The 66460-nt window shown below is 44.8% G+C and overlaps 2 protein-coding genes across 2 annotated transcripts; one reads left to right on the forward strand and one right to left on the reverse strand.

Moving 5' to 3' along the window:
• Positions 1–10820: 10820 nt before the first annotated feature.
• On the reverse strand, positions 10821–24710 carry slc6a17 (solute carrier family 6 member 17; the record flags this gene model as incomplete). Its single annotated transcript, XM_084462136.1, has 11 exons — positions 10821–11189; positions 12597–12759; positions 13003–13162; positions 13525–13717; positions 14025–14217; positions 14694–14935; positions 15405–15515; positions 17797–17978; positions 18863–18989; positions 21078–21235; positions 24410–24710. The coding sequence occupies 11 exons, from the start codon at positions 24708–24710 to the stop codon at positions 10821–10823; spliced, it is 2199 nt and encodes a 732-aa protein (XP_084318262.1).
• A 29637-nt stretch (positions 24711–54347) lies between these two features.
• On the forward strand, positions 54348–60160 carry alx3 (ALX homeobox 3; the record flags this gene model as incomplete). The annotated part of the gene is made up of 4 exons (XM_084436352.1): positions 54348–54701; positions 58854–59122; positions 59463–59588; positions 59786–60160. The coding sequence occupies exons 1-4, from the start codon at positions 54359–54361 to the stop codon at positions 60158–60160; spliced, it is 1113 nt and encodes a 370-aa protein (XP_084292478.1). The 5' UTR covers positions 54348–54358.
• Positions 60161–66460: the final 6300 nt, after the last annotated feature.

A 66460-nucleotide genomic window follows, 5' to 3' on the forward strand; every position in this document is an offset into this window, starting at 1 on the left:
ATAACTTACAGGTAACAAACCATGACCTTAGTTTGAATTTTAGGAAGGATATAACTATATAATTAAACCGAAATGGGTATTATTGCATTTTCCAGCTGATTCCATGTTATTACATAGAACCTACCATCTCTGTTTCCAGGTAACAATCCATGAGCTTAGTTGGGATTTTAGAAAAGAAAAAAACATATAATTGCAAAGAAACAAGTAAAGTTGTATTTTCCAGCTCAGATTCCATGTTATTACATATAAATTACCATCTCTGTTTCCAGGTAATAAACCATTAATTAGTTGGGATTTTAAGATGGATATAACCAAATAATTACATAGAAACAGGCAAAGTTGCATTTTCCAGCTCTGATTACATGTTATTACATAGAAACTACCATCTCTGTTTCCAGGTCACAAGCCATGAGCTTAGTTGGGAATTTCGGAAGTATATAACCATATAATTACATAGAAACAGGTAAAGTTGCATTTTCCAGCTCAAATTCCACATTATTACATTGAAACTACAATCTCTGTTTCTAGGTAACAAATCACACCTTAAATAAGGATTGGTGGGGCTAACTATATGGTAACTACTACTAGTAACTACCGATAACTAATGGTAATTACTTACTTACTAGAAATTATGTAGAAATTACAGGGTTTATTAGTTGGTAACTGCATGCTAACTACTCCTGGTAACTACCGGTAACTACTGTCAATACGGGTGACCGACCCAAGAATGGGGTCAACACGGGTGAGCCAAGAATGGGATGAAGCATTGCAATCCCCGGACCCCTATCCCACCCTCCGCCGCATGCCTGAGTCTTTCCCTGGTGCTCATGAGGGGGGGGTCGGAGTCCGACCCTGGCCTCATGAGACCAGGGCAGGGTCAAGGGGCTGTAACGGATCATCGCCTGACCGTCGCCGGGGGCCATCACCCCATAAGAGTGATCAGGCCCGTAGCCAGGGGGGGATCGGGTGGAGGAACCCCCCCCCCCCCCCCCCCGCACGACCAAAGGTCTAGAATTCCAGGCAAAAGGTCAAGAATTCCCCCCCCACGTCAACAACTCGCGCGACAATCAAAATACAAAATATCTGTCAGGTGACAGATATCGTCTGGTGACATGTATGCCATTGTTTGGCTGGTAATGTTGTGATGTATGGAAAGAAGGAGGAGTGACAGGCCAAAAAGCTACGTTTATAAAAGAGGTTGTTAAAGGTATCCAACAAAACGTGAATCAAAACAATCCGTTCTTTGTTTATTTTCTAAATATATGGTTCCTTGTAGTCTAATAAACATGTTCAATCACTTGAATGTCTTTCCTACCTTGTAATTTCTTCGCAAAATGATATTTAGCTAAAGTTTTGAAAACAACAAAGATGTGTGAAACGTCACTATTATGTGCTCCGCGTATTGACGCAATGACGTAGTACGCGATTTTCGGGTACCACCTTCTCAAATTTGCTCTAGAGCGCATACTAGTGGTCAAAAACTACATTGGATACCTTTAAGAGAGATTATTGGGATTTGCTCACTACGAAGTTCAGCCAACCTTCTGTGACACGATTGGACTCAATTCCCCCGGTTCCAGCCTATAGAAACTACTGCAGATCGACTCCAAAAGACACTAAACTGTTCCAGTTTTCTGCTGCTACAGAAGAAGAACTCTGCTAACCTGACACAGATGAAGATCAACTTCAAAGACCATCAAACGGACAGGGTCATCAGGCAAGGGCAGTAGGAGTTGTCAGGTCAGGACCGGATAGTGTAGGTGACAGAATTAGGTGACACTCCTTCTAATATTTTACTTATTTTAACATTTTACTTATTCTTATGTTATTGATTTATTGTTTAGTAATTTGCTATTATTTGCTTATGCATATTTTCCAATTAATAAACATTTATCAAAGTTCCAAAAGGCATTAGTCTACTGTCACTTCATTCTTCCCCCTACTTGGGGGAGGTATTTTAAAGAGTTTTTGGGTGATTTGTAAAAAGTTAGGTTTTATGCATGCGTTCTCTTTTATGCATGCGCACTCCCCTACACTAAAAGTATACTTAGTGTTAACCAATATCCTAGCAACCACACCAACTGTAGTCTTTAAAGGGGGAGAGCGGTCGTGAACCAAAGTGATTTATAGCTACTATACTGCTACCAGGTCACAGTGGGATGTAGTTATATGTTGAAACGGGGAGGGCTTTGGGATAGGAGACCGTTAGTAAGACTAGGCAAGTCTACCCACACCAGCTTATTCAACATTCTTTAGAAACTCAGCGAGGAATAAGATCATGTGAGCTGAAGAGTAGTGAAATCCTTAGTGATAGCTGGTATCAGGCCCTTGTACTGGGGCAGCTGGGGAAACACTACTAGTAATTTGTTGGTAATTCCCTAGTAATAATGTAGATATTATCAGGGTATTACTACAGTATGTTATTACCGTGCTGTAATGTAAAGTGCTACCAAAAAACAACTCTTATTCTCTACCATCTTTAAGTGGCCATATACTGTAGCTCTGATCCTGCAGAAGACCAGCTGGCTACAGGAGCTACAGCCATGTGAGAATATGACTGATGGATTTCCACCCACACACTCTTCCTGTCAGGAGACATTCAGAGTGTGAGAAATGTTTGTTGCCAAGAGCCTCTTCCTAAATCATGTGGACACAGGGTGGACGACAGTGGGAAGGGAAGTGACCTTTCTTGGTGTGTGTGTGTGTGTGTGTGTGTGTGTGTGTGTGTGTGTGTGTGTGTGTGTGTTCGTGAGTGTGTGTGTGTGTGTGTGTGTGTGTGTGTATTTACTCAGTTCTGATAAACATCTAGTACTATATAGGGAATAAGAATATTTACCTACAGTATAGGCAGTGTGACTGTGTGTGTGTGTGTGTGTGTGTGTGTGTGTGTGTGTGTGTGTGTGTGTGTGTGTGTGTGTGTGTGCGCGTGTGCGTGTGTTTGTGTGTGTGTTTGTGTGTTTGTTTCCTCTGCATGCGTGCGTCCTGGTAAATGGGGACAGAGGCGGAGTTGTAGAGGGGAAATCACATCTGTTTACTAGATACTTACAAGGACTTACAAGGACAGAGATCAAGATCAAAGCGTAGCCTACATGACAGAGGTGAAGAATGGAAGTGTGATGCAAGCCGTCAGGAAATAGTGTCAACATCTGCGCACCTACACTGACTTGTGTGCGAAGTCAACAGTGTATCGGTTCCTGCTCTAGAGGAACTGAAAGTGGGTGTAGCTTCATTTGCAAAGTTCTTACAGTAGCTCAAGGGTTTTAGCCTACTTGGAGGAAATTGGTTATCTCAAACATCTGATGAAATTAATTCCGCAAACAACAATAGCATATCAGATCCTTCTCTTGCAGTACTGAAAGTGCGTGCGGGGCAATATTGAAAAAAACAAGTTGTTAACTCAGGGATTGCCTTGGGGCAATGGTTAGCAATGGTTGGTCAAAAAAACTAAACACAAACTACTGTACAGGTTTCATCCAAATACTGTATGTCTGTGTCTCACTGTTTTTTGAGTATAATCCTGATATTGTTCCAAGTCTTTCAACTGGGACTCTGTTTGCGTAAATGATCATCCACTTAGCACCATTGACGATGCAGCAGGAGATGGGCTTCAAAAGCTTAAAAGGCTGCTACTGATATCCTGTCAGCAGCACATAATAATATTGCCTTGTGATGGATGCATGACTGTGTACCGCCCTGACTCTTACAGGGTAATTTGTGCCGGTGGTGAGATGTCAGGCCGAGGTAATCATGGTTCCATGCTCTACGCCCTCTGAGCTAAATTGCTCCAATAATGGACACATAAACCGACCTAACAAGTGTTGCATTCATTTCCAGAGGTTTCCACAATCTGACATGTTTCAAGCAATTTACATTCAACTGAGGAGTGGAGGGTTTAAAAGCCATGTGCAAAGTGCACTGAGAGCCCAAGGGAAAAAGACTGCACACTGATATTAGCATCTGCCTACCAATCACTACAAAGCAAATTCCCCTAGACAGCTGCAAAGACCATACCACATGTATTCACTTTTATCTTACGGTGTGTTGCTAGTGTGTGTCTTTGCTTGTCCTTCTAAGATAACATTCAAACTGCGATACCACAATAAAAAAAAGAATTTGCAATAGACCAGAGCAATCATCTGGGAACCTTCATGCCGCTGTATGGTCACCACCCCTTTTTGGGTGAAAACAAACATTTGAATTGAGTTCTCCGGGTGTTTAAAAAGGAAATACATAAAAATTAAGTAATAAAGTTTAAATGAAAAAATAAACTTTGCAGTAACCTATTGGTGGTCAGTGTAAGTTTAGTCGAACATCAAAGGATTGATCCCCCTCAATAGCCGGATATCAGATCCTCTTTCCCCTACCCCCGGTCAACGTGCCATATGCACCAACCTCACCTCACCTCCCCAACCTCACCCTCTCCCCCTGCATAGCTGGGTGCCTGGCTGACATCTTGGAGTGGATGGCGACACACCACCTCAAGCTCAACCTGGCCTTGTGGTAGGAGGGAGCTGTTCCTTTCATTGCCCTGTAGGCTAGTATCAGAGTTTTAAACTGGATGCAAGCTACAGGGAGCCAGTGTAGAGAACAGAAGGGAAGTTGTGTGGGAGAACTTGGGGTGATTGAGCACCAGGCGAGCTGCAGCTTTCTGGACAAGCTGGGGTGTGTGGTTGGTATGGAGTGTCGACCGGGGGATGGGAGAAAGAGGATCTGATATTGTTGACTTTCTTGTCAAAGAAGTTGGCAAAACCACCAGGGAGAAGGGAGGAGGAGATGAGGGCTGGAGTAGTGAAGAGAAAGTTTCCAAGAGTTTTTTAGGATTGAAGGTTTAGAATTTTAGAGCGCAAGCAGCTTTAGCAGAGGATGGGAAGGAGGAGATAGTGGAAATAAGAGATTGGAAGTTAACAAGGTCCTCTGGGAGTTTGGTTTTCATAATGTTGCTGTTCTATTAATCTAATCTAATCTATTCCCTGTCCGCCCTGCCCCGGTTTCCCAACTCTAGCTGGATTCTGTAGGTCCAGAGAACCTGGCCTTAGAGGAACACAGCATACAGAACATCCGTAGAAAGGAGTTCCCGTTGCTGGATCAAGCTGATCTATCCTGCCCAAAGGCTCTCATAGGCCAAGGGGACGGATCGCAAGACCACACGCATGCGCACACGCACACACATACCCTGTCCTGATCCTCAAGACGTTGCTATAGAGCAGTGTTTGAACTGTGGATCAATGCAGATGGCTTCCAGTTAACTGTCCCATGCTGGCTCAAGGCCAGGATATGCTGGGTCTGCTAGCTAGCAGACACAGTGCCTCCAGTAGCTTGTCATTAACAGTGTTTAGTCCTGCCTCTGGCTCCCTGGCTTGGTGGAGGTCCCTAGGCACGTTCCAGAGGGTCTTCAGGGACCGATGTGATGAAAGGTTTCTATGTTCACAGAGGCCCTTATGATTCTATTGGTAACTATTCAAAATGGAGTGTGACAAATTCAATGAATTGCTATCGATTTGTAATGATGTGCACGCACTACACCCAAAACATGACTTGATAGTGACCAGACAGGTACTTGTTTCATGTTAATTAAATAAGATTACACTACACAAGTTGCAGTCAATTCTTCAGCATTACTGTAGCCTGCGACAGCTGCTGACTATTCAATAGCTGTATTAAACCTGTCAGGGCAGAGTGGAGGGTTGGCCCACAGTTCAACGACTGACTGAGGCGTCCCGCTGTATTGTACCTCATGCTGGGACAAGGTTACTGGTAAGGGTGTGGCGTTCTGCCATTCCTCCAAGTACTTCTCAAAGAGGTGTGGTATGTATGTAAACAAATCCCATTTAAAAACAAAACCATCAAACATGAAACAACATGCAAATCCCATCATTGTCCCCATCCCTTTTGGACATGTGTGCAGACCCATTGAGAACATGCTCTGTAGGTGCACATCTACTGGAGACAAATTGGTCAGATTGAAGTAAAAAGTAAAAAAATGCTTTCTCCACTCCACTGGGCACTACTGTGTGCATACAGTATGTGTAAACATGTGTGTGTGCCTGCATGCATACGTACTGTGGTGTGTGTGTGTGTGTGTCAAACTTGTTGGAGCACCAATACTGAAGAACAATCAAATAATGTGATCTTTATTGGCATGTTTTTGATGAAACAAATCATTAATTTCCACCCATTCCCCTCCAATACAAATTTAAACACTGTACAGTACAGTTGCAATTACACAAGACCATCCAATAAAAGGTTTACACTGTATGTTAAGCAGAAAGAGCATTTCGATTATATACTGTAGAATAAAGAGGGTTTTGATTCCGTCATAAATGACACATATTATTGTTAACTAGTCATTGATGATCAGACAGAAATGATAACCGGTGACCGTTCACCAGCCAGTAGTGCAAACCAGCTGCTCTAGTCACAAAAAGCAAAAAAAACCAAAAGGACTGTGTCACTGCGGCAGCTCGAGCTTCAGTCGAATGCTGAATTCCTGGCATCTGCCATGACATCAGTGGACAAGCCCTGGTCCAAGGGGAGTATCAGTCTCATAAAAGCTAGAACCTGAAACATATTGCTTTTGCACATCAGACAGAGTGGAATGACGTGTACTGTTCTTCTGCGTGATGAGTTTGGACTATCCTTGTCTTGCAGTGACCTGACCAGATACTGTTGACATAATGCTTGTAGGTCGTTTAAGATGTAACATCTCCTTGACCCTGGAACTCTTTCATGCATCATAGCATGTTCTAACAGATGTTTTGTCAAAACAACATGATCAAGCCATGAAGACAAGTCACTTTATGGCAAGCAAACCCAAAATTCAAGGATGGAAGTTAAGTTCTTTGGGGTTTTAAAAAGTGCATCAACATTCAAAAGAGCTATTGATTTTTGATTAAAAAATAATCTATATTTAAAATAAATTCTACTTCCCATACACAGTGTAACGTGTTTCATAAAAGTCGTCATTTTTATTTTCTTGGTAGAATTGTCTTTTACAGTGTATTCTGAGAACAAAGAGTCGTGTTTCTGCTTATTGACAGAGTTCAATTATGTTCAATTGTCATTTGTGTGGAGTATAATTTGTTCCAGAGAGCAGCTAGAGAAACACACAGAAGACATTGCTTACATAAGTGGTCCCACGTTGTTATTATTACAGGATCTTGTCTATTTGATTAAGTAAAGCAGCACACAAACACTGAGCGTGGAGAACAAACACACACACACACACACACACACATTTAAACACAATCACTACGTGTACTAACACACAAACACATACAGTACAGTACACACACGCTCGCACAAACACACCGAGTACAGTCGCTCATTATTTTGATTGAGAACATCGACCCCATGGCTTTGCATCATAGATCTACACACACTTTACGTACATTACGTACAAAAAATGAAATATTTCAAAATATACAGTCAGTATTTACACCTTGAGTATTCACCATTACTCTTATACTATATAGATATTGTGAATTTGACAATGTACATCGATATATACATATTAATACACTGAAGGACTATAAACAGGTACAGTATTGATCACAGAAAGCCTCTTATCACTACAGTAGGAAACACATTCACTATCACTGTAATTTAAAGTAACCGAGTTGTTCTAAACAGGATTGATTCAATATATTTGTAAGACATTAAGACGCATTGAAAATACAGAGGCCCTGGAGTTACAGTGAGAGCTCAATAATTCCTTTAGTTTATTAATTCTCACGTCTGGACCGATATCAAACATGGTGTGCTTCAAAGCGAGTGCTTGCTAGTTCATTATGTGAAAACATATCCCATCAATGCCAGGTGTAGGGAAGTCTTGGAAGATGGCATACAGTTGTAAACTTGAATGAGTGTGTGTGCAGTACGTATGACCGTATCATTATGATCTTTGTGCTCTCGTTCCGCAAGTGATATAGCTAAGCGACGATCCATATACCTTTCATTTCAAGACAGACGGACGGTAATCTGGAACCCAAGAGAGACAGTTGTTTAAGTGCATGGAAATCTATAAGGGTGCAGTTGGACATTAGGGCTTGGCTTCCTGTGGTGGTATGTTTGTGCTGTTTATATATCCCCCTGTGACCCCTCCAGGAATACAAAAATGGTGTATGATCATGTGTGCTTGTCTGTCTCTAGTCTTCAAGCATAAATATTTGTGCCATGGCATCCTGTGATCCACAAGCCAATAGAGCACCATGAATCCTAAGCGCTTTTGTGAACAAAACTATTTAAAGGTGATTCCAGGTGACTAAATATATTTGAAAATATAATTTCTTTGTGCTTCCCATCCTGTTCCACCTGCGTGCTGCGCTGTTGAAGTCAAGCTGCTTTTTTACGTTGCTATTTGTGCCTTCATTTTAGATGTTGCCATTTGTGTTCTTATTTGTGTGTTTGCCTTAAAGATTCATGTTTATAGACATACAATATTGTGATACTTTGTACTATGTAGCATTGAAGTATGCACATCCATCTATCTATCTATCTACAGTAGCCTATCTATCTGTATCTATCTACTCTTCTTAAGCAACTCCAGGGTCTCTGCTACTTATAAAGTGCTCAAGTAAGTCGGGCGAGACAACAGTACAAACTCTACAAAGAACGCTACAAAACATCTCAGTAAGGACAAAAACATAAGGCTAACCAACACTTAGATGTCATTTAGGCACCAGCCATGAGTGTGCTTTACACAGAGATGTGCTCTGTCTCCTCACAGCTGACAGGGAGGGGCAGTACGCTGTATGCTCCTCCTGTGGCCAGCAGTGCCACCCTGTGGTTCAATTCGGTTACTGCAGCAACAAAGCCATTCAGTGTCATTCAATATTTTTCCACATTAAAATGTCTATAACAGATTAAACATCACTGTACAAATTTCAACAATGAAAATAAAAAGGCTATTTTTCCACACATGACAATTCACAGCAATCAACATATTCAAGTGCTCATGAGAGAGAGGACGTTTGCATCACAATTTGAGGAATGTACAATAATTAACTTCCCACTAGTCCTCATTTTTCCACAACCATTCTTTAAGAGGGGTCTCTTGGCAGTACATCTGCTTGAAAGCCACCAGCTGCCAAAACGTCGCTGTCGCTGTGCGTTCCAGGGGCTCGGAGGCAGCGACTTGACTGAACTGTGTGCAGCGAGACACCTCCTCCTCCTCCTCCTCCTGCCCCTCGGGGAAAGAGAATTCATCTCCATGGTGAAAGCCGCCAGCCATGAGACTTCCCCTGGGTCCCGCCGCTCTATTTTTACCTCACTGGGTCACAGGGGCTTGGATCAGGGGAGCGGCTCGCTTTATCTCTGCACAGATGCAGTCTCCCCTGTACCTGCTAAGGCCTTGATTAAAATAGGGGCGGAGGGGGGGGGGCTGTTGTCTGGGTTTCTCAGTGCAGTAGAAGACATGGGGAGGAATGGTAGTGGTGGTGGGGAGGGGGGTCTGCTATTGGCAGTGTAGCTCTGCTGTACAACTTGGTTTGCTAGGGAGAGGATAGGTTGGGTTGGATACAATGGAAGTGCTACTCTGTGTTCAGGTTCAGATGTGTTCAGGGGATGTGCTTCTGATGTTCAAGGGGAAACTGATTGCCTTAACATTTAACCCTAAACATGTAGGTTTGTTGTGTACTACATGATTTAAATGAATTGATGAACAACACCACTCGGCACCACTCGACAACTGTCAATAGTGTAGAGATAGAAGGAGAATGTTGAGTATGTTTAAGAGCACTACTTTCACTGCAGCATTGCTATTGTAGCCTACAAATGCAACTAGATTCTGGAATGAGGATGTTTCTAGAACCAAATCTACTCAACACTGTATTATAGTATGTGTGTGTGTGGCATACTGCTATAGATTTCTGATTGATGTCGTATACTTGATGAGCTGTTCCTCCTTTGAAGGTTACAGTAGTACATTCCATATGAAGATCTAACCATACTGTCGATGTTCTACTGGGTCACGTTGCCATTGTGACGACCAACGGAAGATGTCACTGTAGATGTTCCACTTGATAAAGCGAAAGGGAAAAAAAGTGGCGAATGGAAAAAGAACATGTGCTTCTCGCAGTCTCCTCCTACCCTAGGTCCTCTCCCTAAGACTCTCTCTCCCTCTCATTTCCCTGCCTCTCTCTCTCTCCGTCTCCTCCTACACTAGGTTCTCTCCCCAAGACCATTGTTATCATAATCTTTATTTATGAAATGAAAAAGAGGCCGAAGAGCTTCTCGAGGTAAGAATGACTAACCCGTTGCCAAAGTAACCTTTGCAAAACTACTCTTGCTAGCTCGAAGTTCAGGGTAAGCTATTGCAGCGTTGGGGATGCCGTAACCCAAGCAAAAGCTTATTCTGAAGTTTGTGCGGCCCCAGACATACCGACATAAAACCATTATGAGCAAAGTATGGGCCTAGAGCTCATATCTACAGCACAGAGACCAACAGAGAGCTAAGTCTCAGAACTCTCTATGGTCCTAATCCCTTAGTCTGCTGCTTCCACACCTGACCCCACCCACATCCCTCCTGAGGCAGATAACAAATGAAGTCCTTGTTCATAGCTAGAAGGACTTCACTTCCCATCATTCCCTCTGTCAGCAGCTTGGATCCGGAGGGGAGGAGTGAGGGAGTGGAGGTCTAGGTATAGTGGATGATGGACGGATCCAGGTGTGGACGCTGCAACCTGACCCCAGGTAGCTCTACTCTCCTCTCTCTCTCTTTCTGTCTCTCTCTCTCTCTCTCGCTCTCTCTCTCTCTCTCTCTCTTTCTGTGGGGTTAGGGGGTGGGTGGGGGTATAACTGGCAGTTCAGTGATGAGTGGCAGATCATAGTTCGGACTCGGGGGAGTTGATGTTCTGGTAGCCGCTCTTGGTCCCGATGCCCGTGCCGTAATTGGTGCTGGTCATCTCCTGGGTGCCCCCCGGGCCCAGGTAGGCGCGGTGGGGGGGCATGGGAGAGGGCGCCTCGCTGGGGTTCTTACTCAGGATGAAGCGAGACTCGTCCTGCTCCTCCAGGTTGGAGATATCCTTCATCATGCCCTTGCGGTAGGAGACGGACAGCTTGTTGGAGCCGTCCGACATGAGGTTGTAGTGGCGGGCGATGAAGACCACGGGCAGGGGCAGCATGGCCACAAAGATGAGGGCGTAGGCCATAGCCAGGGCCCAGGGGGGGTAGCTCTGGAAACTCTCCGAGCCCTGCGTGAGAGAGGGGAGGGGAGGGGGGGGGTGAGTGACTCTGACAGCTGAGATCCACGTTCGGGCATGCGGACACGCAGGGCTGTGAACGACGTGGCTCTAGGAGCATGGATCACTAACAGGAGGACAGCAGTCTGGATCCGGACCCAGACGCCGTCCTATCCGGACCCGGACCAAGAACTGTGAAATTATTGAGGATTATTACATTTTGACGGAGCGCTTCTATTTTAACCGAATCTCTGTGTTCCGAGCTTCTGAGTCAGTGAGACAGGAGACGAGTCGAGACAGTTGTAGAGAGATACAGTGAGTCAGATAAGAAGAGTAATTTCACACGGCGTGTTCTAAAAGGACAAAGTAGACAGCGAAAATAGACTTTAAATGAAGAATGGACAGATTCTTACATATTCATTGTTCCCACAGGCAGTTCAAAACCAGTATGTCTGATACTGTATGTTAGACTGTGGTACAAAACTTTTGAACAACAATCAAACCTATATATATATATAGTACTTATAATACTTATAATAATAATAATAATAATAATAAAAATAATAATAGTATTTTATGAGGGCCCCTGGCAGTGCCCTTGGAAACATCCCCCCCGCCCCCCACGGCTCCCCTGATAAAAATGCCCGCTCAAATCCGAAATGAGGGCTCCAAAAATACACGATCTAAGAGCCCAAAATTATCGATCCACCAATGAGCACCTACTGTACACATGTGTATGAGAACGGCCCTGACACCATCCAGCCCAGATTTAAAACAGGAGGCAAGGGCTCACTTCTCTCACTGAACAATAAAAGCTGGGAGTGGGATACAAGAGGGAAAGAAAATGAGGTGTTGAGATTGTTTATTGTAAATGGTTGAGCCTGTTGATGTAAAATGGAGTTAACTTAAAATTAAGCTAACCATTTTCAAAAGTGCTCTCATGCATAGGCCTATTTTATTTTTTAAATGCAGCCCTATTATACTTGCAATGAGAAAATAACATTTGTTTAAAGTAGTCTGCCCTCCAATTAAATGTGAAAACTGGCAATAAATAAGACATTGATACAACTGCTACTTCAATATAGCACTGAGTCATAACGTGCACCTTTGCTTGAGGATGTCAGCACACTGAAGCAAGCAATGTCAACAATGAAACAAGCAGTGCTGATCACAGATCCGGGATTAGCTATCATTTGCAGAACGGAATACCTGTCTGTCAGACGAGCTATCTGTGAAATCGAGGACACAAAAAAATATGCACGCTACATGCCTCACCATCGAACCATTGTGAGGACATTTTATCTAACTGGACCTCTTTGAATTTTAACTGAATACCCCCGCTCTAGGGAAAGGCGCGCAGGCCACTCTACTGTGTTAATCCACATTAGGCGGCGCGAGCAGCGGCGCTGAGTCACTAACCTCCGCCTCCACCCAGGCGTTGTAGCCTGCCGGGCTGACGGCCATCTCGATGACGGTGGCGACGATGAGCACGATCAGGCAGGCGGGCGACACGTACTTCCACATGTAGAAGTAGAAGGCGTAGGGCCTGAAACCCAGCATGTCCTCCAGGTCCTGCATGAACCTGAGGGAGGGAGAGAGAGAGAGAGCGAGAGAGAGAGAGAGAGAGAGAGAGGGAGAGAGAGAGAGAGAGAGAGAGGGAGAGAGAGAGAGAGAGAGAGAGAGAGAGAGAGAGAGAAAGGGAGGTAAATAAGTGTTTTTGAGCATATCCAGAAATTAGAACATCGCTGTACTCTATGACGAAATGGAGTTGACTGTTTTGGAGTTGAAGATTCCTGGTCAAGTCCGGTCCAGTCCAGCCTCGTACCTCTTGGTGCCGTAGATCCAGGCCACGGAGATGTTCTCCAGGATGACCACCACGGTGAGAGGCAGGCCGGCAGAGTAGTCATCAAACATGGTGACAAAGTAGTTCCCTGAACGCTGGACGAACAGCAGGCCCAGGAAAAAGGCCACGATACAGCAGCACACTGGGGAGGAGGACAGGAGAACCCCCAACTGGTTATACTGGCCAGCCAGCCACTACATTCACACTACACTGGACACCTTTTCCATATCTTCACTGTATGCACAAATACAATTTTGTGGCGTTTCTGTACAAGCCTGCTCTGTGATTCAAATTGCTACAGGACAGTGGCAAAGATACCAGCACTCACAGGAATGTCCAATTCAGGATAATACATACAGAATGACAGCACAACGGATGTTTCAGTCACTCACTCGCTAGAATTCACTAGAATCGCTACTCCCCACAACATCTTATGTGCATTGTACAGCGTGTGCGGTACACGATTTGACGTGGTTGGATGACTTGAGGTTTGTCGTCGCTCACCGGTGAGGATCTCCTTGCGTATCTTGAAGGCGTCCAGGATGGGCGTGGTGATGCCGGTCATGGTGCCGATCATGCTGCCCAGGCCCAGGTTGATGAGCATGAAGAAGAACATGACAGACCAGAACGGGGAGGCGGGGAAGTGGGTCATGGCCTCGGTGAAGGCTATAAAGGCCAGACCTGTACCCTGGACCGACTGCAGAGAGAGAGAGAGAGAGAGAGGGAGGGAGAGAGAGAGGGAGGGAGGGAGAGAAGGGGATGGAGCCAAGAGAGAAGATAAGTTGGTTTCTGCGCCCTTATTAACACAGGAAGAAACCAATGTACTGCTTTCCATTTAAAAGGAGCTAGTAGAAATATTGACACCGGTAAAATGTTAGAATGAGACGAGAGACGAGCGAAGGGGTTTGTACAGTAGATCACAGTTTGCCGTCAGACACCTACAGTATCACACATTTCTAAGAACGACAAGAACTGAAACAAAACCCCGTTGAGAGACGACTCGCCTTGTTGAGTTCGTCCTCCAGGAGGCAGGGGTCCAGGCCCATTTGTGCGAAGCTGTCCTCCTTCACCGTCTTGATGATGCCGTACATCTCCGCGTAGTCGGCGGACGAGAGGTGGGAGAAGTTGACGTGCGGGGGGATGAGCTCTCTGCTCAACACGCCCGTGTTCAGGTAGCCCAGGATCCTCTCTGCGTTTCTGGACGCGGTCAGAAGGAGAGGAGGGACAGGTGGTAAATGATGACCGATGATAAATACGATGGCTTCTCTCATTCACCCCTTCACACACACATTCACACACCAATGGCGACAGCTGCCATGCAAGGTGCTAGCCCGCTCACTGGGAGCAATTTGAGCTTCAGTGTCTCTCCCAAGGACACTTTGACAAATGGTAATATATGAATTCAGATGGCTGAAAAGAATAAGTTACGAATAAGAGAGAGAGAGAGAGAGAGAGAGAGAGAGAGAGATTCTGATTGTTGTAACCATGGCACCATTGTGAATGAGACACTGGTCTCAATGGGTTTCCGCTTGCTAAATAAAGGTTTGAATTGAATTGAAATTGAGAGAGAGAGAGAGAGAGAGAGAGAAAGAGAGAGAGAGAGAGAGAGAGAGAAAGAAGAGAGAGATGAGAGAGAGAGAGCAGTTAAAGAACAGGACAGCAGAAGCACTCACTCCACGACACACTTCTCGTTCATGATGTTGGCCTTGAAGCCGAGCACGGCGAACACCACCAGCGTTGCCAGGATGGAGGTGATGAAGTTGATGATGGAGACCAGCGCCGCGTCGAAGTGGCAGTTGTTGTCGCGCTTGTTGTAGCTGGAGAAGGCGATGACCCCCCCGAAGCCCAGGCCCAGGGCGAAGAAGACCTGGGTGGCCGCCTCCCTCCACACCTGGGGCTCCAGCATCTTCTCCAGCTGCACAAACCAGATATCAGTCAGTACCCCAGGCAACCATGAGGGGGAGACAACAACCATACGTGCAGTCTGATTAAGTGAGAACTAATGACCATTACAAAGCACAGAGGTCTACATGCAGACTCTAGCATGGAGGCTCTGAATAACCAAATATGGGTGGGTGTGCATCACAGAAAGTATGTTCACTATGCACAATATATATCCAAATATCCGTGGATAAGGATCAAACGACTGCAGTTTTTCCAATCCACTGCTCTGGCACCAGTTTTTCCCATAAAGAAAGAAGATCTTCTTCCAAAGAGTTTTTATAAGCAACACCTCGCAGTCAGACAGACCCGGCCATATCAGGCAACATCGCTCCTCTCCGGCTTCAGACGGTCGCTGGGCCGACGGCGGGGTGGGGAGCAAAGCCCTGTGTTTGTGATAGCCTCGCAGATAGCCGGAATATTCTTGGCCACCCTGCGCTCACCTTGGGGGTGAACATGTGAGCGATGCCGTCCACGGCTCCTTTGAGGAACAGGCCGCGCACCAGGAAGCAGGCCAGCACCACGTAGGGGAAGAGGGAACTGAAGTACATCACCTGAGAGAGATGGAGCGAGAGGGAGAGAGACGGAGAGAGGGAGAAGGAGAAAGGGAGGGAGAGAGAGGGATGGAGAGAGGGAGGTAAGGAGGGAGAGAGAGGTGAGAGAGAGGTAGAGAGAGGGAGGGAAGGAGAGGGAGGAGAAGAGAGAGAGAAATGCATGTCACGTACGCCGTTACCATGGACACACCACAATAGCCTCACATGGAAGAGGGGCCAGACCATAACAATCCCACACACAGAGAGCCTGAGACAGACATGAACGCACAAGCACTTATCCATCTACACCCACACATGCACGCACGCACGCACGCACACACACACACACACACACACACACACACACACACACACACACACACACACACACACACACACAAATACACATGCATACATGCAGGCATTGATACGGCATCTGTGTATTGTCCCAAATGTGTAAAATAACCTTTTAAGGGGCGCAGTCACGCTTGTTGTACTACTTGTTGCTTCTTGTACTCCTGTACAGTACAGTATATGGTATATATTGTGTAAACTGTGTATTGTGCCTTTCTATACCTTATTGCACCACACCCTTGTGCCTTTTTATGCTATTGTATTGCAATGTATTGCATTGCATTGCATTATATTGTATTGCATTGCATTGTATTGTATTGCATTGCATTGTCGTGTGCTACAGTATGTACTATGCTCTCAATAACCCATTGAAAATAAATACAGATTAAATGTGTAATTTTTGCTGCAGCAAGAGAATTTCCCTTTGGGGATAAATCAAGTTCATATGTATCTATCTTCAGTGTAGCTGTTTCCTATACAGTATACAGTGTTGGAAATACTGCTGGAAAATTGCGGATAAACATATCCAGTGATGTCATGGTTTGCCCTTTTAAGTGTTTGTGATTCAGTTTACTGTGTAGGGAAACACAGAAACTAAACAAACTAATCTGACGGTGACTTTAAAAAGGCCTACACACAGAATTTAGGCATTTAATCCAAATAATATCAACTGAAACAAGTGTGACTGCGCCCCTTTAAGGTTTTGAGAGTAGAGCTAAGAGTCCTTTCTACAGAATTCGGTGGATGGCTTTGGCATCGCTACCATAATTAGATTACCAGGTTGCATGTTTTAATGTGTATCAGAGCTTGGCAAACTCTCTGCTATGTACTTCCTATTCAGAAATGTGGGTTGGACGTTGTGCTGTGCTGTACATGACTCATTCTGTGGAGGAAGATCACAGGACATTGTGGCCACTGTCCAGCTAACATCTTTCATCTTCATTATGACTTGCGCAATACTTGCGTCAAATCTAACGTTATGGACTTTGCATGCTTCTTCCCTCATACTGAAGCGCAATAGAAATTACAGAATATAAGTGATTATAGGCTCTACAGCAGGGGTCCCCAAACTTTTTCCTGTGAGGGCCACATAACTTTTCCCTTCTCTGATGGGGGCCGGGGTCAGTACAGTGCGTCTGGTGATTGTACTCGCCGACAGACTCACGGCATTAAAGACATCTTTCTTCTCGGGACACACCTCTTCCGCGACAGCATTCAAACATTTCTTGACAAACTCTCCATCAGTGAAAGGTTTACCGCTGCTTGCTATCAGTTGAGCAACCCGAAAGCTGCCCGAACGGATGACTGCTTCAGCTGAGCTTGGCGTACAAATGTATTCTGCTGAGCTAACAGTCCACTTTTTAGCTTTGAGAGTTTGTCTGCTCGCATTTGGCCTTGCAAGTTATCATACTTGTCTTTGTGACGGGATTCATAGTGTCGGCGCAGATTTTATTCTTTGAATACCGCCACCGCCTCTTGACAGATGAGACAGACAGCCTTTTCTTAGCATTGAACAAAAAGATAATGGTTTGACCACTGCAGGTTAAATACCCTGCATTCTGAATCAACTTTTCTCTTACCGAACCTTTTCGCAATTATTCCGTTCTATTTGACAGGGGCTAGTCTAGGATTCGCGTGGCCAGACTGAAAAAAGAATCATAATGCGTCTCTGGTATTGTTCAGGGGGCCGGGCCAAATGTGGAGGCGGGCCGTATCCGGCCCGCGGGCCTTAGTTTGGGGACCACTGCTCTACAGTAACACTTCAGCCTTCAAACGAGAGTCATTGGGATGGTAATTAACACATTTGTAACTTAACATAAGATTTATCCGACATGAGATTTATCCGACATGAGATTTATCCGACGTGGGATTTATCAGCAGGCTCCGGACATGTCCTCCATCTGTCACTCACTCAGGCCCCTGCGGCTCCCCCTGGGAGACCCCTCACCTTGCCGGATGACTGGATGCCCTTGATGACGGCCAAACAAACGATGATCCAGGCGCCCAGCAGCGACAGGACCATCCTCCAGTTGAGGCCGCCGGTGTGGTCGATGGAGTCGGTGATGTTGAGGGTCTGACGGTACCAGAAGTACGTGGTGGCAGAACTCTTCTCACACTCTGGCACCACGACTATGAGAGGTGGGAGGAGGAAGAGGGGGAGGAGGAGGAGGAGGAGGAGGAGGAGGAGAAAGGGAGGTGGGGGTGCAGGTGGGATAGGAATTCACGATTGCCAGCAAATTCTAGGAGATGCACCACTGCTGCAGACATGGCTGTACTTTGATTTTCATGCATGAATATTGATAAAATAACTCATATTGTAAAAGTCCCACAAACAGGCTGCCCGTACCTTTCTTTGCTGTGAATTTCAGCGAATGAGCAAATTAGGAGTGGTTTTGAGCTAAATCCTATCTGAGTCTGCACAGTTGGTTTTCTGAACACATTCATCAGAATAGTGGGCTGTGGGGTGGGCTGCTGCTAACGCGAGGTGAACTCGGCATAAGGCAGCTAACCCTAACATGAACTGAGCCCAGCATAGTGAGGCTAATGCTAACGTGAGGTGAACTCAGCAGCATAGTGAAGCTAACGTGAGGTGAGCGCACCATAGGGAAGCCCCAGCAATGCTAACGTCTGTCTGAAACAGTGTGCACCGCTGTCAGACGTCTGGAGGCTACCAGCTGCTGGGCATTCTAGGAGCTGACAGCGTTGGCTGGGTCATAGTTCCTGACAGGCAGCCCTGGCAGAGCTTCCCAGTCCGCAGGCGTCGGGTCATTCCAACCCTGCAGTCGGCAGAAAACCCAGCTGCTCACAATAGGATCGCACTCTGTGTGACTTGGCACTGACCGTGGCAGTACCAGGCAGGAGTCTCGGACAACTGTCAAGGTCAACTGTCAATCAGTCTGTCTATGTTTAGCTTTTGTATTGTACTGTAGGCTACTGTACTGCGCTTCATGTACTGTAGTGTGGCGCAATATGGCACTAGCTACCTGTAGCCTACAGTGGTGTTTGGGACTCACTGGCTTGGGTTCCGTTCCTCTGGATGGGGCACTCAGCCCAGGGCAATGGGTACTGGAAGGACTGGAAGAAGTAGAAGATACTCCAGCCAATGATGACGTTGTAGTAGAGGCCCACAAAACCACAAACCTGCATAGACAGAGAGAGATACAGAGAGAGAAAGTAATAAACATGTCTCATTCATAGAAACAAATCAAATCAAACTTTATTTATTAGCGCATGTCATCAACAACACAATGCGCTTTACAGAGAGCAAAGGGTGGATGGACATAGGTCCCACCCCTACATTTTCCAGAGGGAAGCAAAAAAACAATTCACCCAAGGGATGAATAAGGGAGCTGTAAAAATTCTTCCCTGACCTCTCTCAATGAGACGGTCGAGCAAGCTCCTGGAAAATGTCTGTTGGCTAAGAACATTTACAGAGCAATAAACATGGGCTACATACTTCATAGGAGAGACGTGACTATCAGTAGAGTAGATACACAGATACAGAGATGTTGCTTACATGGTAGGCCATAGTAGGATATTTAAGTGTATCATATAATAAGGCACAATAAGCACTTAGCAGACAGGCTCCCAAAGATATCTCTGCATCTTTGACAACACGCAAACACAGGTAGAACACTTGGTCGTCCTGAACGCTCCTTCTTCTGTGTGGCCAGGGGCTTCACTCAGATTCACTGACTGGGCCTGAGCCAGGCGAGTGGGTATTGAATTATTGAGACGTGTTCCACATGGAGCACAGCCCGTGATAAGCGGCCTCTTAGGCCGCATGTATTTATAGCCACTGAGACTCCCGGTGCCACATCCAGCCCGACTCACGGCTCACTGCCTCGGAGCTGAGGCGCCGCGTCCTGGTGGATGGACGGACAGAAGGACTGGAGACGCACTACTGATGCTGCTGCTCTCTCTCCTGCTGGTCTCTCTATTGCTGATCTCTCTCCTGTTGCTCTCTCTCTTGCTGGTCTCTCTGTTGCTGATCTCTCTCCTCTTGATGCTCCTCTCTCAATCAATCAATCAATCAAAGCTTTATTTGTATAGCGCATTTCATACCCAGAGGCAACACAATGCGCTTTACAGAGAACAAGGGAGGTGGGCATACGACCCACTCTCTACATATTCCAGAGGGAAGCAAAAAAACAGTAATCACCCGGGGGCCAGATAAGTGAGCTGTAAAAATTCTTCCCTGACCCCTCTGAACAAGGCGATCGAGCAAGCTCCAGGAGTATGTTTGTCTACCGGCTAAGAACATTTATGAAGCAATACATTGCATTGAATTACATTTCAGAGTGAGAGAGGCTAAAAGCATCATAGGAGAGAGAATATTCTACGGACATGCTACATCATCCACAGTAGACACAGGGGTATCTATCGGACTTCGTGAGGTCTGCTGGTGACAGTGGGGCATCCACTGAACCTGGTTAGGTTCCTGCTGCTCCTCTCTCTCCTGCTGGTCTCTCTCCTGCTGCTCCTCTCTCTCCTGCTGGTCTCTCTCCTGCTGCTCCTCTCTCTCCTGCTGCTCCTCTCTCTCCTGCTGGTCTCTCCCCTGCTGCTCCTCTCTCTCCTGCTGGTCTCTCTCCTGCTGGTCTCTCTCCTGTTGATCCTCTCTCTCCTGTTGGTCTCTCTCCAGCTGCTCCTCTCTCTCCTGCTGGTCTCTCTCCTGCTGCTCCTCTCTCTCCTGGTGGTCTCTCTCCTGCTGCTCCTCTCTCTCCTGCTGGTCTCTCTCCTGCTGCCCCCCTCTCTCCTGGTGGTCTCTCTCCTGCTGCTCCTCTCTCTCCTCTTGCTGCTCCTCTCTCTCCTGCTGCTCCTCTCTCTCCTGCTGGTCTCTCTCCTGCTGCCCCTCTCTCTCCTGTTGCTCCTCTCTCTCCTGCTGGTCTCTCTCCTGCTGCTCCTCTCTCTCCTGCTGCTCTGTCTTCTGCTGCCTCCGGAGAGCAGACAGGTAAATGTGTGATGCCTTCACCACAGATGACTTGTGGGCCGAGGAGGAGGTGCAATAGGAATAGGACTTGCGAATAAGTCGGGCTTTAGAAATGACTCACTTTATGGGTACAGGCTTTCAGCAAAACACATGTTTGTCTCTGAGCTGTACTTGTAACTGTATGGTCTATGAGACTTCCACGAGTAACAGATGAAAAAAGTGAAAACACGGACACACACTTTAACCCACGGCCCGGTCAGCCAGTAAGAGTACTGTCTCCGTAGCTCGGCAGTACCCACCATGAGGCTGGACACGCCGATGCCCCCCAGCTGGGGGTAGACGTAGTTCCACACCCCGATGCTGCCCCGCCTGATCCTCTGGCCCACCGCCAGCTCCAGGAAGAAGAGAGGGATGCCGATGATGATGAGCAGGATGAAGTACGGCACCAGGTAGGCACCTGAAAGATGGTGGGGGGGGGGGTTAGATCCAGGTACAAACAGGCTGTTTTATGTTCGTAGTATTGTCAAGACTAGAGGGAAAGAAAACTCGTATTGTGTGCATTAGTGAGTGAACAGTAATCGATGCAACATGAGCAGGCGAACCAACGAGCTCGATTCCTATTTTAGGGACTGTTCTCAGTGCCCGCGGGGGGCTCTGTTTTCGAAACTCAATGCCTGTTTTCCATCTCCCCCTCTCACTTCATGCCCCTCCCCTCCCAGGACCAGATGCTCTGAAAGGGACGCTGAGACAGCGTGATGTCAAGAAGATGGAGGCTCCATGGTGACAGAACACTTTCTGGGAAATGGGAACCGGAAAGGACCGGTTCACCTGAAGGCCAGTCCTCACCTGCTGCTATTTAAGTACAAATCCCCCTAACAACACACTAGGGAGCTCGGTGGGATAGGATCAAAACACTGCAGTAAGAGCTGCCTCACTGTATACAAGCAATACACTTAGAGCACAGAGAACACAATTTTGGAGTTCAAAGGAGCACCATTATTTTGATTGAGGGCTTAAAATATAAGACTGAATGCTGGAGTACAGTGTAGCCTTTGTTCAATGTCAATTCTGCCAACCTTTGTTTAAAAGGAAATTGCATGTCTCTTGTTGAACAGAAAATGAGGGGGAGATTGAGAGATAGACAGACAGACAGGCGGATAGCTGGGTTGTCAAGGAAAGGAGAATGCTAGCCTCCATTATCACTCGAGCAATGCTGGGCTTGAAACAATGGGCTACCATGGTGTCAGGTTTCCCTGGGGCACACAAGCACACCGCACGTACAGATAGAGAGAGAGAGAGACACACACACACACACACACACACACACACATGCACACACACACAAACACACACACACACACACACACACACACACACGCATTCTATTTATCTCATTATAGTGTATTATATAACGGGTAGTTCCGACCTCGCAATCTGATTGGTTAAGAGCTGTTGTATATGGAAACATTCAATGTAAATTTTGAGTTGTTCTATCTGTCCTGTAGCCTACAGTACCACACTGGTTTATCATCACCAATTTTGCAACTCGCAGTTGCACAGCAAAGGTAGGCTACACTTCACACCTGGCTAGCTAGGTTGGTAAGGAGAGTTAGTTTTGGTTGCTAGGGCTCATTGTTCGTCGTTTTGAAACTCCATAGCAACGTGATAGTTTTTGGAACTGCCTTTCTTGCCGGAGTTCGCTAAAATCGATATTAAGACACTGAAATAGTAAGTATTTATCCATATATGTTTCCCGATGATGTTACCGTTGTATAAAAGGAATCTTGAATCTTGAGAGAGAGAGAGAGGGGGGGGGGGGGGGCACCTTAAGTCTGAGGAATTAGACTGACAATAGAAACTATGGTGGCTGCTCTCAGTAGATGCTGCAGGTGGAGCTATCACTGTGAATGAGTTCTTCCCTCTGGGCAGAGAAAGGTGCACTGGGATATGTAGTCCCAGTGCGCCTTTCTCTACCCAGAGGGAAGAACTCATTCAGTGTGGGGATGCTGATGGCACCTGCCCAGTCAGTGTGGAGGCAGCCCAGTATGGGCCTCCAACTCCCATGAGCACCGGGGTAATTGGGTGACACAAAACCAATTTAGCTCGAGGAAATGTCACTGCTACCATAACTAAATGTGCTGTTCATCACAAGTTAACAAGAAACACGGTTTGCTAAATGGCCACACACATTCAGTAGGCTCTATTTGATTAGCCTATACAGATCACAAGACAGGATAATACTACTCATGCTCTCACTGTCAGTGGGCCAAAATGAAAATACTATCTTATCGTCATCATACCAGTAGCTGATAAGAAGCACCCTTAGTCTACTCTACTCGTTCTATAAAATAAACAAAACAAAATATTACATCTGAAATTAAATTGCACCTATTGTATTTGTATTTCACTGCTCTTACACATGCACTTGTGAGTTTTGGCGAGTAGTAGTACACTGGCTTTATGTTAAATGCAATTATTGTAAGTCCCTTTGGATAAAAGTGTCTGCTAACTGACTTTAATGTGTGAATAAAGGGGAGAGAGTCTCCAAGAGAAAAATCATTCTGACAGACTGGCTGGGTATGAATTCACAGGAAGCTGAATCTGACGCTACAGAATAAGCGGTCCTACTGTACGGTTTGACCCTGGCAACGTTACATACATTCTGAGAAGGACCACATGGGTTCAATCAACTCTAGCAGACGAAACGCAGAGTCAGTTCTGAGAGACAACACTGGGGAATTGTTACTCAATAATCATTGCCTGCACTTGACGTTAAGTAGGCGGGAGTTAAATTAATGTAGACTGACGTAGAAAACGTTTTCTGTAATGCGAGCAGATGAGGTAGAAAAGCGATCAATGGCGATGCAGTAAATGGCATTTAAATCAAATTAAACCAATTAACATTATCAACCGAGGAAAGCTCACATTCATCACTTTCCTAGTGTTCCTGCCCCAGAATAGCAGCAACTGTGGGTGGCAAGCTAGTCTCTAAGCCTCTTGTTGATTTGCTTACATGCAGCATAGCGAGTTGGCTAACACATACAGTACAGTAACATCTGGAGCCCCCCCCCCCCACACTATAAGCCAATCCTAAACAAACGATCCTCCAGCAGCCTCCACCCACCTCCCAGTGCAGAGCCCATGGTCGGGTGGGGTAGGCAGGCACTCGTACCATATACAGTCCCCTGAGAATTTGTTTTTTTGCAAACGTTTAGACGGAGCACTACAGTGTAGCATTTCATAACGGATGCAGTTCCAGACAGTGGCTGTTGTGTATGATGGCTTCTAGAAGCAAGATAGCTAACTAACATAGCTAGCAAGTAACTAAACCAAACCAGAGGCTCTAGTCTGGGAGAATGCTAATAACTCAACCCTCCTCTCTGCTCAGGTTATCTCTCTCTCTCTCTCTCTCACTCACTCACTCACAGTAGCAAGAATCGGCCTACTGTAGTTTCCCTGTATGTATAAAAACGCCGCTGCTCAAGAACCCTTCTGGTACTGTACCTAGATATATTATTTCTGAGACAATTGTTTAGCAAAATGTGCAAATGTTACAGCCCTAATTCGTTCCCTCATCTACCCATCCCAAGTCCCACGGTCCCACACTGTAAATCTCCCCCCTCCAACCCACCTCCTCCGTTCTTCTGGCACAGGTAGGGGAACCTCCACACGTTGCCCAGGCCCACGGAGAAGCCCACCTGGGCCAGGATGTACTCCAGCTTGTTGTTCCAGGCGGGCCTCCCCTCCTCTGCGTCCGGGTCCGGCGAGGGCAGCAGGCCCTTCCCTGGGGCGATGGCGCCCGGGCTCAGGCCCATGCTCATCTGGCTGCTCTTGTAGTCCATGGGCTGCTCCAGAGCGAGCAGGTCCGCCACCGACTCGGTGACGTGCTCATTGCTGTGCTCGCGCTGGGTCACCTTGCTGTTCTTAGGCATGGTGCCAGTCCCGGTGGGTGGTGGTGGTGGCGGTGGGGAGTCTGCTGACAAGTGGGGCTGGGGTTCGGGGAGAGAGAGAGAGAGAGAGAGAGAGAGAGACAGAGAGAGAGAGAGAGAGAGAGAGAGAGAGAGAGAGAGAGAGAGGCGGGTTCTGGACTGGGCAACTGGAGGGATCTCAGGAGGAGTCTGAAGAGATGCGCAAAGGAGATTGATGATTCTTTTTAGACCTGCGAAGAGAAGGATCATGAGCTGTCATAAAAAGCTGTCATAAAAACACATTTATTGGTTATTACAGTGTTATGGAAAGATCTTCTCAACCAACGTAAGCTCTTGTGTTTGAGCTTTGAGGTGTTGGTTGGTGTCCAGTGTGGTCAGAGGTCTAATAACGTGTCCTCCATCCACTCACCGAACCTTGAACTCACTGCATGAAAGGGGACAATGTATGAAAGTTGACAGAGGCAGCCAATGACAGATGGTGACGCATGATTCGTCAGACAAGCTATAGCCACAGTCAAGCCTGAACTATTTCATAGGGTGCACATTGTGCTGTGCCTGGAGTGCAATTTCAGTAAACAAATAAAATTATATTTCTGAATAGGGCACCTTAATAATCTAGCGTATGAAAGACAGACATTGTACTATTATGAGGCGCATAACATACTGAGACCCATTCCAATCAGGTCATGTGAGTGGCCTTGCTGCTAGTGAATTACGGCCAGTGTGGTAGTCTGTCGGTAGAGTATGGTGACTGTTCTTGAGAGAACAACGAACAACTGGATGCCAGGTCTGTAGGAGAAGAGTCCAACTAATATCCTATACTTCCGCTTTATCTACAATCACAAACCCTGGGGCTTTAAGTTTAGCTGACAGGTCTGACTGTGTATATTAGTATTCAGCAAAACTAGCACACGCCTACCCTGTCCCAGCTGTTTAAAATGCCAGTTGGTTTTCATCAAATAAGAGCACAGCTGAATGACTCTACATTAATTGGCTGTATTATGCCCGGCTCATGGCTATCAGCACATTAGTCTGGAGAAAGTCTGCTTCTTCTCTAATTTGCACAAGGGCTACCCAAGTTCACCTCACTGTGTAATCGTGCATGAGTGGGTGTAACTTTGTGGAGGCTTTCGGCGAAATCCCCTAATCCCATGGGCTGGTCCCCTTCCTCAGAGGCATGTTGGCGTGCTAAGCCTGCTTTATTTCCACAGACCCCACTGCAGGTGACTTAGACCTGGTTTTCTGACTGGTTTCCTGGCCTCAACTTTAAGGGACATCAACTTTATGGGCCTCAACTTTAAGGGACATCAACTTTATGGGCCTCAACTTTAAGGGACATAAACTTTAAGGGATTAGGCCAAGTTTAAGCATTTGGTATGAGAGCATCAAGAGTATGTAAGAACTATGCACATCAATAGGGAAACAGAGCATCATATTTTTTAACATTTCAATGACCAAGGTAATCAACAGATATGGACGATGCAGACATCCTTGGCTAAATGCCAAAAACAAACAGCAGAATAAGAGATAAAAGGGAAGTAAAGCTGCTAGCGGGCGCACGCTCAAAGTAAAAAAAAATCTGGCTTTGAAGAGAACTAGGCCAGACATGTCACTCTCAGCTGAAAGGCATGGAAAGTCAATGCGAGCTGGCGTTGTGTGAGGGGTCAAAAGATGTGGCTCAAAGCTGGGACCTCATGAGCAGTGACTTCTTAAGAGGGTGGTCAGCCAGCCAGCCAGCCAATCCTCAGGTCCAGCCCAGCTGCACGCACATCACATTCCTCAACCACGGCCAGCCCCCCCTCCCCTGCAGTCACGACATCCAGCAGCTCAACTGGCAACTCTCACACCATCCTCCCGCCCACGCTGGAGTACGCGCTCTCCCGGCTGCAAGCGCCTGACTCTACCTGCAGGTGGATCACCAACTTCCTGTCTGACAGGAAACGGCACGTGAAGCTGGGCGAAAACATCTCAGACTGCAGGTCAATCAGCACTGGATCTCCCCAGGGCTGTGTCCTTTCTCCACAATTCTTCTCCCTGCACACGATCAGCTGCACCTTCAGCCACCAGTCTGTCAAGCTCCTGAAGTTTCCAGATGACACCAGCCTCATCGGACTCATCTCTCAATGATCTCAAGACAGTGGAGATGATTGACAGCCTTCTGCAAGTGGCCCAAGCTTGATATAAAAACAATTAATAATATCTAATAAATAAATAATAAATGAAAAAATAAAGCTGTGAAAAGTGCTGACATTTTGAGAGACAACTTTATTATTGGGGTAGTTATGGATAACTTCATGAAAATCGTGGTGAAGTAGGTACCTGATTGAATTGTCCTAATTACTATTGAGAAAAGCTGCTGGGGGGAGGAGTGGTAATTAATCAGAAATATCCAGCGTGATTCACCCCTGAGATCTGGGTGGTCTCACAGAGAGGGACCTGAGGAGAACAGACCATCACTCTAACATTCTGGGGCCCTCAGTCTCACCTGTCATTCCGACGTGACCTTTCATAATCAACCATGGAGGAAAGGGAGTAATGACATCAATGAACTGTGGTATTTCATTCATTGAACAAGATTAAAGCTCTTAGTCACTTGTTTAGAAAGGAGAAGCACTTATGAGCTCTGTTGAGTGGTAATACAATACTGTACGAATATAAGATTTGCTAAATGACTAATGTACAGTATAATGCAATTTCACATTCCAGCCATTCTAATGTGCCCTAGTCTGTGTACGTTGACAGTGATAATTTAGACATGTGTACTCTCCCTATTCTCTTGATACTTCTGCTGGAATTTCTAAGTGACTGGTAATTTTACCCAGGAGCTGATTTAGTGGGTGCAAGAAAAAGGCTTAAACCTGTACCTGGAGCAACATGGGGACAAGGTTGAACGGGTGCCAATATCTATCGAGCCAATCTCTCTGAGGGGGAGTGGGTGTTGAGGAAACCTGACAGCTGTCACCAGGGTGAGGTTTGAGGTCTTATCGGGTGAGGTTGCTAGGCAATGTCTCTCTCTGCAAAATTGATATGCATCCCTGCAGCATCTGTGGTGCCCTCTCACTCTGTCACAGGCTGACTGACATGACTGAAGGACTTGATGGATGCAAATGACATGGAGTGATAAAGAGATGAATGAACTATCAATGCCAGTGCTGTAGATGCACCAAATACGTCATTCTAGTCCCTGCATAAGTGTCTTACTTAAAATCCCATCTTTCAGCAATGTTTAGCCTAGGCTACATGATATGAAGTTGAAGTTATTTAACAGAAAAATATTTTTCTGATTGAAAATGTTTTAATATAATGGAATGCATAGGATCTTTGGCTATTTAGTTTGTAAATTCGCATAGTCCCTTGACTGAGGGCTGGACCCAAGGCCCAGTTGAACCAGGGCCTATGCAATGCTTGAAATGTCTCATTAAGGAACATTATCTTTTTTGTTTACAATCCTGCCTACAATTACCGCACTATACACCTGCCTTGCGTCACAGAACGGTCAAGGTCAAAGTAATTGATCCAAATTTAGCTCCGACGCATACACGTAGATCAAAGAGAATGGTAGCCTATTATATTGTTGCATTTATATTTGACATAAGAGTAAATGTGCATCGTATTCGAACAAAACATTGGTATTGGACACAGCTCGCACGGTCGATGTAATGGCAAAGTGAGGGCTATAACGGAACGGAATAGACGTTTCCAATATAATCTTCACGCAGATGAGGTGATGAAAACAAACGCTTGTCAGGTGGAAAGGCGTGATTGATTATATTTCTCAATTCCAGATGCAGAAATTATAGAACAATGTCATTGTGAATGGCTATGCAGATTATTGAAACACATGCGTTTCGCGCCTATATCCACAATAATCGGATAATCTAAAACATATTTATGAATTCTTACCTTATTCGAAGTATACACAGAATACCGTGGAAGGTCTTTCTTTAAAAGGGCAAGAATCCTGTGTGAGTCGGGATCATATGTTTTATCTCAGGTGCAATCTAAGAATAGCCTACAGCAGCATCTCTGCGCGCAGAGATGCGAAATCGCCGATCTCCTTGGGTGGAATTGACATGCGGTGAGGCGCGTAAAGTCTGACGCAACCAGGCAATCAAACGGCTGGTATGCACGGTTGCCCGCTACGGTGATAAATGGCAAATTTTACAGCAACAAACTAATCTTTTATTTCACCCAGTCTAATCTTTTATTTCACACAGTCAGCCAGCTGTATGCCTATGCCTATCTTCTGTTGCATTCACGCTATTCAACACTTCGTGTTTCCACGTGGCTGGTGCGGGACAATATTGGATGTCCAGTAGGATGTACAAGACATGGTAAAGTCACGATGCCTGACGCAGGTTTGAGTCACCAGCCGCTTGCTTACGTCAGCATTGGACACTTCACATATTTTAAAGCATCTCTCTGCTGCTGCTGCAGTATTCCTTTGGGTGACGATAAGACATAGGTGCGTACTTTTATTGATTAAAGACCTAGTTGCCACCCATTTTTGGGCCTGCAGAATGGAAAGGCCCGAAGCATCATCTGCTCACAGCACAGGTGTTGCTGCTTTAACACTAATTAGTTTGGCTACAGCATAATCTCGTAATGTTGTAACTCATGTATACAGGGAGATGATGCTGGTGTTTATCTGTAATAGCCTACTAGTGAACGTGTATTAACAATGATAAATCTGAATGCAGCAGTAGGCTATGCCCCATGAAAAATAACAGTCAACTCAAACCAAGTGCGTTTTTATTGACTGCACAGTAATAAGATATTCCACCCGTGACCTATGGCTACCAGTAATACAGTAGTCTACTGAAATATCAGTCTTTGTAAAGGGTTATACTGCAGGCTGTCTCCCAGACTATCTCTCCCTGCAAAGCTGACCGTTTGTGGCCCAGTCATCTTTCTCGATGACAGCCCAGCAGGGATTGGTGCTGAGGTTTCAAGATTCAAGATCTCTTTATTGCCATGTATATGGGTCACATACTATTGGGGCATTTGACTAGGGTTAAGGCAAATGCTGTTGTAGGACAGGGTGCAGAACAGGACAAAACAGTGCAAATGTGGAACAATCTGAGGTTGTGTGCACGTGGTGCAAGGGGTATAGAGTCAGTGTGTGTGTGTGTGTGTGGGGGGGGGGGGGGGCGTCGTGGAGGGACACAAGTCTTGTTAACGAGTCTGATGGCCATGGGAAAGAAGCTGTTTTTGTGGCGTGTGGATCCAGTCCCAGTAGCCTGCAGTCTCCTGCCAGAGGCGAGTGGGTCAAAGAGTCCAGGATGGGAGGGGTTGGCCATAATCTTGGGGGTGTGTGACCTTGATTTTATTGCATTTAGTGGAGCCTTTGGTCCTAATAACTGTGCCATAATAGGCCATGGTAATCACACTCTACATATTGGGTTACACTCATTTACTATAACTAACTCTCTGGAAGTCGGGCTCTCATGGCATGTTGAGCCAAACAACCGGAAGATTAGTGTGTACCGTAAGAGGCAGGAATGTGCCCCTATTAGAGCTGTTGGAGAAAGTCCTGCAGGAATGCAAGTAAACATTCCTCATCCTCATCCTAAAATTGCCCACATGATACAATTTCTGACAGAGGTCGTTCTGGCATACAATGAGGCATTAACCAATGTTTACAGAGGAAATGTCATAATTATAGAACTAATGAAATATGTAGAGGGCTAGACCTTGGACAAGGCATGGGTTCATACAGTATGGACCAGATACTGTAGATAGATAGAGATAGATACATGTAGATAGATAGATAGATAGATAGATAGATAGATAGATAGATAGATAGATAGATAGATAGATAGATAGATAGATAGATAGATAGATAGATGGATCGATCTGTATTTTATCTCCAAGGGGAAATTGTTGCATATCTGCATGTCTATCGATGTTGAATCTGTCCAACTGGTGGGATGAGGATTCCTTGTGTTGAAAGGACTGTCTGGAGAGTGTTGTTTCTGATAAAGACTCAGATAGTGGGATTACTGGTACATCCATGTACAGTAGCATCCGGACCGTCCAGCATGGACCGTCCCTAGCCTGGATGGGATTCTTTTGTACGTTTGCCCGCCCTCTTGTCTATTTGCATCACGAGTGTGGATGAACACATGCTGCATGCACGCACACACACACACAGACACACACACACACACACACACACACACACACACACAAACACATATAACACAAGGACACACAAGAGCAGAGGCATGCACACACTCATGCATACAGACACATGCGCGTGCGCGCACACACACAGCTTCCATTCCCTCATGTGACTCATTTCCAAGGGCCCGCTACTGGGATCAGTTGCTATGGCAACCGTGGATCATATGATAGTCGTTCGCTGTGTTTATAATTTTTAGCGCCTATACTGGCTTCTGTACCGCGGCTGTGAACGGGTCCACCACACCGGATATGACGCGTTCAAATACCTGGGTAGTCCAGAAACCGTGTAAAGCAGCTTTGGTGTGTGTTTGATTTTTGTGTGCGTGTGTGTGTGTATGCGTGCGCGTGGCATCGTTTGGATCATTTTTCTTAGGCGTAAAAAGAGACGAAGAACCGCCTCCGACACCGCATACAGACGTACGATCCCATCTGCCTCACGTTTACCGGGCTCCAATCAGATCAATCAATCAATCAATCAAAGCTTTATTTGTATAGCGCATTTCATACCCAGAGGCAACACAATGCGCTTTACAGAGAACAAGGGAGGTGGGCATACGACCAACTCTCTACATATTCCAGAGGGAAGCAAAAAAACAGTAATCACCCGGGGGCCAGATAAGTGAGCTGTAAAAATTCTTCCCTGACCCCTCTGAACAAGGCGATCGAGCAAGCTCCAGGAGTATGTTTGTCTACCGGCTAAGAACATTTATAAAGCAATACATTACATTAAATTACATTTCGGAGTAAGAGAGGCTAAAAAGCATCATAGGAGAGAGAACATTCTACGGACATGCTACGACATCCACAGCAGACACGGGGGTATCTATCGGACTCCGGGAGGTCTGCTGGTGACAGCGGGGCATCCACTGGACCTGGTTAGAAGATAGGAGGGAGAGAGAGAGGCACTAGGGAGAGGGAAGGCAGATCAACTCAACGTAACCGCTGGGGGGCGGCAGATCGTTCTGCTGGTTGTTAAACCTGCAGATTCCCCTGGAGCAGAAGCATCAATAATGCAGCGATGGCTTGAGCCGTCTTGACCTTGAGGTGAGATGATGATAATGAACGCCTGTTGATGCGGGATGCCGATGGGTGTGTCCCACCTCCACCCATTCATTCAGCAGCGTTACAGCGAGATTATGGCACGGACGTAGGCCTACAAAAATAACACATTCAGCCATTGGCATTTTACATTTCTAATTTCTCTTATTCAGCGGTTTACATTTCTCATGTAGATCACGTGCATACACACACACTCTCACACACAAGAAGAGAGGCGTGCACACACACACACACACACACACACATTGAAAATCATCAGACAACACTAAATGAATGGAGAGGAAGAAAAGGATGCAGCGTCCACAGCACTGTCCCACGCACAAACACTGATTTCATCACTAAACTAACGTTGACCTTGTGAAAGATAACACTGTTACACATTGTTCAACAGGGCATGATATTATTATTCACTGGGTGTGCTGTGGAGGGGTACTATTGTGTATTTGAGCATCTCTCATGAGAAGCCCCATTCAGAGGAACACTATCCGTAGCCCCGGGGGTGCTGGCTGGCTGGCTGGCAAATTAAACATGGTGTACACAGGTGGGCCGAACCATATTTCTACCCCGGGGGTGCATTCACATGGCTGTGCCAGGTCACCGTTGGGAATGAAATGCGCCCCCCCCTTTCACAAGAGGGGAATGGTTCTGTCGTGACCGCGTCAATGCGGAGGCAATGCTCACCTCCCACTGGCTGTGGTGCGGGGGTCATGATGGAGGGATAGGGAAGGAGGGGAGGACACGCCTCAGCCCAAGCCCCCCCCCCCCCCCCGGAAATGGGATGGGCTATCTCCGGATGGCAGGTGAGGATGAAGAGGAGAGGACGTGCTGCCTCAGCTCAGTCCTCTGCTCCTCCTGCCTGTCCAAGAATAGACGTGCCAGGGTGAACGTAAACACATGGCAGCCTTGATGACTCTCATGCTGTCGCCAGACAGACATCTCTCTGTCTCCTCTTCAGACATCATACTGTACACAAGGATGCCCCTGTACTAAACTAGTACAGATGACCTACAGGCTACCAAGATTCCAATATTACATTTCCTCCATCTTTGTTGTCTCAGATGAGAGTCTTTTAGGGCTAGGGCTTTTCACACCATACTTAGCCCAGGGCTAAACGCATTCTTAGAACCTCCATAGCGCCAGGCTAAGGGAGCTATTGGCCCCAGGTTAAGAAAGAAAGCTTTCGCACTGGCACAATCATGGCACATTCCAAAGTGGGCTAACCCCGACTTTAGCCTAGGGCTTGCTCGCCCTGCTCCGGAGTAGGGTTAGCCCTGAGTTTGCTGGGTTATCCACTGAAAATCTGAAAACTGAGTGTGTAAAACTGAGTGTGTAACGTGGCTAAAGTAAACAATGGACATTGCATCACATATTTGTTGTCCAATCACATGACTTCTTCTTCACGTCGTTACAGTAGGCACGAGGCAACCAAAATTGTTTTTATTACTCTACTAATGGCAACATCATATCTAGCTAAAATAACAATAATATGTCCATAAAACATTCAAAAAGATTGAAGCGGTCTCAGGCAGAAACAGCAATGTTTCTGAGTGGTCTTAAAATTCATTTCAGAAACTAGATGGCATCATTTTAACATTAACTCTTGCTCTTAATAAGCAGCCACGCGTCATTAGAATGTTAACATTATAGTTGCGTGGTCAACTGCAGTGTCAATCGTACAGCCCTGGAGAATCGACTGTCCTACTTGTTAGTATTCTGCTGCTCTCCCCTCCCTATCAATCGTCTGGTCCTGCTGTTTTAACGAGAGGGGCCTCATTAACGGGGTATTAAAGGCTCCCTACCTCCACTGCCGGATAAACGACATGACACACACCAGTGTCACGACTGCGGGCCGATGGCCTTGGCCCCTGCTCGGCGGAGCATTGACATCAGTGATGAATGTGTGATGGTAAATTCAATAACAGTGTTTTAGCCGCCCGCCTACCAGGAACTTTATGGCAGCGTTTGTGATGGCTCATGCGGCCTGGAGAGGAAATAACAGAGAGAGGACTATGACAGCTAGAGAGAGCTGTTTTAACAGTGGGACTATAAAAGCGAGGGGCCTACAGCCTGCCTGTGAATTATGTTGGTAAGACATTCAAGCTAGACCTCCCACAGAGAGAGAGAGAGAGAGAGAGAGAGAGAGAGAGAGAGAGAGAGAGAGTATACAATAACCAAGCGAAAGCTTTACAGGATCCTCTCAGAGGTAACAAATCGTCCCTGACGCCCGGAGCAAAAACAGCATGCATTTTATCCTACCAGAGGCCAGCTGTCTCATATCTCTGGATTGTGGGATCGATCATCCATTTTGACGGTTGTGATGCCAAGCCCCTGATGTGTGGGGACTCTCATCTGTTCTTCTCATCCTTCAATCCTCCCTTTTTTGTATCTTTTTTGTGCAGCATGTGTGTGCAATGGTTTCCACACAGTAATGTTACCAATGCGTTCTAATCAATAGGCTATTAGCTACACTTGATGCTTACTGTCCATCTGAGCCATTTTCAGGTCCATTTTTGATCCACATACTTGCAAGGCAAAGGCAAGCCACAAAATAGGCTACTATAGTAAGCTATGTATTACGCTACTACTAATTATTCAAATGAGCCAAACTTAGCCTACCGTCTACTGATCTTAACCATGGCTCTAACATGGAGTTCAACTAAAAACATCACAGAAAACGATATACACTGAATATAAGAAATAAAAATGTCTCAGCCGTTTCAATAATTACGTAGTCTAGGTTCTACAGTATCATCATCATCATCAGCAGGAAAATGTTTGTCCCCCAATGGTACAGTAACATTGTCATAACATTAGTTAGGCCAAAACCACAATCCACACTCTCTCAACGTCCCGAAGCCTATGGGCTGTGCAGTGCCACCCAAAAAGACTGTGTGGAATAGGCTACTCCCCTGCTGCCCCCTCATCGTATGCACATGGCTGGTGGCAAAAGGACAACTGAATGCCCAAGGAATCATAACAAACTACATCGTTTTTTATGTAGTAAGCTAACTACACATATTCACACCATGACCACAATGTAATTGTCTATATTTAAGATTCTCTGTCAACGGGACCGTGTGTGCGCATGCGTGCAATGGTGCTGTATAGTTGTGTCATACCTGCTCTGTGTGTGTGTTGTTTGTCTCAATATCCTGGTTAACCAGCCTTGTCCAGAGCAGATGACTGTGATAAGACCACCTAGGTGGAGGGAAATTAGCCTTCCCAACAAACATGGTATACTATTACATATCCCTGCTTGCAAGGCAAACACAGACTAATACAATATGTATGTTTTAATACAATATACAGTATTAATAATACAATATTTTAAAAATGCCATAACTTATGGGCAAACAATGAGCAACAATTTTAAGTGCACATTCAAAAATAAGGGCAGAGGGGAGTGGTTCCTTCCTTCCTTCCTAATACTTAAGTACAGTATAGGACAGACTGGAGCTTGAGGGCGTTTCATCCTTATAGGGACAAACAGAACTGACTGTGTGCAGGTAAACTCATCGGGAAGACTGGGACATGGTCCTTGAACAGCCTCAGAGCTGCATGAGCGATTTAACACCAGATTAGCTATGTTTTGAATTATCAGACTCACTGGCATTTTCTCAATGTCCTGTAGGCTACTCACAATGTTTGATTTATTAATTAAATTAATTAAACTCAATCACTCACTGATTTGTTCATTGATTAATTCATTCATTCAACTGGTATAAGGCAGCACTCCCTATATTTGCTCATTCTGGTGGTTCTGGAGGACACAGAGATCACCAACAAGAATGTGATATTGTAGTGCCCTCTACTGGCAATAAGTGCAGTTGCACCAAATGAAAAAATAAAGTACATTACATTTAGGTACAGGTACAGATCATCATCATTGGGTTGTCCACAGACGGACCTCCAATCTTTGTCTCCAGTTATCCCTGTCCTCCATACACCTGGTGGTCTCATTGGTGGTCTCCACTCCCGCATCCATCTTAGTTATGCCCACAAATGTTTTGGTGTTGGGACATCCTTGCAACATGCGTCTGCGCCATGAAGATGGCTCCCATAACACCAGCTTGCTGACCGGAAGCTCAGTGTCTGTAGCAGTGCCCAGCCAGCCTCATTCTCCTTGCTGCTATTTTCCCACTCCCCCTTGACCTCTCTCCGTAGTCCGTACAGATCTTTAATACTGATGTGCGTGTTATGACTTATGTCTAGTGCTGCACGTAGCATTCTGGTGTAGCATCCGTCCAGCGACCTCTGCAGGGAGTGGCTCAGGGTCCAGCACTCTCAGTTTGGTTTCACTGGGGAGGTTGGATTTCCACTTTGTTCATGCCGATACTGATTTGTATTGAAAATGCTACCACTGATAGTAAGTCCTACTGTACATACTATACATACATACATACATACATATTCTGTATGTATTCTGTACTGTACATACATACATATTCGTACTGTACAGTCCTACTATACATACATACATATTCACGTGTTTGCTGCATAATATGTAATATAGCCTATGATATAAATCGTAGACATTGTCTTTTCTAATTCTAGTGCGTAAATGCAGTATACTCTCTGTCTAATACAACACAATTTGATTCTCTATACGGAGTATATTGGATGTGAATTCTGTGAAATGGTTCTGTGAATGATTAGCATACTGCTAATCCTCTGTCCCCTCCCTCCACCTCTCTCCCTGCTGCTAGGCTGGGCTCACCAGTGACTGAGTCACCCAGACCTGTTTGTCAGAGGGAGGGTTTAACTGGTCTGTACTGAGCCATCTGTGCTGCAGCAGGGAGCTACAGGCAACACCTAGAAAAGACACACACACAAGCAGCAAACACATACACACACATGCAAGCAGCAGACACACAAACAGAAGCACACACACACACACACCAGTAGCAGTACATGCTACTGTGCTGCCTATAGTCTTTCAACAACTCCTGGAAGTGTCACCCACACAGGACCTTCATATTAAAAGTGTTGGTGATTAGTCACTTCCAGGAGCACAGTAGGCTTAGCCATATATTCATTTATTTGCCATAGAATAGAACAATGTTTTGTGATATCCCTGACACGATTATTAACTTAATTGATCTTAAAATCTGTCATCTTCCAGCTAGGCTACACATCATCATTGGTCCAGCTAGGCTACACATCATCATTGGTAACAAGGCCAGCAGCATAGTAATAAATCCTACAGCAGTTCAGACATCCCACAGACCTGGCAATCTGCCAGCCCCACAGACAGCTCTCCCAAGCGCCATCTTTTTTGCTCTCTCTTTCTGCTGGTGACTAATGACCCAGACACCGCCACAGCACACAGTCATCGATTATTACTGCCCCACCCTCCCCTCCCACCACCGCTCTCCCTCGTTTTCTTTCTATCTCTCTCCTTCTATGTAGGCTATCTTCTTCTGCCTAGTCGATTGTCTGCCAGCTTCACACCCAATTTCACTATTGATCTCTAGATTGAGAGGTGGATTAAGGGCTTGAGGTCTCTGTTCACCGATGGCAATATGTTGTCCAACTGTTATTGTTACCACAGACGTTTTTCACGCCAGCAAGAGAGGGGAACCGATACATCCGAGTGGCTGGAACAAACGTGCCAATATGTTGTAAGCAAATACAAGTCCCTTCTAGACAAAAGTAGACAACTTTTCAAAGAATAGTTAGGATCATTTTTCACGGTAAAATAATCACCGCGCGGTCATGAAAACAGCCTCCAACAACTGCTGCCATTGCAAGCATAAACATTGCTAGCCCCACAGAGGAAAGCGATGGTCGTAAAACAGCAGTGGTCTCTAGACTTTGACATACAGTTCTGGGGTTCATAAACCTCTCTCGCTGCTCCTTTTACTCGGAGCCCCATGGCCATTAGAAGGAATGATTCACGTCGTATATTTGGGTCCATGGCTCCTCTCCGCTATTGAAGTCGCACATAATACCGACTCCTGGGTCTCGCGCCTGACAGTGGAGAAAATAGACGATTATTAGAAAAGGCTGAAGGTAATGGGCCGTATTTCACGATGCTACGCTAACAGCGCTGCCGGTTGGGAACCAAAGCTGTTTTCCATACATTGAGGGTTCATGTATGGAAATGATTTGACAAGCCATTCGTCTGGCTGTATAGACCTGCTACATGCAGGGTTCACATATAATTAAGGATTGAACTGTAGCTGACTGCATGCTGATCTCACGAAAGTTGTGAAGAACGTTACCTAACCTATAGCCTAGAAATGAACAGACTTCTGGAATGACCAGTCAATTTCCCAGGAATTATGGGACCAAAAGTCGTATAAATGCCAAATTCTGATAATCTGTCCTATCATTTATTCTATTAATTCATAATTTCTCTTGCAGAAGTACAAAATACAATTACGAAGAACCCCCCCACAGTAAACCAGGGTGTTTTAGCACGACATTTAAATTATACTTTACCTACAGTATAATGGTAGTATTTCGGGTGATGTGATCAGTGATTACCAATAGATGGTGTGATGAGTGTCAGTTCTGTCTGGACAGTTTGCAGTTTATCAATCTATGCACCAATAAATGCCCACTGCTGAGGTGAAACACAGACCTCCGCCCCTGAATGCACTTCGTGGCTCTGTGTGTGCTAAATTGAATGGGTTCTAAATTGGCCCTCCCCCCCATACACACACACACACACACACAAAGTAGGCCTCTCTCTCTCTCTCTCTCTCTCTCTCTCTCTCTCTCTATATATATATGTATATACATATATATATATATATATATATATATAGAGAGAGAGAGAGAGAGAGATGTGTGTATATATATATATATATATATATATATATAAAACATTTTAAAGGTAAAGGCAATTTATTTACTAATTTCAAAAGAAAACATAGGTCTATAAGAGGAGCTTATTATTAGATTTAGGCTATTATTATCGATTGCTTTCAAAACACCGGCAGCTCATCAGAAGAATAGCCTAACGAAAAAGCCCAAAAAGTCATGCTATTCTGAAGTAATCCTAATATCTTGTTGTTGGCTAGGCCCAGCAATTGAAACTGTGCTGGAACCTCCACTTTCCGGGATCGTGGATCATGAGGGTGGTCATATTCTTCACCTATGTTATGTTTGGCCATCTGAATATGATTTTTTATGTCTGCAGTCCCACCGTGCGCAACAGAAAAAGTGATCTTGCAGTGTGTGCAGAAGGCAGCATTTTCATTGCCGGCTACTTCTCAGAGAAATGGGTACGTTTTCTTAAAGGACACATCAAATGCAAATTTTCAACAATTCTTTGGGGTCCCCAATACATGTCTTTGACTATTTTACCAGAGAATACCACTCGATTGAGTGTTATACCAAGCCCAATATGCCTATTTTGAGCTGCGCTCCAAACCGCCAGGATTGAGTTTTTTTTTTACCTATGCAAATGAGCTGCCCCTCCTCCACACCCACTCTGTGATGTCATTCCATTGAGAACGAAAGCGTGAGAGAGTATAGCTACGATACTGAAACAGTTTTGCGGTGCAATCACTAGCCATGTTTCCATCCATTTGTCAATCGAATTATGTGAGGATCGCTAAAAATATGAATGCGAATAAAGCCGGTGAACGTGCGTTTCCATCTAGAGCTTTAAATCGGATAAAGCATAAAATCCAACGAGATTGACAGTACAAACTTTTTGTCGATTTTCATGACTTTTTATCGAATTTTTCTGTTTCCATAAGGCATTTTTAATTTGATATAACTTCATTCGCATAAAACCTGTGGATGGAAACATGGCTATAGTTTGCCAGAGCATGGCGAATGTTACACTAGGGTTACACAAACACAATATCATTCAACATCGAATCCTTACATTTACTTTCACATTGCAGTCCAACGATTGCAGCTAGCCATCGGACCTCAGGCAACTGCAGCCGACCGGCTAAAGAACGAGGACTGTTGACGACGCTATGCTACTAAAATGATCAATATCTAAAAAAAACATACGGTGCAATCATAGTTTGCCAGAGCATGGCGAATGTTACACTATGGTTACACAAACACAACATCATACAACATTGAATCCTTACATTTACTTTCACATTTGCTTTCTACAGCAGCCCAACGATTGCAGCTAGCCATCAGACTTCAGGCAACTGCAGTCGACAGGCTAAAGAGTGAGGACTGTTGACGACGCTATGCTACTAAAATGATCAATATCTAACAAAAACATAACGTTAGCTGGCTAGCCTTGACAATCTCCACTCAAATTCCATTGTCCTCTCTCCCTGACTTGACACGATCGTGTGCTCCCATGATCTGCACACAGTTAGCCTAGCTAACTCGATACCAGGCTAACGTTACACCATTCGACTCCAAACAATGAAAGCTAGATTCTGTTGGCCGAGGGGAATCCGATGATGTCCACATCTAAACATTTGATCAATTTTACTAACCGCTAGATCAACGATAAGCCTACCCATGTCCTTCACTAACATCACATGCATCTGGGGTGAGGCTAACGTATAGTTGTTAGCTAGCTAGCATTAGCACTAGGATAGCCTAGACAATGAGAAACAGCACAATTACTTACACTTCCTGCATGATTTCCACAGAGAGTAGTTATAGCTTTATCATCCAGGTTGAGATGACTTGAAAATCCTGCATGTACTGACCCAGGTTGACAAATCAATCTGGCAGAAAATGGTAAGCACAGACCAACAGCCTTTTAGGAACTTGAGCAGGTACGTTGCCATCAAAAATAAACTTAATCCACTCAGCTCTTCTGTCCACTGAGGTTGGGAGACAATGTAGCGATTTATGCTGGTTATTACACCCAAGAATAGAGCATTTAAGGTATGCAGACATTATGCTAGCATGCGAGGCCAGCAACACTGCGAACCTTTATAGCCAGGTGAGGCAGGTAGGCGGAGATATTCAAACGAGGGCTGGATTATTAGCTTCTGACGTCAGAAGCATAGATCGAATTGAGTCGCCTGCTGGAAGCTGGGTTTTCTGCATTTCGCCAACCATAACAAAATGAATGGGTTGTCTTACCTGATCGTTTGTGTATTAGTAGGGCCATCAGAGACTCAAATGTATATGCAATAACACTGAAAAAGGGCGTTTTGCATTTTATGTGTCCTTTAAGCTCTATAGAAAAGCTAGTTTTTCGTCCATAGCAACAGCAGACAAATCAGTGTTGAAATTCAGACACATGGTCTCAAGTTAACTCGGATGACAGCTAGATTCTAGAATGTAAGCAACAAGTGTCCATAGCAATGCAAGTTTCAACTCGAATCGTAACAAATCTGTTATCTAAATGGGGCTTAAGCGCTGAAAACCAATATAATGGTATTATTATTTTAAAATCGGGACAATTTGTTAGTGAATGTGGAAAACCGGGACATTTTAGTGTCCCAACAGATATTTGTCGGGACCCCGAAAGCCAGCTTGAAATCGGGACTGTCCCGGTCAAATGGGGACATCTGGCCACCGTACCCATGCTACACTCTCCACTGAGTTTCATGAAAAGCAGTCTGGTCATTTTTGGATGTGAATGGCTGGCCCGGACCTGCCCTGTGATTCGGATGCTATCCAAAATTTAAGTTCTCAGCTGGCCCATGCTACACCCCTTCACCGAATTTCATGAAAATCGGTCTGGTAGTTTTTACGTAATCCTGGTTCATAAACGGAATGGCGGGGAATGGCCGGCCGTGTTTGGGCGGCTCATGGACCCACCCCAAAATTCAGATCCGTTCCAAATTATAATGGATTCTAGGTTCGCCCATGGTACACCCTTCCACAGAGTGTCATAAAAATACGTCCAGTAGTTTTTGCGTAATCCTGCTGACAGATGTACGTATGGACGTACGTACATACACACACCACCGAAAACATTATCTCTCACCCTGGGCTGTCGCTGGGGCAGAGGTTATTAGGGGTGGAGGTAATTAAGGAGCCCTCATGAATAATTAATTGATCTTCAATCAGTGTGTTAATCTTCAGAAACTCTAGTGTGAAAACAGACATTTTCTTAAGTGAATTTTGCATGATCAATTATTTTGTCTTTTCATGATACGTTGTCTCTGTATAACTCTCAGAGTGGATGAGCCTGAAAACCAGCATGAGATACTGGATAATCCCTAAATTAATTCTCTGCATCTCCAGTTACAGCTGGAAACTGCTGTTTGTTTACTTGGGGGGGTGCTTTAATGCTATAATGCCTCGGTCTAAACCTAACTGTTGCACATCCGACTCCACTGGTCATAAGTGGATCTAGAGTTGTCTGATACTGAAGCTGTGGAGAAGCCTCAGTTAACAACTGGACCTGTGCACACAGCCACAAACAAGAACACACGCAGACACACACACACACATTCATGGATGCACAGTTGCCTGTGTGTGAGTGCAGCGGCATACTCAAGTGTACGTGTGAAAGAAATATACCTGATAATTGTATCCATGGACACTGAGTAGATATATATTTGCTTATAAATCACCACCAATGTAGAAACTGTACAACAGAAAGTGAGCTACAGTAGTATACCCACATCTTCAACCACCATTACCCCTCTGTTACAATGCGTAAGGCTACCGCTCGCTTGGCCCTTCCTGGAGGTCAACGGGAGAGGGCTGCCCCGGAGCGGCCAACATGCCCTTGTTAATATAACAATAAACACGGTTCTCCTCTCTATACCCCCCACCGCCTTCTACAGGGGTCACCCTCAGAAACCATCATCTTCATCCCCCTGATCCTCATAACACATACACACACACACACACACACCTCTCTGTCATACACACATGCATATGCATGCACACCTGGTCCACACCCACACCACTTTGTTATCACCATTCCAAGTCAGGGCGGACAATCAAGATATAGCACTTCCTGTTTACACGTGGATGCTAAAAAGAGCTTTTAATAAGTCTTTATTTACTCTTCGCCCACCATATGTGATGTCCTCGAGTGTTTGAAATCTAAGATCAGTCACGGAGGGGGGGCTCCCAGGACACCCAATACTCTGCATGCTCCGGGCTGGCGAGTAGAGAAAGAGCACAATTGGATTAGATACCAAAATAGGGCCTGTGTTTGTTTTAATCAGTCTGGTGACACAGGGAGCTCTTGAAAGCACAGGGGGAAGAGAGTCTGGAGGGAGAGACAGGGGCGGTTGGGGTGAGGGCCCCCAGGCCAGGCCACCGAGGCCAGGGCCGGGCTAGTGGAGACTGGGCCTGAGGGCTGGGGGTTGACTGGCTGGCCACTGAGAGTTCACTGTCAGTCCTTGAAGCAAGAGCACAGTGTGGTCACTGAAGGAACTCAGTGTGTGTGTGTGTGGGGGGGGGTGGGGGGGGGGGGTTGTGCGCAAGTGTGAGCGTGTTGTATTGCACCCTACAAATAGTTTAATGGGAAGCGCTTCAATAAAACAACACAGACTGATCTGTGAAATCAGTCGACATTGCTGCATAAAACATCGTTTGTTTTGGATAGCATTAGGCCAAATAATTTCCTTGAGGGAGGATTCCAAACCAAGTGAATCTATACAATACTTGAAACCCTACTCTGAGAATGTCAACTGTCTTGTCTAAGTCTGCATATCTGGTTACCAAACGTTTATCTAGTCCAGACTGGATGAGACGTGAGGATGGAGGGAGACTCCAGTCATACTACTGCCAGAGGTGACACAGTATACACCACTCTGAAAATAAGATAAGACTTTATTGATCCCCCCAGGGGGAAATGTGACGTTTCAGCACTGAAAATTTGAAGAAAAGAAAGGTTGGAAAGAAGAGAAACACTAGATACAGAGTAACAAAAAAGACGCTAGATAAGGGGGGGGGGGTAGCAGCATAAAAAAAGGGATATCAGGGGCTATATACATCCATATGTACAGTAACTGTGCAGTATAGAATAGAATAAGATGTATATGCACCTGTATTCAGTCTAAGATAGTGTATTGTTACAGCATCTACAGTACAGTATGCGTGACCTGCTGCTTTCACCTAATTTGCATAACATTACAGTCTTTATGTTCTTGTACAGTATTAGTCTTCCAATATCTGGTATAAATTCCTATCCATTCTGTGACTCTGTATCTCTAATGACACGTGTTGCAAAAAGAACCGCAGCGACACACGTCACTGAAGCCTCAGCTTGAGGCGGTGGATGAGATGAGGCACCGACGGTCTCCGGAATGTTTGGACAAGATCTCTGATAGAGGCCTACAGGATCACTCTGGTCTGTTCAGGCGCTTTGGTCACACTCGCAGTATCACTTCCAGCTGTGTGTGTATGGTGTGAGAGTGTGTATGTGAATACGAGTGTGTGCGTATGAATGCCCATGCATAGGTTTACATTTGAGTGAGAGTATGTATGTATGTGTGTGTATTGTGTGTGTGTGTGTGTGTGTGTGTGTGTGTGTGTGTGTGTGTGTGTGTGTGTGTGTGTGTGTGTGTGTTATTGAAGCTTTACACCAGGTACTCCTGGTTCTCCATCAGCATCTTTACTGGCTGGGCTAACTGTAACAGAATCTCTCCGTCGGAAGTGCGTATCCAGCTGCAGCAAAGTGGTCATAAATTAGATTTTCTGGGTCCTGGCGAGTCTATCGTCTCTGGTGTACCGTTCAGAGATGTGTGTGCAGACCTCGCAAGCCTACTGCCGTTTATCAGTACCTTTGTCACATCCCTGAAATCTATCAATTCACACACCAAATCTTGGACTAAGCTCGCTCCCTTAACTGGACTGCAGGTGAAATGTACTTCCAAGATTGAGTCACTTTGGGTTTGAGCAGACCTCTGTTTTAGACAGAAAGGATTATCATATTGAATACTCATGTTTTTGCTGTCAGGACTTAAAGGTTGGAATGATGACTCTGCTGAAAGGTCTTCCATTGTAACAAAATTGGCCAAGTCAGTTTGGAATCCACAGCTGGATTCTATTCCTCAATGTGCGGGGTAATTCTAAACAGTTTATTTTCTATCCAACCACATCAAAACTCCAAGGTCCCTTTTTATTTTTGTAACTTTTGAGGACAGAACTATTTCGCACATTTTGTTCCCTCTCATTGTTGGTCACTACCCAATCAATCCCCAAAGCAGTATAGATTCTAACTTGAGTCCTGTTAGAATGTGTCAGAGCAGAGTCCCCCACAAATGCCGATACCCCAGAGTTGTTTGGGTGTCTGTGGTGGAGTGGAGGTCTCTGGCCCCTAGCCTCTGCCTCAGATGACTAGATAAGCAACAGAAACACACAAGCCAACTGCAGCTGCTAAGAGCAGCCTGTGGCCAGGGAAGATGGCGGAGAGTAAGTGCAACGGTCTTTTGATGGCAAGCAGTGCTTCCATCTACAGTATGTGGTGTCTTCATTGTTTTCAACTGATGGCTAGTGGAGGGAAACGCCAAGCATGTGTGTGTGTGTGTATGTGTGTGTGTGTGTGTTAGAGGGGAGGAGCAAGTATTTGAAAGAGAAGGTTTTGACATAAAAAGCTCAGACAAAACATTGGTCACCATCTTGGGGGAGCAGGCGGGATGTGAGTAAAGGGGTTCCATTATTGGCCAGTGTGTCAGGGTGGGTGGCTGTTTTGGGGGTCATGCTCCGTGCCCAGACCCTCAGGGCAGGCACCAGTAGCAGGATGGGCCGGAGCATCAGTAAGGATGACCCCCACTGTCCCCGTAGCGCTGGGCTTACACAGCTGCATCTGATTGGCTGAGAACAAAGGTCTGCGCTGCAGCTTGGGTTTGGCGTTTAGACTGTTCTGAACCCGTCCTCTACCCAGGCCAGGGGGCTGTTGGGCTGCTCTTTGAATGCTTACCATAATTTTATCCTCTCCTCCTTGCTCTCACAAGCTGGCTCTCTGCCGCCTCCCTTGAGCAAACATGAATGATCAGAAACAGCTCTGTTGAGGACAGAAACAGTGTGTAGAGTGCTTTACTATTTTAAAATATGGGAACCTCCAAACTGGCCAGATAAGATGAAAAGCCACTACAAAGGGCCACTAAGCAATGTGTGTACCAGCACAGGGCTCAGACAATCTAAAAGCACCTCTACTCCTCCTTAGAAGAGAGAGAGGGAGAGAGAGAGAGAGAGAGAGAGAGAGAGAGAGAGAGAGAGAGAGAGAAAGAGAGAGAGAGAGAGAGAGAGAGAGAGAGAGAGAGAGAAATAAGAAAATCGTAGCATTCCTCTGGGCCTCTCCGCTCTATACTGGCGCTTTCCTGCGCTCAGTTTCAGTTCTGCAGCGAGGGAAACACGAGACTCCATCTCTTCAGGGCTCCCACAGGGCTGTACTTTTAATAAGCCACTTACTTTTATCACATTTTCCTTTGGTAATTCTAATCGGGCCGTTAGGAAAATCTTCCAAATGAAAGCAGGCTGCAACGAGCAATATACAGACATGTTCAGAGTGTGTGTAATTCCCTCGATTCAAATCGAATGGTAATTTGTAAAGTATTAGTCCTTCTATATCCCCAACAGGAATCATGGTTAGAGACATACAAAAAGTGGATTATTTAGCATGATAATCTAAATTCAACACTAGAGAGTCCACGGTCCACATGAGCGCGACAAAAAAGTGCGCATGAGTTGAAGCGCACAATCTTGAATCTATTTTGAGAAAAGGTGAGTGCACGACTATCTTGCAAAATATTTATAAAGAAAGGTGCCTGACAACTCTTCAAAAACGAGCTATAGTCTTACTTGCATGAGAGCTCGTTTGCGTCAAGAGTGTTCTCAACTGATGCGCTCGAGACGGAGGTCAGCGCCAAAGTGAGCCCATGGGGGGTTAGGCTACAGGCCCAGGACAATCTTATCAAGCTTACGAAGTTGAAGGTTTCTTAAAATTATTAGTACATTTAATAGCGATGGACAAACGCATCTCATATTAAATCATGCATTAGAATACTTTTTTTTGTTTCAACCCGTTTTGGGGAACAGTCGGTCTACAAATAACCAGTGGTTATGCCCAACTCTAAATGAAAATGATGGAAAGTAATTGGATGATCAGGCCTGATCATATAGCCTAACGCAAATTGAAACACAATCACTGCTCTATGACAGTGACTGTTAGTGTTTTAATGTTTATCTGGTGGTGGGACTAATTTCATTGCCTAGGCCTACACTTTTGGGTGAAAATGATTTCTTTACACATACCGATGAGTGATTGACAAACGAAATTAACGAGTAGCCTAATACAATACAAACAAGATGGATAAGACCTAATAGCTTTTAATATTACTTTTGGAAGCAAACCTGATACGGCTCCATCCGGCCTTTCATAAGCCTTCATATTGTCCTCAGTCGAACTCATAAACTCCGATGATTTTAAATAGGGCCTATCTATCTTTAGATCCGAGTTCAAGGATTGTAATTTATCGGGTGCCCGAATTGGCTAAATTGTAAGGCGCTGTCGTTGCAACACATCCGTATTTATAATCTCAATAGGCTCTTCTCTCCGCATGACTGCGTGAATTGCTCGTCCGAAAATAATGCAGGCCTACCAGTGTGTTATGAAATGTATATTCTGAAAAGCAAGTGACACTGGAAGCACAAACAGATAGGTCAATATTTTTTATTTTTTGCTTTTCTTTTTGTAAGTTTACAATATCCGAAACATGTTAATGTTTTTTGTTATAGCCTATAGGCTACCTACACAATAAGGCTAATTAGGCTAATTGCTTTAATGTCGTCGAAAATTCTTAGTTTTTAATTCTCACAAGCACCTAGGCTATATTTAAATGCATCAAAGGGTCTAATTACATTTTGTCGAACTGAGCTAGTTATATATATTTTTCTTTTGATTCGACATTAAATAGTCCGTGGTTATTTATTATTGCTAATAATGCATAGGTCCAATTACTGTCACACTAATTGAAAGGCGCACATTATTGACAGAAAATAGACCTAGGCCATGAGCTAATATCGCAAATTATTTTATTATCACCGCTACTGAAATGTAAATGTGTCTTATTTATAACATGCAGTTATAATACCTCTTCTATTAATTGACGATGATAAATTTCAAAGCTTCAACCATTACTAAAATAAAGGCAGATTCAATGACTAAGCAGTGAGGCATCCAGTGACAATGATGCGTAGGTAAGAGAGCGAGACTATTTAGATTTTAACCGCTAATAAATCATGTCATAGCCTTTGTTTTAGTAAACTCAAGGATATGATTGAAGAAGTGCAACCACTCACTTATGGGATGTCACTGCAGTCCAAACACAATGTCTCAGTATTTTCGTATACTGTTTCCTTGTTAACCTGTTCCCTCTTCTTCATGATGTATCCATACTCAGAATCAGAATTCATTTATTGCCATTTGTACTATACATACATAGGAATTTTGTGCGACACCGTGGTGCTACAACACTACAACAATGGACAAGTGCAAGGACAGGACAGTGCAAGATATAAACATACTCATCATATTTCAAACAATTATGAACATAGGAACTGAAAGACACTTGCCCAGGTGCTACCTTGCCCCATATGTAATGGCTTATAGGCTCCCAATTGCCAGGGCCTTGTATCCAGAGGGAAGAGGTTAAGTGTGACACCCTGAGCCAACATGGCTGGAGGTTAGGAGGACCTTAGAGGAGGTTCCTGTCCTCTGGCCCGGCCTAATGAAAATCCCATGGCCGCGCATCCGTGCTTCGTGGTCATTGTTCGACCACCTCTAATTCAATCACGGCCCAGAAGGGTCACAGGGACGCTTCTTCAGCGGTTCCCCATCCACTATAAACACATTTAAAGATTTATTTATTTTTAGCACTGGCGCGCGTCCACTGCTTTCTAACTGATGTCCAGATGGTTCTGCTGAGGTGCCTGTTTATGGATTCCTGGAGACAGGGAGTAAGAAGTAATGGTTGTCGTGGCCTGTCCTTCATTAAAACCCTGTCGGTTAACAGAGACATTTATCATGATAGACGGAGCTTATACAACCCTGTGTTCCTCCACACGCATGGCCCTGCAAGTTCTGCTACTGTTCAATGGTTTTTTAACATTGAGAGTTTTCAAACTCCAACTATATTTGTCTTCCTGAATCCCTGTACATCTGTAACATTTTGTGGACACTACTACATTTTGTGGACAACATGAAATACATGGCGGATTTCAAAATTCGAGAAACAGATTTAGAGGTCAGGATAGAAATCTGCGTGACCACCGTCTTAACAACCTCAACCTTAAGCTCTTGATGGGTTTTTAGTCCGCTGCTGGACAATAGTTTGAATACAAACACAGCTCTCTCTTATGCAGCTCTCTCCTTGGGCTCAGAGCAAAACTGCGAGGATCCCATCAGAATTAATGGATTACTGTGTGCGTCTACGGGACACAACTCGGACAGAAATACACACACAACGCCTCTCTCAGACGCTGCCAGCTCCGGCTCTTGACCGTTGTCTATTCACCGGACGCCGATGTGGCGCCCCGGCCAATGCCTCGTGAGGTCAATGAGAGGACAGTGAGTGACCCGACTTCCCAGTAACACCTCCCTTCCCCTCCGTCCCCACCCCACACACACACACACCCCAGACTGGTTACCCAGACTGCACCTCTCTCTCCAGTCAGCGGGATGACCCCCAGGGGTCGACGGCTGTCAGTCAGAGCCTCAGCTGGCCTGCGAGCCCGTGGACACAGAGTGGGGTCTGTAAGACAGAGGACCCCTCTCAGAGGGGCACTACAGGCCACTCAATGCGGGACCATCGCTGTGCATTCATGGTGTGTAATTGAATTAGGCCTTTCCTCCCTCGGCTTCTCCTATTCTAACGCAAACCTCAGGTTGAGTCACCCGGCCCCTACATGAGGGGAAAGGCTTCAGGCCCTCACGGCCAGACAAAGAGGGGCAGCCACAGATGTTGACAAGTCCAAACAGAGTTTATGGCTGGCCCATACAAGAGGTTTGGGGTGCTAGGGTGTCCGTCTGACGAGCAGCTCGGCCGATCTCCGTCCACAAGCTGGTCGGAGGGATCAGGTCAGTTCCCCTTCTTTCTCCTCCATTCACACTGAACTGGCCTGCGCGCCGTCCACAGCGCTGTCTGGTATGCTCTTCCTTAAAGACACAATAGGACACATTCAACTTGCGAAATTGAACCCTGGACAGGTGGGGTTTTGTAACTCACATTCAAGGCATCATTTACTAGTTATGTGTGTGTGTGTGTGTGTGTGTGTGTGTGTGGGTGGGTGGGGGGTAAGGTGTAACAGGGTGTAACAGAGTCCTTCCCTGTGACCAGGATGTAGGATGTGGGGGGGATGGGGGGAAGTAGGCAGCCTAGCCTGAGGCTACAGGGGTGAGGGTGGAGGGGCTCCGTGGGGTCACCCTCACTCTGATCCAGGGGCTGTCTGTGCCCAGGGCCGGGAGGCGGCAGGGGAGCCCCGCAACTCTCGGCAGGCTGAAGTGATTTCCTGTGCGGGGTCATGCCAAGGACAGGTCCTGGCAGCCAGGGTTTAGGACCCTGGGCGATCGGAGGGGACCAGGAAAGGCAGGAGATGCTCAGATATCCATGATAAGCCAACTACGGTTTTTGTCCAGTTTATTCCTCTCCCTAGCGAGGATGAACTTGGATGTGTCTCTGGGTGAGGTAGGATACACTCTCACTAACTCTTCATAGACACTTCATATTCAAGCCTATTTATTACGGGCTTCGCTGTTTGCTATCCAACGTGGTTTGGGGAAGGTAATGCTTTTATGTCACACTTTTCTCATAGAAATAAGGAAACAAACTTGGCATTAACGCAGACTCTGGTTCCTCAGCAAATAAAATTCCCCCATAATCCTCCCACATCATCCTTTCTCTCTTGACGCAAGACTCATAAAAAACGTCAGTATACCTGTGGCAGCTAAGAGACCACAGCGCCGCACACGTTTTTTTCGACCGTACCACAGCTGGGTTTTTTAATTTCAAGACTGTTCCCATCGCAGGGGCTACAGCATGCGTACTTGTCATGAGACTGGAACAGCAGAACCCTCATTCGCTCCTTCCGCCATCCATCTTGAAGAGCTCGTCTCCTTAATGATCAGGGTGAGGCTGTGGAGCTTGAAATGGAACTAGTCCAAAGTGTCCACTTAGACGGGCGTTGTAAACGGGTCTGAGTAGTGTATTCACTCAAGGCAGAGGGGAGGAGGGTGGGAAAGATGGTAGTGTGTGTGATAGCTTACTGTAGGACAGCACACTCTCTCCAGCTCCTATGTGCTCTTTTGACCCAAACACGCTAATCCAAGTCATGTTGCACATTAATTAGGTTATGCCTAAGGACACAAATCAAGGAGATCTTAAAGCACCCAGTCTTCTCTACTTGTTAAGCAGTCATGTCTTTGTAATTTGTGAACAGCATATAGAGGGAGGTTTTGCACCGTTTTGCTTGAAGTGATTCTTTTTTTGGCGTCACGAATCACGATGATGCGATAAGTTGGGTGATGCGATAAGCTGGATGTTTGTGAACGTTAATGTACTGTTCGGTACAGTATCTTTACTCTTGAGTATATCTTATTAAATAAAGTACATGCAGTGTGTGGTGGTGGGACAATCGGTGCATCAGGATAGCTTACAGATACATTTGATGTAATGTAACAGAAAGTAATAGCAGTTATTTTATTCAGATATTAAAGACAGAATAAAAATTCCCAGGTTCAATGATTTGCAGGTGTCACAAATTCAGCAGAATACACAAGGAAAACAGTTTCAACTCATTGCATGGTGTATTTCTATATAGGCAATATTTTCCAAGTGAAAATAATTGAAAGTGAGTGATGCACTGGTCAGAACTAACAGTTCTGCCACGGTGGACGTTTTCCTCTAACTGCACATGCAATTTGGGACTGCTATAGAAGTGATATACACTTCGCCCCTCTGTTGACAGCTTTTGGAGCCGAAAACTGAATGAAATGGAGCTTGTGTTCCCCTCCCAAAGCAAATGGAGCCCATGTTTACACACTTGTCCATCAATTGGGCTTGGTGCGGCTGCATAGGTATCCAGGGAGATTATGAGACTTCTTCAAAACCAATCTGGCAATTTCTGAAGTCTGTAAGTGCTCTGTGTTTAGAGATGGCTTGCGAAGATTGGAGATGTCACATCAATATCAACAGCCTTATGGATCCACTAATCTCACAGTCCAACTTTGAATGTGTTTGCTATCTTATACATGGAGGAAGAATGTTGTTTTCTCTTGTGTCAACTTGTGTAATGCCTATACTATGACTTGTTGATATAAATGTTACATCATAAATGTCAATACAGTTATTACCAACATGTTTTATTTAATGTTCATTGTCATGTTTATTTGAGGATATAGAAACACACACAAATATATAGGCTATGATAATCGATTGTTTTTCTATTTTCCTTTACTTCAATAAAACATTATTTGAATGACTGAGATGTCATTTCACGGAGCTTTTTGATTGTTTGTTTGCATGTCCTTGATACTGTAAGTCCAACTGAAACAGATTTAGGCCACTGAAAACGGAAAATCGGATTTATTTTCAGTGCATCATCAGATGCGAGTATTTACAGTCCCATGGATGTAAAGTTAAACAGGCATGGCTACTTGCAGTGGTGTAGTGGGGGGTATACGGAGGTATACTGAGTACTTCTTTATCCATGGACCTACATTATACCCACTTCTTTAAACACCACTAATGTAAAAACTAATATTTCTGCTACAGTATACTCACTTCTTTAGTCACCAATAGGCTACACACCTGGCTACTAACCGTTCATATCATATCACTGAAAACATGTTTAAATTAACTATGCTAATGTAGCCTATAATCTCTAACATTTAAGGGCGATTAAGGCAAAATGTATTAATACGTTTAGATTTTAATAAACCATGTTAAATCGTCTGCTGCAGCAATATCGGGATAGACTATAGGCCCATACCTTTGTTTTCTGTAGCTTTGGATGATAGCCTATGTCAGACATGAGGCGTTTTAATAATTGCATTTTGACATGATCTATTTTAATAATTTCATTTGGACAACTCTTAGGTCTACCGACGCCTTGAAATTTTCGACAGATTTTACTTTCAACTTACTTTCGAAGTTGCATGGATAACGGTAGTTTATGCTCGTGCTCGATAATCCAAATGCAGAATAAGATTTTAGTATTAGGCTATCTTTTTTTTTTTTAAGAGACATACTTTAAAAATTTTAAAAAAATAAACTGTAGTAGCCTATAAAATCCCAAGGTGTAAAGATAAAGGCAACACGTTTATAAGTTCACAATTTTGCCTTGTCCAAAACGGAAGGAAACGAATAAATCAACTTTTATCTTAGGTTCTCATTATCACTTTTCCTTAAACCCCAGGTCGAGCTGTTTCAAATGTGCTGATCAATAATAGAAGCTAATGTCCTGTGATTAACAGCAGCCTACAGGATAAATCAAACATGAATCGAAAGCGTTTGCTGTTCATGCTTTAATGCGAGCGGTTGAACATAAAATTAGGTTACTGCATTATGGTAAAGACTTCTACACTAGGCCTGTAAGGTATGTAGGCTATTCATACATAGGCTTACGCTTTTTAAATTTATTTTTATATTTTGATTAGTGGTTTATCAAATGATTAATTGTCGCTGTAGATAGAGAAATGTTTGATAATACTGCACATTATTCGTGTTGGAATTAGGCCTAATTGATGGATGATTAGATTAGCCTATATTTTAGTAGACCACAGGTTCATTGTGCAAAATTAAAATGATTTCGTGTTGTCAATTGTGTTGGCCTGAGCACACATCTCCTGGCTGTTGCCTTCTGTATTCCAGTAAAAAAAAAAAAAAAAATACACAAAGGGCATTTTCTTTCTCGAGTGATAATGATTCGGAATTAAACCTATTCCGGATAATAACCAGTACACATTATATACATAGGCCTACTGTATGTGGCATGAAGGCGATGAAAGTTGCGATGGTTCAGCATTCCCTGCTCAAAGCAATGCAAACTGTCAGTGGTTGTCGGTGGTTTGATGTAGCCTACCCGTTTAATGTAGGCCTACTCACCAAACCACCGACAGTACCTGGATCATATTGTAGCCTAAAACCTGGGCCTGTTCAGGTTTGTGTTGGCTGTACGCAAAAAGAAAATGCTTGTCGTGCGTAAAATGTTCTCTCTACACCCGACTTTGTGATCTCTTGTTTTGATAACTAAATGAAGGAGGAATTAAATGGTTAATTGGAGGGACAGGAACTACACGTGATTGAATTCTTGGCGGATTATATCAGGCTGCTGTCCTCGCACCCCCCCCCCCTCTCTCTCTCTCCTTCTCCTCCTTCTCCTCCTCCTCCTCCTCCTCCTCCTCCTCCTCATCTGTTTCACGGGTCTTTGTTTCTGATCCTCGAAATCCCACCCACTTGAAATGAAGAGAAGAAAAAATTCACTCTCGCACGCTCACACAGGCGCTTTCACTAGGACCCAGGTCGTTAAACTGCATGCTGGACCATACGATGGAGACTGAAAGTTGTTTGTCTTTCTCTTCGCAGCCAAACAGGACAACGCCGGCAAACTCTCCGGGTTTGGAGCATGGTTCCGGCTCTTTCCTTCCCTGTGACGAGCTTCAGAAAACAACGCAACATATTCCTCTCCAGCACCGTCTCAGTCTTCGGGGGGATTTCTACAACTCCGCCATGGGAAGGTTTAACGACACTCCCGCGGACTTTACGCATGGCTCAGCTTCAGCAAACCCTCGCGCCTCGCCTTCCAAACACAAGTACATGGATAATAATAACCAAGATCAGAAAGGGTTATCAATATCCGGGAAGTCCTCGTTTTATGACAATAATACAGAAGGTAAGTGGGGATTTCATTCAAATCTACTTCTAAATATGACCATGATTACAGACAGATGCCATGGACATAATGGCAATAATAATAATAATAATAATAAACAATATAACACAAACACAGCAACAACAACAATAGCAATAATAAAAATAACAACAACAATAATAATAATAATAGTAGTAGTAGTAGTAGTAGTAGTAATAGTAATTGAACATTATTTGAACATGATTTTCTTCAATTGCTTCATATGATCATGCGAGTGAAAATATAGGCCTATACTAGACTTATATCTGAGAAATAAATGCATGGTCAATAATATTTAAGGTCTTGCCTGAAAACTTGATCTACTGTATATTCATAAAAATATTGTAGGCCTATATGTGATAGAATATAAGTCCATACAGCTGAATTCTATTCTATTATGGCCTATTCTATGGCTATGACGATGTCTGGTGAAGGCCTCGATTAGTCTCAGAAAAAGTCCCTTCAAGCTACTGAAAACATGATTGTAAATGGCTTTAAAGAGTGCCAAACCAAATAGTGCCAATCATGTTTAGGATTGTAAAAATGACAGTGGGTTTTCTTTGAAGAGCTATCCCCTCTTTTAGAAATCTTACACAAGCCCATTATCCATCATTTAAACAGCGGACGACTTGAATTTAGAAAAGAGCATTAACGCAATACAGACTTGTTGATTAACACGCCACAACAACAACAACAACAACAATAATAATGATAATAATAATAAAGAATAAACTTATTACAAGCCTATATGTGGGCCTTTATTGATCTGTGTCCATCACAGTTGGCGGCAGACACACTCTCAACATGATAAATATGTCAGCAAGTATTCTCTGCACTTGACACCGGCGATAGCAATTAGTTTTGATGTTAAGTGATGCGGGTTAAAGGTCAGTTCGGCAGCCGTCTGAGTAAATGATTAGTGTTGGCTATAGACCTTTACGCATTCAATTCCTGGTGCAGCTCGGTAGTCACCATTGTCAAAACTCTGCAAAGGCAATGAGTAAATTTAACATCAAGGAACTCCAGACATAGGATAGCCTATATCTACCCCACGAACCTAATCTTTTTATGAAAGTAGCCTAAGTAAATAAATATATACAATACATAGCCTACATACATATAGCCTAGTCATACATTGTTTTTGTTTTATCTCTAACAATTCAGAGAATTTAGAAAAAAATAAGAGATTGTGAAGTATTCGCATAAAAGTGAGACATCTCTCTTCACTTTTTATTTGGACAATAATGTATTTTCATTTTTCCACCAACCCAATGGATTATAGGCCTATAGGCCTATTCTAAATTATAAAAACAAAAAATATTTAAATATTGATTTGTGATTGAAAAGATCATTTTGATGGGGAAAAAAGCAAAAGAAAGATCTATATAGCCTATGAATGCCATGGCTTGAGACATTCAACACAGTTTGGATGGGGTGCTTCTATAAAGTTGTATGTTTATTGATGTTCGTAGTCTATCCTTCAATGTAGCGAAGGAAAATTTAATAAAGACTGGCGATATCTGTGACTAGAATAATATACATCAGTTTGATTCGTGTCCAAAGAAGACGCACTAGCGGAGAATCCTGTTGTTTCCAGTTCATTATTCACTATACAGTAATGTCATGCTTAGTTTCAATTTGTTCTTTGTAGGATTCTATTCACTTCCTGCAGTTTTGAATAATAAATAATAATAGATAAACACACACACACACACACACACAAATAAAAACATGTATATGTTTTAATTGATGTATTGTTGCCCAAATGGGATAAAGTACTATATGTATTTTAACATTCGTTCAAATAAATTAAATCAATATAAACAATTGTACTACTATTGACCTCATGATTAGAATACAGTTCTATATGAATCCTGTAACTTAGTTTAGTTTAATGAAGTTAAAATACACAAAGGAAACTTGTGTCTAACAACAATCATCAAGGATGAATACAAAGTTAAAAACGTATTTCTACTGTGGTCCTCACCAAAGCTTTGAAGCTTGGATATGGCAAAGTATGGTCGTCGTACATGAAGAGCAGTGTGGGAACTATGAAGAAGGTAAACCTGAGCAGCACTCCTATCTGTGTCAGAGTTGGGAATAGATGGAGTGTGTCCACACATAGCACTTCATTGCATGTGAGCATTTCGGAGCGCGCACACACACACACACACACACACACACACACACACACACACACACACACACACACACACACACACACACACACCTTCAAAGGCAGACATGTCTTCCTGTTTTGTCTATTGCTGAAGGCGTATGGTAGAAGGTAGAGGGAGTGTTTGAACATTATCTAAAGCAATACTAGTAAGAGAATTAATATTACAGTGACCTGGCGACATCGATGAAGTGAATACTGGATGTCTACAAGATTTTTTAAAAATCTATTCAGTATTTATTTTATTTAAAAAAAAATTGATTCGTTATTTGAAAACAATCATTTACAAGGGTTGACCTGTCAAATGTTGTGTGAATCATTTTACAGAATGGTAGATTAATTCGCTCATGATCCTTTGTCCCAGCAGCAGTAATAGAAGACCTTGGACTCTATAGTACTTCATGTACAGAACAAGAGGCCAGGAAGAGAACGGCTCAAATTACCTCTGTGGTGATGTCAGTTTACTGGAATAGCACGGTTCATGTTATACAGTCTACACACATATGTTCATTTCAACTTTATCTTGAATATGCATTTCGGTGTCTCCAATTCCAACTGGAGAGAGGATGTGGGTTTTTGACAGACTAAAAGCTACACTAGGGTGTCTCTCTTATGCGCGCACATTTTGACGAGAATTTTTTCTTCTTCTTTCTTTTCAACATGAACTATGGTGTGAGTTTGGAGCTAAATGGACATGAGGAGGATGTTATGTAGTGGTGAATTAATCTGTTTTGAGCTAACTGAATTATGAGGATGTTGAGGTACTGTTCTCATCAACTGTCCCCTGTGTGAGCCTGTTGATGGGACTGAGGAAAATAGATTCTCTTTAGAGACTCAGGGCTAGACACAATTAACAGCTAAAAGCTGCAATAGTGAACCGCCTGAAGTCAGTGTCTTGAGGGATTATATGGAAGGCGTCCAAATATGAGTAGATGTCTGGTGTTGTGAAATATAGGCTCCGTGTGCTGTATATTGTACATACAGTACTGCCATATTTCATAACAGTTAACTTATAGTTATATAAGTTATAGCTTTTCTCAAATGAACACTTTCATACAGCTACTGATCCCAATGCTCTTGCAGATTTTTTGTATTTTCGATTTCAGAACATATCATGCTCAGAAACCTATAATGAGTCGGTTTCACAGCTCTTTCACAAGCATTTTGGCTGAGGAACAACCTACTCTCAACATCACAAAGAATACTCATAGACAGAGAAATATGTCCCCAAAATGACCCATAACGTCACATCTGTGTGAACCCAACAAGGAAAACACATCAATGTTTGTTTCTTTTACTCATCAGTTCATGACCTTAATCTAAGGCAACTTGTCAAAACTAGGAGGGGGGGAAACAGTGGACCAACAGTGTGTTTTTAGAGAACAGGAATGTTGTGTCTGGACAAACCTGACGAAAACCATAACAGGATAAGCATAACTCAACAAAAATAAAAATAAAAAAGAGAGTTAACTGCAGATATGTGCCTCGTGCTCATCACACATGCTGGGATGTTTCTTTGCACCCACCTTGTGTTTGGGAGTTAGGAGAGGAGCCTTGAAACACAACATGGGAACAGATCGCTAGTTTTTAACCCAACTTCCGCTGCCTGGTCTTAGTCATGTCTCCTGAGTAAAGCCAAGCCTGCATATAGCTGTATCCTGTTTATCATCTCAATTACGACACTGCTTCTTACCAGTGTATGTAAACCACGGCCTTGATGTAGGCTGTATTGGCTTTGTACCTTTCCATGTCAATGTCACCACTGTTAGGTGTGTGCTGTGCGTGATTCACAGGGTAGTCTCATCTAGATTCTGAACTATTATTAAGTGGTTACAATCAGAACATATAGCCTATTCACAGAAATGACTATAAGAACTCTTGAGTGAACTTACAACAAATGATGCGTTGATTTCTTCCCCTCGTCCATCTCCTTCTCCGTTCCCTTCCCTCCTCTGCAGAGAAAGCTGCTCCGAAGCCCATGGGCTACCCTGTGATTGGCTCCGACTGCTGCATTAAGCTGAAGGAGCCGGCCAACGGTCTGCCGGGGGATTCCATCGCCGACTCCATCGACCTGTCGGGCAAGAACAAGAAGCGTCGTAACCGCACCACCTTCAGCACCTTCCAGCTGGAGGAGCTGGAGAAGGTGTTCCAGAAGACCCACTACCCTGACGTGTACGCCCGCGAACAGCTGGCCCTCAGGACTGAGCTCACAGAGGCCCGAGTGCAGGTAATCAATCAATCAATCAATCGATCAATCAATCAAAGCTTTATTTGTATAACGCATTTCATACCCAGAGGCAACACAATGCGCTTTACAGAGAACAAGGGAGGTGGGCATACGACCCCCTCTCTACATATTCCAGAGGCTACAGACCGGCGCGTAGGCCTGCTACAGTACAGTACTTTTCATACTTGCCGTACTGATACAAGTATAAGAAGCAGGACACGGGGCAGTAAGGGGCTTGTGAAGCTGAAACCGTGAAGTTGAAAACTGTAAAAGGGCTCAACTGTACTGTGAGGAAGAGCATAAACTAACATGGCGCCACTTTTCTCGACCCGTTCGGCAGGTGTGGTTCCAGAACCGCCGGGCAAAGTGGAGGAAGAGAGAGCGCTACGGGAAGATCCAGGAGGTGCGGAACCACTTCGCAGCTACATACGATATCTCTCTCCTCCCACGCCATGACACATACCAGGTACATGCCCACACGCCGGGCGCTGCTGGGGACTCTTTCACTGCCGATGCAGACATTACTTTTCCTTCACTCTCCTCCCTCTCCCTGAGGGGAAATTAGCAAGGGCACGTGCGCGCGGCAAGCATTTGTCCTTCCATCATGTGATGGGGACAGAAATGGGAATAAGCTCTGACCTTTCACCCTCTCCCCTCCCCTAGATGCAGAGCAGCCTGTGGCCGGGGGCGGGGTCCGGAGGCGGCGCGGTGGCCGGCGGGGGCTGTGTCCTGGGGGCCGCCGACGCCATGCCCTCCTCCTGCATGAGCCCCTACATGAACTCCCACCCCCACAGCAACCTGCCCGGCTTCATGGGCATGCCTACATCTCCCAGTCACCCCCACCACCCGCACCATTCCCACCACCACCCGCCTCACCACCCGGGCATCAACGGCCTCTACTCCCTCCACAGCTTCCCCGGGGGCCTGGGGGCCCACTCCTTCGAGCCAGGCCCAGAGACAGAGTACAAGCCCTCGGGTCTGGTGGCCTTGAGGATGAAGACCAAGGACCCTGGTAGCCTGCTCTCCTGGCCCACATGACCGTCGCGGAGCCCCCATACGCACAGACTGAGCCACATACTCGACGCAACACTCCGTTCATAAACAACCCTTAAGCCATGTACAATACAATGCGTACAAACCCTTCCGAGCATACCACTCAGATATTCTCACGAGCCATTCGTGTAATTTGCCACAGGCCTCCAGTGACCACATGACAGTTCCATTTAACCAAAATCTGATGAAAACAAGGGGTGCCAAAGTCAGTCTTACAGCATTATTGTGCACGCGCTGAGACCAAAGAACAGCAAAACAAATGTTATTTAAATATGTAAAAAACATGTAAATGCTACAATAATCCTTGTGTGATGCCTGTTGTACTTTATAGAATGTGACCAATAATAAAGACTTCCCTCTGTTATTGTCTATGATGCTTAAAGAAAGGTTTCTGTAGATGCCCCCATTCGCTTACAGAGCTATAATAATAGACAATAAGACGAACCAAAGTGGGCGTTTACACTTTTACACATGGCGGTGGTGTGTGAGCTGACAAAACCATCAGTACTATATGAGGCCAGTCTGTTTTGCGGCGTCGGGGGAGGAGAATACAGAGAGACTGTGCATGGGTCGTATAGCTGGCTTTGCTTCAAGCGGCCTTCAGTTGGCACCTTATTCATCAGGAGCGAGTGGCAGCCCCATTAATGAAAAACTAACTGGGTGACCGCACTCGACTATTGATGATGTAGTGTAGGGGCCGCTCTCCTGAGTCCACACACATCAAGAGGGGGTCCCCCCCACTCACATCTGGCGACAGGGTCAACCCTGAACCAAATGAATGATGACGAGCTATAGTCCCACTGAAGACACTGGGGATTATTTAGGTACAGTCCATTTAATTTTGGTTTTACAGTATTTTAAGCACAGGCAGCTCTTGGGGAGCTGTGATGAATCATCGGCCACTGATTTGCTATTTCCCCTAAGGCTTCCTAAATTACAGTATCATGGTAGACTTGTCAATAGATTTTGGTGATACTGAGGTGAGTGTAAGATCGTGTAGGGCTGAGATTCCTCGGCAGGATCAAAGACTTAATCCTAGACGCACATTATTGCGTGTGAGAATGTCACCCCCCCCCCCCCAGGAATTATTAAAGTTTTGTGTTTACTTTTTTATGCAGAAGATGCATGCACTATGCATCAGTCACACCAGCATATACATATATGTTCATTAATGTCAGCATTTTCTTCAATTTGCAAGTTGACTGTCCTTTGCTATTACAGTATCTCATGTTTATTTGTTTGACTGGATCGCCATTAGTTCTTCCTGGGGTCCACACATAAAAATAGAAAGAAACATGCAACATATGTAAACACAAAATGCTAAATGTTTCTGCTCTGACGCTAAATACTGTATGGCTGGTCTCATGAACTGTAGTTGCGTGGCACCATCTCATCTAGTTGGAATGACTACATGCATATTCCCTGTTAGCTGCTCTTACACGACAATCTGGGGGACATTTGATAAGCATCTTCAGTGGGTGAAAACGAATGTACACATGCTTCAAGTACGCTTTCATTCCCCAAGAGGGCAAATTGCTTTGGGCAAATATTTGGAACTCTCTTCTTCAGTTGGCTCAGTATGACAGCCATGCTGGAGCTGATTAGCTGCCAGTGGTCTGTGCCGGGTTTTGCGTGAGCCAACATGTGTTTCCAATAGAGACGCGCAAACCCATCAGAAACACTTTCCACACCCATAGCCTCAAATTCCAGTCAGGCCATAGGAGACGGCAGCTACACAAGCCCACTGATTAAATCCTAGATTAAGTGGATGAGATAAGAAGCCCTGTCGCAGGGGATAAGTCAGTGAGGAGATGACCATTTTAGAGAAGGCAGAGGAAATAAAGACTAGTGTGCTCAAATACAACATTTATATAGAGGGACTATGGTAATCTAAATAGATTTGACCATAAACAGATCAGAGATCCAAAGTAGAAGTGAAACTGACAGTGACGTATAAACTTTTACATTCATAGGCTTCATTTTGGACAGTTGTTCCCACAACTGCCTATACAGTAGACATAGTTAAAAAGTTGCCAAGTGGATAATCTACATCTATAGTTCAATTAAATGCTGCCATGTCACAGACAAAAACGGATGTTACAAATTGCTGCTCCAACTTGGATGTGCCGGGAGTTTTTATCTGAACTCAGTTGAGTCAGACTGTCATCCTGCATCACTGCTCGTCATTAGGGAGAGAGAGTCCTTCCTCTAGAACGCCGCGTAGTGTGTGTGTAAATCATCTCTTGTTTATAATCTTAATTTTCTCTCTGCCGCCAGGGTCACTCGGTGACAGCTGTCACTGCAGCCTGTATATCAACCTCATTAGAGATTGTGTCATTAAAATGGCAGTCCACTGACCTTAGTTCCAAATAGCCCACACATGCTTTGATCCAGGCCAAAGATTTAGCTCTACCTTGGAACAACATAAATCAGGGCTGCAGCATAGTTATTTTGAACTCTAAAAAGCTTGTGCCCGTAGATTTCATGTGGTTCTATTGCATTAACAATTTTGTCCCAAATAAGATCATAATTGGCAACATACAGTATAGCCTACCCTGTCACACAGGAATGTAATGGGATTTACAAGAGCTCAGCTGACTGTGTCAAATTGCATTCGGTTTTCACAGAAGAGAAATTAAGTATATTAAGCTGCTGATGGTATTATTCTCTTAAAAGAAAATAAAGTTAAAGCCTCCATTTGCTTTGGATGAGGCAGTGATGATGCCCTACAATTGAACTTTGGCAGCAATATACGTTAAGAGACATGGGAAATGTATAGTTTTAGTTGCCGTAAATACAGTACAGTAAATTTTAAATAGTCTACCCACAGTGCTGCACCTTTGTATCCTGATATTAGACAGAATTGTCAACTCGCTGTTCAAATGTCGCCATCCTGTGGCAAACCGTCGTAGGAACTGCTGAACTTCCATTGTGACATATTATTGTGACCAATCATAAAAGGGCCAGTGCCTCTTGGTTTCCGTTCCAAACAGTCCAAGTCCAAATCACTCCAAGTCATTTTCCGAGTATGTCAGTATAAACCTACAAAAACATAAAAAATAATTTCACCCCAAACACCACAAGAACAAATATATGAAATACTATTCTTTCTATCACATGATACAGTATATGTAGGCACATATGATTTTAAATAATACAATAACCACTACTTTAATTGTACCAACAATAAAATTACACCCTTGATTTACCTATGATTACTTATTCACTCAGCAGCATAAAAACTCTGCACCAAACAATTTCTCAACTGAATGTCATTACACACTAATAACTGAAACCTACATTTAAGATAGGCTTGTTATCTTCTATCAGTGACCTTGCCGTTATGACCACTTTTGTCATCTCTTTACAGCATTGATACCCATGAGATTAGCACACAATGCTTTGTTAAGAAACGGTTTCTGTAGCAGCCGATAACTTAATAGGCCTAGTGAACACAAACAGTGGGCTATAACAACCCCTGAAGTGGGGATTTCACATGTTAATGATCTAGTGACCATTTTTTATGCAAAATTGAGGCCAAACCGAACATGCAGAAAAGCTGAGCACACATGGAGGTAGACAAAGCTGCAGATGCACCATGATATTCTTCATGGACTGCAGTTATATAGACTGCAGTTATATACTGCTTTTATCCAAAGCGCTTTACAATGGCCTCTCATTCACCCATTCACACACACATACACACACCAATGGCAGCAGCTGCCATGCAAGGTGCTAGCCTGCTCATTGGGGGCAACTTGGAGCCCAAGGACACTTCGACATATGGACAGGAGGCGAGATTCTAACCGCCGACCCTACGATCATTGGACGACCCGCTCTACCACTGGGCCACAGCCGCCCCCAACATAACTTAAACACAACACAACTTAAACACAACTTAAAGAACATCTGTATGCCTTTAATAAGACAATAAGAAATGCTAGGAGAGATCACTTCTCAAATGATTTCCAGTCCATCTTCGTCCCCACCCTCACCTATGGTCATGAAGAATGGGTCATGACCGAAAGAACGAGATCACAGATATGAATGAGTTTTCTCCAGAGGGTGGCTGGGGTCTCCCTGAGAGATCGGGTGTGAAGTTCAGTCATCCGGGAGAGACTCGGAGTAGAGCCGCTGCTCCTTTGCATCGAAAGGAGCCGGTTGAGGTGGTTTGGGCATCTAGTGAGGATGCCTCCTAGGCGCCTCCCTAGGGAGGTGTTCCAGGCGTGTCCGGCTGGGAGGAGGCCACGGGGTAGACCCAGGACCAGGATTACATCTCCGCACTGGTCTGGGAGCGGCTAAAGATTCCCCAGGCAGAGCTGGTTGATGCTGCTAGAGAAAGGGATGTCTGGGGCCCCCTGCTGGAACTGCTGCCTCCGCGACCCGACCCCGGATAAGCGGATGAAGATGGATGGATGGATGGATGGATGATTTCCAGAAATCCTAATTCCAGGCCGGGCCGCTACTGACACCTCATAAACCCTACATACCTGTCAACATGTTCTCTACTTCCAAGTGTGAGGAATTTGCAGCCTATTTTAGAGATAAGATAACTGATATTGGGATGAATATCACCCAGGTATTGTTTGCACCGGTTGACACAGAGATGCTGAGCAAAATGGTGTCACAGCTTAAGTCATCTGCCCTCTCGATCCTATTCCCACCGAGTTTTTCCAAGACTATTTTAAACTCTGTCTGAGGACACTCTAGCCTTTGTGTCGGAGGACACTCTAGGCATTGTTAACTGTTCCCTCAGTACAGGGCCGCGTTTCTCAGAGCCATCGTAGCGCTACGCGTCGTAGCTATGTCGTAGCTCTCCCTTTAACTGATGCGCTGTTTCCCAGAGTCTCCTTAGTTAAGGTACACTACCTTAGTTAAGGGATACTTTCGTAAGCTGTCCCTTAGCGATGGGCTCCGTTCATCCTATACTATTGGCCTGATTAGGGCAAAATTATACTTTTCAAAAGGAGATTTGCAGTAAAGCCATGGGAATTCCGGGGGGGGGGGGAACTGATTACCCAGGGCCCCAGTGGGGAGGGGGCCCTTGAAAATCCTGCAATTTGTTAGAATTGACAGGGCTGCCAAGTGTCACGCATTGAGCATAAAGGCCTCATTCACCCATTCACACACACACACACACACACACACACACACACACACACACACACACACACACACACACACACACACACACACACCAATGGCGCCAACTGCATTGCATGGCGCTAGCCTGCTCATTGGGAGCAATTTGGGGTTCAGTGTCTTGCCCAAGGACCCTTCACCAGGTAGTCAGGAGGAGCCGGGATTCGAACCGCCAACCCTTCGATCATTGGACGACCCTGCTCTAGGCTACCTCCTGAGCTATACAGCCGCCTATACCTAATAGAGGCATACTCTGTGTGTGTGTGTGTGTGTGTGTGTGTGTGTGTGTATATATATATAATCCAATCACCTGCCTGCCCTTTTCCAAACAGTTCCCAAAGGAGAGTTCCCAGATGGTGCGTCAGGTTAGCAGTTACTAGGCATACGAAGTCAAGTGCCTGTACACTCGAGTGTTTTTCGTCGGGTAGAAGTTGTCCCCACGGATCTTGAATAGCCACTGAGCCCGCAGTGAGTGTCTATGGGAAACGAGTGAAAACTTATTTCTGAGTTATAGCGCGACAAATTGCTACAAAGGGGCACATGCAAGGTAATGCCGACTTTCTCACCCGTTGCCTTTCTTTTCAGAATCTACTCATCCTTACTAGAGCTATTCGTGTGTAGATATCAAACATTTTCAAACAGCAGCGCGAAACCGATGTACTCATCAGCACCCCCATATCCCGGAAGTTGATAGACGCCGTTTTTTAATAGGCCTACCTGACGTCATCGAGAACAATCTCAACTTTACAATGTAGCCTACACTATATTGTAGATCTGCTGACTGTTTATATCCTAGTGACTGTTGCTTTATATCATAGTTACCGACGTCCACATACATCATCTAGTCTAGCCTAATTGAGCAAATCTGGCTTCCCCAAAGCTCAATTGCCAATCTACGGACATTAATTTCTGGTGTGTGACTATGTGGATGTGTGAATATGTGGATGTGTGAGATTCTCCATTGCCTCAGGGCTATGCATAGTATATTATATAATAGAACCACTCAGGTGACAAAACTCATTCCATCAATATCATCCAGATGATTGAAAGGTCCGATTTAATTTTGGTACAACAGCCTGTGGTGACTGAGATTGAGACAGGCAATGTCCACCACTCATGGGTGGAAACAAAAGTTGAGGGTGA

Source organism: Borostomias antarcticus (assembly GCF_949987555.1).
Source record: "Borostomias antarcticus genome assembly, chromosome: 3".
NCBI lineage: Eukaryota > Metazoa > Chordata > Actinopteri > Stomiiformes > Stomiidae > Borostomias > Borostomias antarcticus.